Genomic DNA, 72089 nt, shown 5'->3' with positions numbered 1-72089 from the left:
TAAATAGGGGAAGGAGGGAAGAACAAAAAGGTTCAACCCTTCTGGTATCTGAGATTCACTTAAAATTAGTGAGAAAAATTGTTTCCGTTGTTAGTGCTTAGCTCTACTGAGCTTTAAAAGATTGGCTAAGATTTTGTTAAAACATAAGCACTTAGACAATGAAGGAAAGCTGGAGTTGCTGCACATGATGTCCAACGTTATGTCAAAGAATAAGATCGGGCTGCACAATGCACAAGGCAAGATGAAATGTCAAATGAAGAATTGAAGCTGCATGATTCACGATGTCGGATACAATGTCCAGGACATCCTGCCCGAAAATACTGGAGTTGCTAAAAGCATTGAAGCTGCAGGATCCACGATGTCGGATACAATGTCCAGGACATCCTGCCCGAAAATACTGGAGTTGCTAAAAGCATTGAAGCTGCAGGATCCACGATGTCGGATACGATGTCCAGGACATCTGGCCCGAAAATACTGGACATATAAATCTGTTATATCTTTAACAGATTATTGTGCAGTTAGCAAGAGATAAGATGATCTATCTTTAGGAACGAATTAAAAGATAATTAAAGTTCGAATTTCAAAGTAGAAGAGTTCGTTCAGGGATTAAAGATTAAAGATAAAAACTAAAAGATCAAACTGTATCTTTTAGATCTTTAAGTGCAGATTTTCAGGAAGAATGATAGATCTCATCCAGCACAAGGAGTTGCAGCCCAGAAACGCACATTGCTATATAAACATGAAGGCTGCACGAGTTTTGTACCAAGTCCGGGATTGAAGAGTTATTTTGTGAGTTTTGGGACTTGAGTGTTTTGTGAGCCACCTTGATGGTACCCTAACATCAAGTGTTGGACCTGAGTGTGTAGAGTTGATCTCTTGTGTGTAGAGTTGATCTCTAGTGTGTAGAGTTGATCTCTAGTGTGTAGGGTTGATCCCTTTTGTTCAGAGTTGATCTCTGGTGTGTCTTTGATTTATTTGTAAACACGGGAGTGTGGTTGAGAGGGAGTGAGCGGGGTTCTCATATCTAAGAGTGGCTCTTAGGTAGAGATTGCACGGGTAGTGGTTAGGTGAGAAGGTTGTAAACAGTGGCTGTTAGACCTTGAACTAACACTATTTTAGTGGATTTCCTCCCTGGCTTGGTAGCCCCCAGATGTAGGTGAGGTTGCACCGAACTGGGTTAACAATTCTCTTGTGTTATTTACTTGTTTAATCTGTTCATACAGTCAAAGACAATCTGCATGTTCTGAAGCGTGATGTCGTGACATCCTGTACGACATCTGTCCCCAGTATCAGAATTTCAATTGGTATCAGAGCAGGCACTCAAAATCACTGAGTGAGATCTAGGGAGATAAATTCTGATGAACATGGAGAAAGAAGGAGGACCAGTGAACAGACCACCTATTCTGGATGGAACCAACTATGAATACTGGAAAGCAAGGATGGTGGCCTTCCTCAAATCACTGGATAGCAGAACCTGGAAAGCTGTCATCAAAGGCTGGGAACATCCCAAGATGCTGGACACAGAAGGAAAGCCCACTGAGGAATTGAAGCCAGAAGAAGACTGGACTAAAGAAGAAGACGAATTGGCACTTGGAAACTCCAAAGCTTTGAATGCTCTATTCAATGGAGTTGACAAGAATATCTTCAGACTGATCAACACATGCACAGTGGCCAAGGATGCATGGGAGATCCTGAAAACCACTCATGAAGGAACCTCCAAAGTGAAGATGTCCAGATTGCAACTATTGGCCACAAAATTCGAAAATCTGAAGATGAAGGAGGAAGAATGTATTCATGACTTCCACATGAACATTCTTGAAATTGCCAATGCTTGCACTGCCTTGGGAGAGAGGATGACAGATGAAAAGCTGGTGAGAAAGATCCTCAGATCCTTGCCTAAGAGATTTGACATGAAAGTCACTGCAATAGAGGAGGCCCAAGACATTTGCAACATGAGAGTAGATGAACTCATTGGTTCCCTTCAAACCTTTGAGCTAGGACTCTCGGATAGGGCTGAAAAGAAGAGCAAGAATCTGGCTTTCGTGTCCAATGATGAAGGAGAAGAAGATGAGTATGACCTGGATACTGATGAAGGTCTGACTAACGCAGTTGTGCTCCTTGGAAAACAGTTCAACAAAGTGATGAACAGAATGGACAGGAGGCAGAAACCACATGTCCAGAACATCCCTTTCGACATCAGGAAAGGTAGTGAATACCAGAAAAGGTCAGATGAAAAGCCCAGTCACAGCAAAGGAATTCAATGCCGTGGGTGTGAAGGCTTTGGACACATCAAAGCTGAATGTCCCACTCATCTCAAGAAGCAGAGGAAAGGACTTTCTGTAAGTCGGTCTGATGATACAGAGAGTGAACAAGAAAGTGATTCTGACAGAGATGTGAATGCACTCACTGGGAGATTTGACTCTGCTGAAGATTCAAGTGATACAGATAGTGAAATCACTTTTGATGAGCTTGCTATATCCTATAGAGAACTATGCATCAAAAGTGAGAAGATTCTTCAGCAGGAAGCACAACTGAAGAAGGTCATTGCAAATCTGGAGGCTGAAAAGGAGGCACATGAAGAGGAGATCTCTGAGCTTAAAGGAGAAGTTGGTTTCCTGAACTCTAAACTGGAAAACATGACAAAATCAATAAAGATGCTGAATAAAGGCTCAGATACGCTTGATGAGGTGCTACAGCTTGGAAAGAATGTTGGAAACCAGAGAGGACTTGGATTTAATCCTAAGTCTGCTGGCAGAACAACCATGACAGAATTTGTTCCTGCCAAAAACAGCACTGGAGCCACGATGTCACAACATCGGTCTCGACATCATGGAACGCAGCAGAAAAGGAGCAAAAGAAAGAATTGGAGGTGTCACTACTGTGGCAAGTATGGTCACATAAAGCCCTTTTGCTATCATTTACATGGTCATTCACATCATGGAACTCAAAGTAGCAGCAGCAGAAGGAAGATGATGTGGGTTCCAAAACACAAGACTGTTAGTCTTGTTGTTCATACTTCACTTAGAGCATCAGCTAAGGAAGATTGGTACCTAGATAGCGGCTGTTCCAGACACATGACAGGAGTCAAAGAATTCCTGGTGAACATTGAACCTTGCTCCACTAGCTATGTGACATTTGGAGATGGCTCTAAAGGAAAGATCACTGGAATGGGAAAGCTAGTCCATGATGGACTTCCTAGTCTGGACAAAGTACTGATGGTGAAGGGACTGACTGCAAACTTGATCAGCATCAGTCAGCTGTGTGATGAAGGATTCAATGTAAACTTCACAAAGTCAGAATGCTTGGTGACAAATGAGAAGAGTGAAGTTCTAATGAAGGGCAGCAGATCAAAGGACAACTGTTACCTTTGGACACCTCAAGAAACCAGTTACTCCTCCACATGTCTATTCTCCAAAGAAGATGAAGTCAAAATATGGCATCAAAGATTTGGACATCTGCACTTAAGAGGCATGAAGAAAATCATTGACAAAGGAGCTGTTAGAGGCATTCCCAATCTGAAAATAGAAGAAGGCAGAATCTGTGGTGAATGTCAGATTGGAAAGCAAGTCAAGATGTCCCACCAGAAGCTTCAACATCAGACCACTTCCAGGGTGCTGGAACTACTTCACATGGACTTGATGGGGCCTATGCAAGTTGAAAGCCTTGGAGGAAAAAGGTATGCCTATGTGGTTGTGGATGATTTCTCCAGATTTACCTGGGTCAACTTTATCAGAGAGAAATCAGACACCTTTGAAGTATTCAAGGAGTTGAGTCTAAGACTTCAAAGAGAAAAAGACTGTGTCATCAAGAGAATCAGGAGTGACCATGGCAGAGAGTTTGAAAACAGCAGAGCATATAGAGTATTCAATTCCAGAACCAGAACTGTGATGGAATCCATCAATGTGGTGGTTGATGATCTAACTCCAGCAAGAAAGAAGGATGTCGAAGAAGATGTCAGAACATCGGGAGACAATGTAGCAGATACAGCTAAAAGTGCAGAAAATGCAGAAAACTCTGATTCTGCTACAGATGAATCAAACATCAACCAACCTGACAAGAGACCCTCCATTAGAATCCAGAAGATGCACCCCAAGGAGCTGATTATAGGAGATCCAAACAGAGGAGTCACTACAAGATCAAGGGAGATTGAGATTGTCTCCAACTCATGTTTTGTCTCTAAAATTGAGCCCAAGAATGTGAAAGAGGCACTGACTGATGAGTTCTGGATCAATGCTATGCAAGAAGAATTGGACCAATTCAAAAGGAATGAAGTCTGGGAGCTAGTTCCGAGACCCGAGGGAACTAATGTGATTGGCACCAAGTGGATCTTCAAGAACAAAACCAATGAAGAAGGTGTTATAACCAGAAACAAGGCCAGACTTGTTGCTCAAGGCTACACTCAGATTGAAGGCGTGGACTTTGATGAAACGTTCGCCCCAGTTGCTAGACTTGAGTCCATCAGATTGTTACTTGGTGTAGCTTGCATCCTCAAATTCAAGCTGTATCAAATGGATGTGAAGAGCGCGTTTCTGAATGGATACCTGAATGAAGAAGCCTATGTGGAGCAGCCAAAGGGATTTGTAGATCCAACTCATCCAGATCATGTATACAGGCTCAAGAAGGCTCTCTATGGATTGAAGCAAGCTCCAAGAGCTTGGTATGAAAGGCTAACAGAGTTCCTTACTCAGCAAGGGTATAGGAAGGGGGGAATTGACAAGACTCTCTTTGTCAAGCAAGATGCTGAAAACTTGATGATAGCACAGATATATGTTGATGACATTGTGTTTGGAGGGATGTCGAATGAGATGCTTCGACATTTTGTTCAACAGATGCAATCTGAATTTGAGATGAGTCTTGTTGGAGAGCTGACTTATTTTCTGGGACTTCAAGTGAAGCAGATGGAAGACTCCATATTCCTCTCACAAAGCAAGTATGCAAAGAACATTGTCAAGAAGTTTGGGATGGAGAATGCCAGCCATAAAAGAACACCTGCACCTACTCACTTGAAGCTGTCAAAAGATGAAGCTGGCACCAGTGTTGATCAAAGTCTGTACAGAAGCATGTTTTGGAGCTTACTATATTTAACAGCTAGCAGACCCGACATCACCTATGCAGTAGGTGTTTGTGCAAGATATCAAGCCAATCCTAAGATAAGTCACTTGACTCAAGTAAAGAGAATTCTGAAATATGTAAATGGCACCAGTGACTATGGGATTATGTACTGTCATTGTTCAGATTCAATGCTGGTTGGGTATTGTGATGCTGATTGGGCTGGAAGTGCAGATGACAGAAAAAGCACTTCTGGTGGATGCTTCTATCTGGGCAACAATCTTATTTCATGGTTCAGCAAGAAGCAGAACTGTGTGTCCCTATCTACTGCAGAAGCCGAGTATATTGCAGCAGGAAGCAGCTGTTCACAACTAGTTTGGATGAAGCAGATGCTCAAGGAGTACAATGTCGAACAAGATGTCATGACATTATACTGTGACAACATGAGTGCTATTAATATTTCTAAAAATCCTGTGCAACACAGCAGAACCAAGCACATTGACATTAGACATCACTATATCAGAGAGCTTGTTGATGATAAAGTTATCACACTGGAGCATGTTGACACTGAGGAACAAATAGCAGATATTTTCACAAAGGCATTGGATGCAAATCAGTTTGAAAAACTGAGGGGCAAGCTGGGCATTTGTCTGCTAGAGGAATTATAGCAGCTACTGCTATCTGAACGTGCTCAAACGTCTCACTTAACATTAATAGCACGTTCACTACTAAGCCAAAACAAATTCGACCGTTGCTTCACACGTCCCTCTACATTCCTCATTCAAACTTATATTTTCGTGGAAATCTCGTTTTCAGCATTCCCCAACAGCTCTCAGAAATTTACGAAATCATTCCAAACGCTCTGCTTTTCAATGGCTACCTCACCAAAAGGAACTTCAGCTTCTGGTTCACCCTCTGTACCATCATCTCCACACCAGGGACAACCTGAATTCAACATCCAACCCATACAGATGATTCCTGGTCAAGCCCTTGTTCCTGAAAAACTGGTTCCCAGAAGACAACAAGGAGTGAAGATTGCTGAAAACCCTAGCCTTGCAACAAGTCCTAGGGAAGTAGACACGGAGATGGACAAGAAAATCCGCAGTATTGTGAGTAGCATTTTGAAAGACGCCTCTGTTCCTGATGTTGAGAAAGATGTTCCAACATCTTCCGCCCCAAATGCTGAAGTCCTCTCTTCCTCCAGCAAAGAGAGATCAACAGAGGAAGATGATCAAGCCGCAGAGGAGACTCCTACACCACGGGCACCAGAACCTGCTCCAGGTGACCTCATTGACCTAGAAGAGGTAGAATCTGATGAGGAACCCATTGCCAACAAATTGGCACCTGGCATTGCAGAAAGACTACAAAGCAGAAAAGGAAAAACCCCCATTAAGAGGTCTGGACGAATCAAGACTATGGCACAGAAGAAGAGCACTCCAATCACTCCTACCTCATCCAGACGAAGCAAAGTGGCAATCCCTTCCAAGAAGAGGAAAGAAATTTCCTCATCTGATTCTGATAATGATGTCGAACTAGATGTCTCGACATCAAAGAGGGCCAAGAAATCTGGGAAAAAGGTGCCTGAAAATGTCCCTGATGCACCATTGGACAACATCTCATTCCACTCCATTGGCAATGCTGAAAGGTGGAAATTCGTGTATCAACCCAGACTTGCCTTGGAAAGAGAACTGGGAAGAGCTGCCTTGGATTGCAAGGAGACCATGGACCTCATCAAGGCTGCTGGACTACTGAAGACAGTCACCAAGTTGGGAGATTGTTATGAAAGCCTAGTCAGGGAATTCATTGTCAACATTCCCTCTGACATAACAAACAGAAAGAGTGATGAGTATCAAAGAGTGTTTGTCAGAGGAAAATGTGTTAGATTCTCCCCTGCTGTGATCAACAAATACCTGGGCAGACCAACAGATGGAGTGGTGGACACTACTGTTTCTGAGCATCAAATTGCCAAGGAAATCACTGCCAAACAAATCCAGCATTGGCCAAAGAAAGGGAAGCTCTCTGCAGGGAAGCTAAGTGTGAAATATGCAATCCTGCACAGGATTGGAGCTGCAAACTGGGTACCCACTAATCATACATCCACTGTTGCCACAGGTTTGGGTAAATTTCTGTATGCTGTTGGAACCAAGTCCAAATTTAATTTTGGAAACTATATTTTTGATCAAACTGTAAAGCATTCAGAATCTTTTGCTGTCAAATTACCCATTGCCTTCCCAACTGTATTGTGTGGCATTATGTTGAGTCAACATCCAAACATTTTAAACTACACTGACTCTGTGATGAAGAGAGAATCTCCTCTATCCCTGCATTACAAACTGTTTGAGGGGACACATGTCCCAGACATTGTCTCGACATCAGGGAAAGCTGCTGTGTCCAAGGATGCTTTGATTGCTGAACTCAAGGACACATGCAAGGTGCTGGAAGCAACCATCAAAGCCACCACAGAGAAGAAGACGGAGCTGGAACGGCTGATCAATAGGCTCTCAGAAAGTGGCATTAATGATGGAGAAGCAGCTGAGGAAGAAGTAGAAGCAGCCGAGGAAGAAGAAGAAGCTGCTGAGGAAGAGGAAGATGCAGCAGAGGATACTGAATCAGATGATGATTCTGAAGCCACCCCATGATCATCAGACCTTTATGTTTTTGCTTTTTACTAGCTATAGGGGCATGTCCCTTTGAACAATTGTTTACTATGGGTCTGTAATATTTGCACCTTAAGTTCATGCATTCTACTTTTGTCAAATTCTGTCTAAAAAGGGGGAGTAATAGTATTATGCTTGCTATTATGCATGATTTTGAGCAGTAGGATACTATGTATGCGATAGTCGTATTATGCATGATTGATACGATGTATGGCAGTAGGAAACGATGTATGCATGATTCATGATTTTGAGGGGGAGTTGTATGTATATGGTTTTTGAGGGGGAGACTGCTGCTGCTGATGATGACTGATGTAAGCTACTAGAAGATGCTGCAGTAAGAGCATGGAGACAGGGGGAGCAGAAGCAGAAAGCTGATGTCACGTGAGATGTCTTGACATCCTGGAGAAGACTTGTAGATTTGCAACTTGCAGAATTTCCGCTGTGCTTGATTACTCTGATAATGAAAGTTGCTGATCCCACTTGCATAACTGCTCGTACCTGCTCAGGAAGTGTCTAAGTATGTTTTAGACAAAATTTGCCAAAGGGGGAGATTGTTAGTGCTTAGCTCTACTGAGCTTTAAAAGATTGGCTAAGATTTTGTTAAAACATAAGCACTTAGACAATGAAGGAAAGCTGGAGTTGCTGCACATGATGTCCAACGTTATGTCAAAGAATAAGATCGGGCTGCACAATGCACAAGGCAAGATGAAATGTCAAATGAAGAATTGAAGCTGCAGGATTCACGATGTCGGATACAATGTCCAGGACATCCTGCCCGAAAATACTGGAGTTGCTAAAAGCATTGAAGCTGCAGGATCCACGATGTCGGATACAATGTCCAGGACATCCTGCCCGAAAATACTGGAGTTGCTAAAAGCATTGAAGCTGCAGGATCCACGATGTCGGATACGATGTCCAGGACATCTGGCCCGAAAATACTGGACATATAAATATGTTATATCTTTAACAGATTATTGTGCAGTTAGCAAGAGATAAGATGATCTATCTTTAGGAACGAATTAAAAGATAATTAAAGTTCGAATTTCAAAGTAGAAGAGTTCGTTCAGGGATTAAAGATTAAAGATAAAAACTAAAAGATCAAACTGTATCTTTTAGATCTTTAAGTGCAGATTTTCAGGAAGAATGATAGATCTCATCCAGCACAAGGAGTTGCAGCCCAGAAACGCACATTGCTATATAAACATGAAGGCTGCACGAGTTTTGTACCAAGTCCGGGATTGAAGAGTTATTTTGTGAGTTTTGGGACTTGAGTGTTTTGTGAGCCACCTTGATGGTACCCTAACATCAAGTGTTGGACCTGAGTGTGTAGAGTTGATCTCTTGTGTGTAGAGTTGATCTCTAGTGTGTAGAGTTGATCTCTAGTGTGTAGGGTTGATCCCTTTTGTTCAGAGTTGATCTCTGGTGTGTCTTTGATTTATTTGTAAACACGGGAGTGTGGTTGAGAGGGAGTGAGCGGGGTTCTCATATCTAAGAGTGGCTCTTAGGTAGAGATTGCACGGGTAGTGGTTAGGTGAGAAGGTTGTAAACAGTGGCTGTTAGACCTTGAACTAACACTATTTTAGTGGATTTCCTCCCTGGCTTGGTAGCCCCCAGATGTAGGTGAGGTTGCACCGAACTGGGTTAACAATTCTCTTGTGTTATTTACTTGTTTAATCTGTTCATACAGTCAAAGACAATCTGCATGTTCTGAAGCGTGATGTCGTGACATCCTGTACGACATCTGTCCCCAGTATCAGAATTTCATCCGTGATGAAAATCCAAGCCGAGGCGCTTCCGTAACGCTTCCGTGACGTTTCCGTGGGTGATTTCGCGAAGATTTTCAACCGTTGTTCGTCGTTCTTCGTCTGTTCTTCGTCGTTCTTCGGTCTTCAACCGGTAAGTTCCCGAAATCGAACTTTTCAATTCATTCTATGTACCCTTAGTGGTCCTCATTTGTTTCGCGTGCTTTTATTTTATTTCATTACTTTCCGTACCCCCTTTTGACGTGCTTTAGTCATTTATTTAAATCATTTTCTCGCCTAATCAAAAATAAAATAAATTTCCACCGATCATTCGTATTGTAACATCTTTTAATTTCTGTTAAAATGAAATCCGACCGTTCGGTCATGCCATAACCACGTTTAAAACCAAAAAAGAGAGGCAAAATAATAAAAAAAAAATATCTTTTAGTAAAATAATCAAAAAAAACAATCGGACATTTTTCTTTGGGATTTTTCTTTCTTAATCGAATTGACTAATAACCAAAGTGAAACTAAGGCTAAAATCAATTCATAAATCAAACTTTTGTCATCACCTAAAAAGCCATTTTTAAGGTCCAACGCCTTGAAATGGTCTTTTCCGCTTTTATTGGTTAAACGTGGATTTCTAAAGCCTAAAATCAACGCGTAGCTCTGTTACCTCTTTCAAAATATAACAAGAGATCATTAATGGTCCAATGCCTTAATGTTTTCTCTCCTTTGAAAATAATAGAAAGATTGTTTAATGGTTCAACGCCTTAAAATGACCTTTCATTCAATAAAAATATATCTTGCAAAAAAGGGATAAAAACAATTTAACCAACGTTTAGTTCTCAAAGAACTACGTAGGTCTAATTTCCTTATCACAATTGAGGAATACGTAGGAGCAAGGGAAACACCCTTGTCGACCACAAAAAGATAAAAATATAAAAAGGCATAAAAAGACATAAGAACGTAAAAAAAGGGAAGATAACATAAATTGAAGTCATATTCGCACACTTGATTAAAGGCTGCCGTCCTTTGTGACGGACGCGTGGGGTGCTAATACCTTCCTCGTGCGTAAATACAACTCCCGAACCTTTCATTTAAAGTTCGTAGACCACGTCTTTTCCGGTTTTTCCGACGTTTTCCTCAAATAAACGTTGGTGGCGACTCCGCGCGTATTCCTTTCTTAGAAGACGCACCCGTGAGCCTCGCTTCGCCCTCCCGCCGAAGGGTAGGTTGCGACATCGAATAAACACACAAATTTTCCCCCTCTTCCACAACCATTGGGGTATTCAGAAAGGTATTCAAAGTATCTTCATCAAATTTAATCAGATGACCTCTAACCCTCACCTGCTTAGGTGACTTATCTTCTGGGTCGTAGAGGTTTGCATCGAATTATTTCACAATGGCAACAACGATGTTGCCTTCAACAAAATCAGTCAACTCTTCGTCCCAGTGTCTTCTCATTAACTCCTCTTTAAACTCATCAAACTCTGTGTGGTAAATTACCACATTTCATTCGGGAAGTAGCTTCCTGGGCACAATTATGTCTGTATACCTCTCCCAAGCTTCTTAAGAGGTGAACCTAGATCTGTCATATCTAACTTGGGAAGGTGTAGAAGTAACCTTTCTTTTCTTAGGAAAAATCAAACCACAGGGTTAGAACAGAAGTATTGACAAAAACACCGAAAAAGCAAACTATAAGCTTAACTGGGCGCTTAGCGCATCAAGCTCGCGCTTAGCGCACCTTATAAAATTACTCATGGCCTAAGGGCAGCGGACTCGCTCTTAGCCTTAAGACACAAAATATTTTTCTGCAGATTAGGCTTAGTGCAACAAGCTGGGCTTAGCCTAAGTCTTACAATTTTTGACACAGAAGAGGACTTGAGCTTAGCAGAGCATGGCGTGCTTAGGTCAGCCTCACCAAAATGACACTCAGGCTTAGCGCATAGGTCGCGCTTAGCCTAACTACAAAAACTCAAAAAAAAAAATGAGAGAGTTGAGCTTAGCGCAGCAGGGCGCGCTTAGCTCAACCTCCTCGACACACACCAAGGGCTTAGCATAGCAGCTGCACTTAGCCTTATTCAAAGGACTGACTAACAGAAGCATAGTGGCGCTTAGCCTGACAAGCCAGGCTTAGCGCTAAAACAAAACTTCAAAATTCTTAATGTCTGAACACTGGGCCCGCTTAGCGCCCAGACGCGCTTAGCGGGTTCATCATTTTCATTCATCAACAGGGATGAACACACTTAGCGCAACATGGTCTGCTTAGCACAATCATCTAGAAATCCAAAATCTTAGCAGTTGCGATGAACAGGCTAAGCACAGCAGGCGCGCTTAGCACGTTCATCGCGATTTCCAAACAGAAACACAGGGGTTTTCACCCCTTTCAGCCACATTGCCCCTAATGGGCTTCTAAGTTACCTCAAATCCTAGAATGTCTAACCCTAAAACTAAAAACCCTAAATTAACAACATTACTAACTAAGAAAACAAAAAAAAAATCATCTATCCTAAGGTTCAAAGCATGAAAAATGAAAATGGAAATAAATCACTACTTACTTGGATTCTGATGGAATGCAAGAAGAAGCAAGGAAGATGCAGACAAGTCAGTTCCAACATGCAAAAGGAAGCACACAAGCTCAAGGTTAGCAATGGGTAGAGGCTTGGGTGTAAAGGTAGCACCCAAAGTTCCTCGGCCTTTGATTTTAAAAACTGAAATTCATATGGCGCACTTAGCACATAGCTGAGCTTAGCGCGCCCACGTGACGTTTGAGTTTAAAGCCCAAGCGCTTAGCCTAACCTCACGCTAAGCCCAACTTGAAGTTGAAAATTCCAATGAGCATCTGGGGCTTAGCACAACAGGCCGCGCTTAGCACTTTTTGCAACACAAAATTTTCTGCAAAATGCGCTTAGCCTGAGATGTGAGGCTTAGCGTGCAATCAAGCTTCAACTTACACAGAGTAGTTCAGGCTTAGCGCAACAGGTGCGTTAAGCGCACTTCCAAGAATTCAAAAACAGTAAGAGATTGGTGCTTAGCGCATCCTGCCCCGCTAAGCCCAAGTTGAAAGCTCAAATTCCAGAATGGATCTGGGGCTTAGCGCAGGATAGCGCGCTTAGTGCTCCAATAATGAAATTTTCTAGAGGAGAAGTGGCGCTTAGCGCATCATCCACGCTAAGCCCACTAATTAAGGTTCAATTACAGTGAAGATGTTGGGCTTAGCGCAATGATGTGCGCTTAGTTGAACTATTCAGCCAACCAATTAGGGGTCTCTACGCTTAGCGCGAGCAAGCTCGGGCTTAGTGCATGAAGACTGGGCGCTTAGCGGATAGACAATTGCAAAAAAATTTCTAAGTCTTTTTCTGTCTATCTCTTCACACAAGCTTAAAACACCTTGTTCATTACTAAACAAGCTGAAATTAATCACAATCACAAGTAAGGTATCTATTGGATTTCCCCTGCAGTTACTTTTTGGTCCACTTTTTTCTTTGTACTAATATGTTCAAGGGAAATCTGGTTTTCCGGAAAGCGCACTGGATTATCAAGTATTTAAAATTAAAATTGAGGAATCCGAGTATCGAACTTAGGGAACTAGTCTAAGATAGGGTTAAATTCAGAAATAAGGCATTGTTGAAAGAAACATTGATAATTGATGATTTAAAACAGGATTAAATTAAGTCTAGGCTAAAAACAGTAAAAAATGCAAGTAAGTAAAATTGACAACAGTAGGTAGAAGTGTTGGGTCTTTCTAATAGACCAGCTAATGCATATAAAGATATTTCTCTAATCAATCATGCTTTTGTGTTCTATGTGGTAGCCTAAGTTACTAAACCTCGATCCCTAGTTAGACTGAATCAATCCAAGCTTCGTCCTCATATCCCTCTTGTTGGACTAGGCTCAATTTAGACAGCCCTCCTAGGTTTAGACTAACTTAAACTAAGCTTCATCCTCAGATCCCTCTTGTTGGACTAGACTTAGCTTAAATAGCTTACGATATTTTAGACTAATTTAGCCTAAGCTTTGTCCTCAGATCCCTCTTGTTGGACTAGACTTAGACCAAACAACATTATTGTAACAACATACTTAAAACCAAAACTTAATCCGCAGATCCCTCTTGTAAGACTAAGTTTCAATTCTACTTCATTCAAGTTCTAAGGCAACAATACATTTCCCAATGCTAAAGTCACCTAACTATGCACACAAATGGGTGATCAGACCAAGAGCATACAGAATTTAAGCACAGAAAGAAGCATTGAACACAAGAAACACAATCAATTAGATATTAAAATAATTACATTAGTTGTTCTTTAGAAATCCCCAACAAGGGTGTTTAGCAAGCCATTACAGAAAAACCCCTGATAATAATAATGAGATTACAAAACCTAGGTATCTCTGCAAAAGTTGTTCCTCTTGCTGCCTCCAGAGCTCTTTTCTTGAAATAGGCACTGTGGTGTGCTCTGGAATCTATGCAAATCATCTGCCTTCAGGGGTGTACCCTAATTCTGCAAAAGACAGACTTTAAATAGGCTCTGAATTCATGATGTTTCGCTTAGTGCCACCCTCGTGCTTAGCGCGAGTAAGTGGATTTGAGCTTAGCGCCAGTCATGCGCTGAGCCTAGCTGAAGACAACTGCTGCACTTAGCGCACTGATCTCGTGCTTAGCACGCCACCTTGAAATTGATGCTCTGCCAAATTCTTCTGTCACGCTAAGCACTCTGAAGCTACGCTTAGCGGTGGATGCACACTTAGCCCACTGATGAGCTAAGCTCAACTGTCACTTTTAGCACTTCATGACTTAGCCTCTTTTTCACCTGAAATTGTGCATATTTCATCATTAAATCCAATGGAAATATTTAGAGACATCTTTAACCATAAAACAAGATTTATTTACAAAATCACTACAAAATAACCATAAATTGGGGAACTATACAAGTTTTGGAAAATGTTTTCTACACAAAAGTTAGTCGTATAAGACGACTAACAGTATCCTAACTACATGCAAGAGATAAGAATGAAAAAGAGAAAAGGGAAAGAAAAGCTGGGTTACCTCCCCGTAAGTGCTATTTTAACGTCACTAGTTTGACGCATCATTATGTTATCCAGGATCCAAGTGTAGAACGATGTTCAATCTTTCCATAGCTCCACCATGATATTGCTTCAACCTTTGTTCGTTCACTACCCATGTCTTGTCAGGATCTTTAGATTGAGGATCACAAAGCTCCACTGCTCCATATGGTCAGACTTTCTTGATGGTAAATGGTTTAGACCATTTTGATTTAAGCTTTCCAAGGAACAATTTAAGTCTTGAGTTGAAAAGCAACAGTTGTTGTCCTGGCTGAAAGTCCTTCTTGAGCAGCTTTTTGTCATGATACTTTTTAACCCTTTCTTTGTATAGCTTTGAAGATTCATAAGCAGTTAATCTCATCTCTTCCAACTCCAAAAGTTGCAGCCTCCTTCGTTCTCTATATGTGGCTTCATCAAAGTTCAAAAACTTCAAGGCCCAGTAGGCTTTATATTCCATCTCCACTGGTAAGTGACAAGACTTGCCGTACACCATCTGAAATGGAGATAAGCTTATCATAGTCTTAAATGTTGTTCTATATGCCCATAAAGCTTCATCTAATTTAATGGACCAATCCTTTCTAGTAGAAGCTACAGTCTTCTCCAAAATCTTTTTCTGTTCCCTGTTTGATACTTCTGCATGCCCATTGGTCTGGGGGTGATAAGGTGATGTTACTTTGTGTGTCACATTATATTGCTTCAAAACCTTCTGTAACTGATTATTGCATAAGTGTGTGCCTCCATCACTAATCAGAATTTTGGGCACCCCAAATCTGGAAAAAATGTTCTTCTTCAGAAACTTTACCATAATCTTAGCATCATTATGTGGGGCAGCCACTACTTTAACCTATTTAGATACATAGTCAACAACCACTACTATATATTCATTGCCAAAAGACGAAAGGAAGGGACCTACAAAATCAATCCCCCAGCAATCGAATACCTCAACCTCCATAATATTCTGAAGAGGAATTTCATTTCTTCTTGATATACCCCCCATCCTCTGACATTGATCGCATTGTTGCACATACTGGTGAGCATCTTTGAAAAGTGAAGGCCAAAAGAATCCAGATTGCAAAACCTTGGCTGCCATCTTATCTCCAACATAATGTCCGCCACATGGAGAATTGTGGCAATGCCATAATATGCTCTTGGCCTCTTCTTGTGTCACACATCTTCCTAAGTGATTGTCAGCTCCTATCTTGAACAAGTGCGGATCATCCCAGATATAGAATCGAGCATCATGTAGGAATTTCTTCCTCTGTTGCCACGTTAAGTCCCTTGGGATGATTCCTGTAGCTGTGAAGTTGGCCATATCGGCAAACCAAGGTCTCTTACTCACCAAGAATAATGATTCATCAAGGAATTCATCTCTAACTTCTGCTTCTTTCGATGTGACTTCCTCATTCACCAATCTAGGCAAATGGTCAGCTACAACATTTTCCAATCCCTTTTTATCCCTAATCATCAAATCAAATTCTTGCAACAGCAAGATCCATCTTATTAATCTGGGTTTGGAATCAGACTTGTTGAGCAAATATTTGATAGCTGCATGATCGGTGTAGATGATAACCTTTGAGCCTACCAAATAAGATCTAAACTTTTCAAGTGCATAGACAATTGCCAACATTTCTTTTTATGTGGTAGCATAGTTCACCTGTGCATCATTTAGAACCTTGTTGGCGTAATATATAGCATGAAATTTTTTTCCCTTCCTTTGTCCAAGCACTGCACCTACGGCATAATCACTCGCATCACACATCAACTCAAATTCTTGTCCCCAATTTGGTGCTGTAATTACTGGAGCAGACACTAATATGGTTTTCAGATCATTAAATGCTTCCATACACTCTTCATTAAACACAAAAGCAACATCTTTATTCAACAAAGATCTAAGTGGTTTGGCGACTTTTGTGAAATCTTTTATGAATTGCCTGTAGAACCCTGCATGTCCTAAGAAGCTTCTCACTCCCTTGACATTCATTGGAGGAGGAAGTTTCTCAATTACATCAATCTTTGCCTTGTCCACCTCTATTCCCCTTACTAAAATCTTATGCCCCAGCATTATTCCTTCCTGAACCATGAAATGGCATTTCTCCCAATTGAGAACTAGATTGGACTCTTCACATCTCTGTAATACTCTTTCAAGGTTTGATAGGCACCCCTCAAAAGATGGCCCAAAAATAGAGAAATCATCCATGAAAACTTCAATGCATTTTTCCACCTAATCAGAAAAAATTGCAATCATACACTGCTGAAATGTAGCTGGGGCATTGCACAGACCAAAAGGCATGCGCCGATATGCGAATACACCAAAAGGGAAGGTGAAAGCTGTCTTTTCTTGATCTTTGGGATCTACAACAATCTAATTATAGCCAGAATACCCATCTAGAAAACAATAATAAGATTGCCCTACTAGTCGTTCAAGCATCTAGTCCATGAAAAGAAGTGGATAATGGTCCTTCCAAGTGGCATCATTCAGCTTCCGATAGTCAATGCACATTCTCCACCTGGTGACAGTCCTTGTGGATATTAACTCATCTTTATCATTTTTTATGACTGTCATACCCCCTTTCTTGGGGACAACCTACACAGGTCTAACCCATGCACTATCCGAGATGGGGTAAATAAGGCATGCTTCCAACAACTTAAGCACCTCCTTACACACCTTTTCTTTCATGATTGGGTTCAGTCTTCGTTGAGGCTGTCTCACTGGTTTGTAGTCAGCTTCCATATTGATTTTGTGCATGCAATAAGATGGACTAATTCCTTTCAAGTCAGATATGTGCCATCCAATTACAGCTTTGTGTCTCTTCAAAATCTGCACCAGCTGATCTTCTTCTATTTTCTTCAACGAGCTGCTAATAACCACTGGTTTTGAGTCACTGTCTTCCAAAAATACATACTTCAAATGTGCAGGCAAGGTCTTCAATTCTACTCTTGGTTTTTCTCTTTGCCCATCGTTCTTCAATTCTTCAAATGCAGAATGTCCCTCAGAATTTTCTCCTGCACCATCCAACTCTTTAATACAAGTTTGCACTTCATGTTCCTCCTCTTTAGTAAGACATTCTACATGATTAATCAATGATTTTTCCAAAGGAGAGTGCAGTGCCATGGCTGTAGCAGCTATTTCTATTTCCTATTCTACCTTGTTCAGATCAAAGCAAGCTTTCATATCATTTGGATGCTTCATTGCTTCAAATAAGTCGAATGAGACTTTCTGATCCTCCACACACAATTCTAACTTGCCATTCCCCATATCTACTATACAGTTGGTCGTGGACATGAAAGGATGGCCCAATATTATGGGAATGTCAGGATCCTCCTCTATATCCATAACCACAAAATCTACAGGAAATACAAGCTGCTTGACCTAAATTAACACATCCTCAATCACTCCGTATGGCTTTATGATGGAGCGATCAGCTAACAGGAGGGTCATGTGTGTGGGTATTATTTCCAGCTCTCCAAGTCGCCGGCACATGGAGAGAGGCATTAAATTTATATTGGCTCCCAAGTCTATGAGAGCTTTGCCTACAACAACCTCACCGATAGAACATGGTATCGTGACAACTCCAGGATTTTTGTGTTTGGGTGGAAGGATGCGTTGAATGATAGCACTACAGTTACCTTCCACAACAATTTTGTCACTATGGATGTACCGGTTCTTCTTGGTTAGCATATCCTTCAAAAATTTGGCATAGAGGGGCATTTGCTGAAGTGTTTCTCCAAAAGGCAGAGTAATTTCCAGTTTCTTGAAGATATCAAGAAATTTGGCCAAATGACGCTCTTTATCTTTTCGGGAGGGTACCAATGGATAAGGTACCTCCTTGCATTCAATAGGAGTAGCCTCTTTCTTCTTTTCTATGTTGGCCTCACTCTTACCCTTCTCTTTTTGTTTTTCATTTTTCAACTTTTTTTCTTTTTTTTATTTCTTTTTCTTTTTCTTTTACTTCCTTCTTCTTTATTCTCTCTTGACAGTCTCTTATTGGTGTCTCTTATTCTTCATCACCTTCTACTTTCTCAACAATTTCTTCAAGTTCAACTACATCATCGACTGGTTCCAGTGCCGGTTGATCAGCCCATTGTTGTTTAAATCCCTCCGCCTTCTGATCAGCTCTTCCTTCCTCATCTTGAATCGCCATTCTGCTTCTAGTCATCACAGCTTTACACTCCTCCTTAGGATTTTTCTCCCTGTTTGCTGTAAAGCTGCTGGATGGTCTTTCAGCTAACTGCTTTGCAAGCTAGCCCACCTGAACTTCCAGATTCTTAATTGTAGACTCCGTGCTCTTTTGGTTAGACATTGACACTTGCATGAATTGAGCTAGAGTCTCTTCTAGCTTTGTGGTTCAGTCATAGAGACTTGGCATCTGCTATTATGATCTTGTAGATGAACCACCCCAGTCTCTGTTGAATTGGTTACCAGGGTGATTTTGCCACTGTCTCTGTTGTTGATATTGCTGGTTGTTCTGAAATCCTGGAAATCCACTTGTATTGAAATTGCCTCTGGGCTGATTCCCCATATAATTAACTTCATGTGCAATTTGCTCTTCATTTTGGATACAACATCCAGATTCATGAGCTCCACCATAAATTGTACATCCTACAGCCTGCAAAATAGAAGAATGTGAAGTTTATGTAGAATGAAGCTGAGTTGGCAACTTACTGAGTGTTTCTGTTAATGCCTCTAGTTGCTTGGATAGCAACTTGTTTTGTGCCAACAGAGCATCCTGTGAGGTTAGCTCCAATAAGCTCTTCTTAGTAGGAATGTAGGCTCGGTCTCTCATAATAGCAATATCACTAGCTGCCATGCTTTCAATTAAGTCCATTGCTTCCTTGGGGGTCTTCATTTTGTTCTTACCCCCAGCTGAAGCATCCAACAGTTGTTTAGATTGTGGTCTCAACCCATCTATGAATATGTTGAGCTGTATTGGTTCCGAAAAACCATGAGTGGGAGTCTTCCGCAATAAATCTCTGAATCTTTCAAGTGCCTCACTCAACGATTCATCTGGAAACTGGTGGAAGGAAGAGATGGCAGCTTTGCCTTCTGCAGTCTTCGATTCAAGGAAGTACTTCTTCAAGAACTTTTCCACTACTTCATCCCATGACTTCATATTGTTTCCTTTAAAATAATGAAGCCAACTCTTAGCTTCTCCAGCTAAAGAAAATGAGAACAGACTCAACCTGATTGCATCTGCAAGCACAGCCGCCAGCCTAATAGTATTGCATATCTCTATGTAGGTGGCCAAGTGAGCATAAGGGTCTTCATTGGGTAGACCATGAAAAATATTATTTTGAATCAGCTGTATCAAAGAGGGAGGATAAGTAATTGTCTAAGCTTGAACTTCCGGCTGTGCGATACTGGTGAAAAATTGTGGCACAGTAGAACTTGAATAATCCTCCACGGTTACTCTTCTTGGCTCTTCAGCCATGATTGGGTCTTCAACAAGTTCTATATGAGAATGCCCTGCAATAGGAAAACTAGAAGATGCCTCGGAAGATCGAGGTTATTCTTCTAGAGTTGTCGATGCTTCTAAATCCTGCAAAAAAGTTCTGATTCTCTCTGAACTACGCCTTCTACAAGTGGTGTTAATCTCCAAATCAATGGGAATCAAATCACCTACAGTGGATCTTCTTTGCATACAAAAAAACAGAACAACAATTATCCAGTTCAAAAGAATAATGAATTTACAGTAACAAAAGTATACACAAAAGAATCAATGAATCAAACAGAAAATGATAAAAATCAATACCGTAAAACTGAACTAAACTCTTCTAATGAATCTAGCTCCCCGGCAACGGTGCCATAAATACTTTGTTGGATTTCCCTTGTAGTTACTTTTTGGTCCAATTTTTCTTTATACAAATATGTTCAAGGGAAGTCTGATTTTCCAGAAAGCGCACCGGATCGTCAAGTATTTAAAATTAAAATGAATGAATCCGAGTATCGAACTCAGGGAACTAGTATTAGACAGGGTTAAATTCAGAAATAAGGCATTGTTGAAAGAAACATTGATAATTGATGGTTTAGAATAGAATTAAACTAAGTCTAGGCTAAAAACAGTAAAAATGCAAGTAAGTAAAATTGACAGCAGTATAAAAGTGTTGGGTCTTTCTAACAAACAAGCTGATGCATATACAGATATTTCTCTAATCAATCATGCTTTTGTGTTCTATGTTGTAGCCTAAAGAACTAAACCACGATCCCTCATTAGAACTTAAGCAACCCTTGTAGGTTTAGACTAATTTACACTAAACTTCGTCCTCAGATCCCTCTTGTTGGACTAGGCTCAGCTTAATCAGCTTACGAAAGTTTAGACTAATTTAACCTAAGCTTCGTCCTCAAATCCCTCTTGTTGGACTAGACTTAGACTAAACAACATTATCATCACAACATATTAAGAAAACTAAAACTTAATCCTCAGATCCCTCTTGTTGGACTAAATTTCAATTATGCTTCTATCAAGTTCTAAGGCAACAGTACATTTCCCAATGCTAAAGTCACCTAACTAGACATACAAATGGGTGATCAGACCAAGAGCATGTAGAAATTAAGCATTGAAAGAAGCATTGAACACAGAAAATACAATCAATTAGATATTAAAGTAATTACATCAGCTGTTCCTTAGAAATTCCCAAGAAGAATGTTTAGCCAGCCATACAGAAAAACCCTAACACAAATGAGATTAAGAGTAGAGAATAATTGCTCCTTACACAAGAAGGGGGATCCCTCCTCCCTTTCTCAGCATCTCACAATCACTCTGCAACTCACTAATCTCTCTCTAATTACAAAACCTTGGTCTCTCTGCAAAAGCTACTCCTCTTGCTACCTCCAAAGCTCTTTTCTCGAAATAGGCACTATGGTGTGCTCTGGAATTCTCTACTAATCATCTGTCTTACACTAATTTTGCACAAGACAGGCTTTAAATAGGCTCTGAATCCACGATGTTGCACTTAGTGCCACCCTCGTGCTTAGCGCGAGTAAGTGGATTTGAGCTTAGCGTCAGTCATGCACTGAGCCTGGCTGAAGACAATAGTTGCGCTTAGTGCACTGATCTCGCGCTTAGCGCGCGGCCTTGATATTGATGCTCTACCAAATTCTTCTACCATGCTAAGAGCGCTGAAGCTACGCTTAGCGATGGATGCGCGCTAAGCCCAAATGGTGAGCTAAGCGCAACTACCACTTTTAGCACTTCAAGATTTAGCCTCTTTTAACCTGAAATTGCACAGATTTTATCATTAATTCCAATGAAAAATATTCTAGAGACAGTTTTAAAAATAAAACAAGATTTATTTACAAATTAATACAAAAATAACCATAAATTGGGGAACTATACAAGTTTTGGAAAATATTTTTTATACAAAAGTTAGTCGTATAAGACGACTAACATTGGTGTACAACATTGGGTGGTGTGTAGTTGGGAGGCAAGCCGTATAGTAGGAGAGAATTCTTGCTTTGCACAACATGGGGACCGCCCATACTTCCTAATGCTTCTCCTCCCTGACCTACCACGTTTAGGACTGGACGACTCATTTGATTTATGCCAGATAGGTGGGTCGGATCCACCTCAGCGGTGGCGCTAGTAGTGGCAACTGCAGTCGCATTGCTTTCCATTATTCTCTTCATACTCAACATGGCCTCCATCATGGTGGCCATTTGGTCCTTCTTGGCCTCCATGTCAGCCTTCATCTGCTCCTGAACTTCCTCTACCTCACTCATGATTCTAGCTCTGGCGCGCGTTCGGTAAGGGTGTCGTAAAGCACATTCGTTCTTTTTAGTTACTATGATTACTTTTGGTGACGACAATGAATGCTAAAAAAAATGCAATGAGTAATAAGACAACTAAATATACATGAATGCATGATAAGGATAAGTTGTTGAAGTATTGAATCCACGTAGAACTTTCAGTAAAGATGTAGGATTAAATCAAATCCCATTTTCATTAAGAAACAACATTGTTTATCTTGCCAAAGCCAAAGCATAAATACAACACAAATGCCTCAATAGTTCCTAATTATGTGGGACAGCAGTTTGACCATGTGTTGGCAATAATCGAAAAGCCCATGAACTTCATCCGGAGTTTAATATACATCAGTCATTGCCTTGGCTTTGGCTAACAACCTTGGAAGCTCTTGACTCCAATTCTGAAATTTTGATTCTAAGTGAATATTGAACTCCTAAAACTATGGTAAATAAGCCTAGTGAGTTCAACATACATAGGAAGGTTGAAAGTAAGCCCAAGGCAATTAATATTCCATGCTAAAAAAAATTCGAAGTCTAAAATTGTTGGTGCTGGCAGCTTGGACATACAAACTTGTAAAAATTACTGAGAATTGGTTACTTCGAATTTTGAGCTGAAATTTTTACTGAATTTTCTAGACATATGAAAAAAAGTTATAAAAAAAGAACCAAGTGATTTGGAAAAAAGGAAAAAAATACTAAAAATCACACAAGTTGGCAGAAAAATCAGTATCCAGGAAAAAAAAAAGTGAAAGGGAAGTGTGCTTGTTGTTTTGGGTCAAAATTTATTCTATAATTGGTGCCTATTTTATACCAATATTAGTTCCTAAATTTCAATTGAAAATTAGTGTGAAAACAAGTGCCAAAGCTAGAGGTTTGTTGAGTCTTTTTTTTTCAGTTTTTTTACTCTACTCTAGAGTCATTCTATGTTTCTCTTTGAGTCCTAGCTTGCTTCTATGTCCTTTTCATTGCTTTAATTGTTGAATAATCCTTGAAAAATTGTCTTTTTAAAACTCCATTGGTTTAGCTTTCATTTCATTTTTTTTTTGTCTTTGGTTATTGCTTGTCTCTTTGTTTCCTTGTTTGTGAGTTGCCATATAGGGGAATTGGAAAGGAGGATTGGTGCCATCCCTTGAAGAATTTGGGTCAAGAAGCAAGGGGCCAACCACCTTAAGAGTTATTGGACTAAGAAGCACTCCAAATTGAGTGAATCACCAAAGAGAGAAAAACCACCAAAAATTGAGGACCTTTTTTTAATTTAGTAATTGACAATTTACTTACTTTCATGCTTTTAAATTTTGTAACAAAAAGGTCTTTCATTGGAAGTAAGTTGGGAGCCTCCAATAGGTCACCCTACTTCCATTTGTGTGTAATAATTTTAGGCAATTCTCCCTTAGGATTGTGAGTGTTTTGTTGGGAACCTTAAATGCGGTCATCCAAACACTCTTAGGATTCACCTAGTTTACATTTCTTGCTTACTTTTATAGCTTATTTCCTTTACCTTCCATTGTCAAACCGCCTAGATAGTTTACCTTTTACCAATTAGTTTTTACCTTATCTTTCACACCTCTTTAAGTGTTTATTTTGGCCAGTTTTAACCATAGTTTCTTTTACCTTTTGTTTTCAAACCCCCAACAAGAAAGAACCACAACTTAGAAACCAACATGAGTCTTTATTCTTCATCTAGTGTTAATGGTGAGGGTTCTACTCCTAAGGACCCCTTGTATAAGATATTAGATGAGTTGAGATCCCTTAAGTTGTGGAAAGAAAAACAAGAGAGAAAAGAAAAAGGAAAAAAAGTGGAAGAAATAAGTCAAGATGAAAAAGAGAAAATAAGGGAAGAAGAAAGAAGGAAAATACTAAAGAGTTAAGAAAAGAAAAACATGCCTCCTATAGTAGTCATAACTCTTGCAAGAGCCTAAGTGAAGAACTTCGTGACTATTATGAAGGAAGGCATAGGACACATCTTAGACCTCACTCCCATTGGAGAGAAAAGGAAAGAAAGCCTCAAGAGGCTAACAGTAACCTCCCATACTTCCATGGGAAGGACAATTTAGAGGCTAACTTAGATTGGAAAATAAGGGTAGAGCAACAACTTAAAAGGAAGTCTACTTCAAAATCTTATGGCTCTCACTCTTATCCAAAGAAAGACCAAGGTCAAGGCATCTTAGGGGTGACACTTTCTAACCCAAAGATGATAAGGGGAAGACAATAGAAAAGCAACCCCTTAAGGCTAGTACGCAAGAGAAGACTAGCTCCATAAAGTGCTTTAAATGTCTTGAAAAAGGACACATTACTTCTCAATGCCCCACCAAGAAAACCATGATTATGAGGGGCTAAGACATTTATAGTAGCCAAGATGGGGCTACTACTTCACCTTCCTCTAGTGAAAGTGAAGAAGCAAAAGGGGAAGAATCTAGTGAAGAAATCTACCCCCAAGAAGAATGACAACCTTTAATGGTTAAGGAGGAGTGTAAGGAGGTAAGTGTCTCCTCCAAGAGGTTAGCTAAGAAGGAAATTCATTTTGAAATAAAGACAAATATTAAAGAAACTTCTCCTCTTAGACAACCTCCACATCTTCTCCTTTGTAAAAAGACACTTGTTAGCACTGCCACACCTCTTGGGCTTGAGGTTATTCCTCAAGTAAAGGAGTTATTGGATAAGGGTTTAGTTTGTAAGAGCTTAAATCCTTGGGCTTTGTTGGTGTCCAAAATAGGTATTAATAGGCACCAAATCCCTAAAATAAGTAATATGATGAATGTGTTCAGTGTTGCAACCCTCTTTTGTAAAATCAGTCATGCACCCAACATCTTCATGATTCATGTACATAGGGACTCATTAGGTAGGTTTGTTCTTATTTTTGGTTTTAATACAAACCTAGGTGCTCATATGAGACACCTTAGGTTTGTCATATTTTTTTGTAGGAATAATCAACATGAAAATACAAAAAAAGGTACGTTTTATTGCATACTTTCCTTAATTTTTTAAATAGTGATCAAGGGGTTCCCACGGACCCTAAAAGAATAAAGGTCATTCCTAATTGGCCCACTCCACCAAGTATAAGGGAAATCTGGGGCTGCCATGACTTAACAAACTTTTACAAAAGGTTTGTCCCATATTTTTCTATACTTGTAGCACCACTCATTGAGTTGGTGAGGAACCATGTTCCCTCATGGGAAGATGTCCATGAAAAGGGTTTTCATACCTTACCCTACTCTAACATATTCAGCACCACTAATACATATGTTTTTATTCTTTTTACAGGTGTCGAGGGAAGGATTCCAAAGTATGAAGAACATCGGGATTTGAGGTCAAATCCTTTCCAAGGTGGAGGAGATGATGCAATCCTACCCCCCCCCCCCCCCCCAAGGGTATTGGATAGAAGACTCCAAGAGGATTGGGCTAGAGCTGCTAAAGAAGGCCCTGGGATTCTCATGAACTTAAGGGTAGATTTTTTGAGCCCATGGGCCAAGGTTGGATCCACTCTTCTATGTAAATATTAGAAAAGGTTTTTCCTTCTTTTGGGCCTTGTATTTTGGTCATTCTAGTAGTATAGGGTTTTTAGCCTTGTATTTCAGGGCATTTTGAGTAGTCTTTGTAGTAAGGACTTTTTTTTTGTATTTTCATGTATTTTTGGAATGGGGGTGAGCTTAGCTATTATAGGGGGGTGTAGCTAAGCTCTAGCTTCTCATCTCAAGGAGGTGAACTTAGCTATTAGAGAGGTGTGTGTAGCTAAGCTCTAGCTTCTCATCTCAAGGAGGTGAACTTAGCTATTAGAGAGGTGTGTGTAGCTAAGCTCTAACTTCTTTAGGAATCTTTTCAAGGAAGCTTCTCAAGGAGGTGAGCTTAGTTATTAGAGGGGTGTGCCTAGCTAAGCTCTAGCTTCTTAAGGAAGTTTTCTCAAAGAAGCTTCTCAAGGAAGTTTTCTCAAGAAAGCTTCTCAAGGAAGCTACCTAGTCTATAAATAGAAGCATGTGTAACACTTGTTGTAACTTTGATGAATGAGAGTCTTGTGAGACACACTTCAAACTTCAAATTCTCCTCCTCTTTTCTTCCTTGAATTTCATGCTCCCCCCTCTCTCTTTCTCTCTCTCTTTCTTTTCCTCCATTGAAGCATCCTCTCCAAGCTTCTTATCTAAGGCACATTCTTGGTGGTGAAGCTCCTTCTTCCATGGCTTATTCCCTAGTGGATGGCGCCTCCTCTCACCTCTTCTCCTTTGTCTTCCACTGCATCTCCATGGTGAAAAATCACCATTGAAGGACCTCATTGAAGCTCAAAGATCCAGCCTCCATAGAAGCCCCACAAGCAACTTCCATCAAAATACATATCTCGAAATATGGTCACTAATAATAGCAAGGAGTGTGATGAGGGCAGTGCTATATTATACAGGACTATCGATTCAAGTACAATGGTTGTGAAACAAGAGTTAAGTTCCTAAGTTTGAGTCAAAAAGTTGTACCTATAACCAAAACCAATAGTTAAAGATTCAAGACTAATTAAGGTAAAAAAATGTTAAACAACTTCTATTTGCCTTTAATTGTGTAAGGCTAACCCAAAATAGTGAGAAAATTAAAACGAAAAAGAACACAAAACATACATAAAATAACCAAAAAATGTAGTGTGTATTGTAGCCTAGCCATGCTTCTCTATGTTCTTACATGTGAGGATTCAATCCAATTACATACCTTTATTTTTTTTCAACCATTTTGCTATTTGTTCATTGGTTTTTTTTTCATCTGATGGTTATTTGTGTGCCTTAGTTGATTCTAGTTCATTTTGCATGTGCTATTTGTGTTCATAGTTGTGTTTTTAAAAGTTTTTATTTGACTGCATTTATATGGTTACTTTGCATTTGGTACCTTCTTAGGTAATGAAGTAAATAATTTGACGGAAGATTTAAAGTTTTTCAACAAATAAATTCAACCACTCCATAACACAAGCCATAATATGCTTCTCTGTCGTGCTACTTATGTGGCTTACACAACACTAATGACACTAAACTAAAAAAAAAATAAGAAGGAATAGAATTGTGTAACAGCCATGTCCAACAGTGTGGCCTTTTAGTGCTGATCTATTTGTCCAATGATATGTATGCACTCTAAACTCATGGCCCTCTTCATTATATACCCCCTTAAAATTGTTTGATGTCTGTTCTCACCTTTTATAACCAATTTTTGCGTTTGTGTTGACCCTTTCCTTTTATTTTCAGCCTTTTAAATTTTTTGTGTAGTCTATTTCTTAATTGTTTTAGGCTTTTAATTCGCAAGTGAGATCCTTTACCTTCAATAGCCTATTTGGCCAAAAATATCTAGGCACTTCAAGCTCAACGTGGGACTTATGCTGTAATAGGAAGGAATATAGAAGCATAAAACTGAAAGTAGCATATACATGGGATTAAAATAGTAAGATTTTGACGTTGTCTCTAGCCTCAAGGATCACATAGTAATTCCACAATAAGAGAATGAATCCCTACGGAGGCACACAACGGCTTTTGCTTTATAGCAGAAAGTTCATCCAGAATAAATAGAATCAGACCATTCACCAGCTTCATAGGAGCAGAAAGTTCAACCTGAAAAATAGAACCAGGCCATTCACCAACTGTTTTGGAGCAGAATGTTTATCCAGAAATAATAGAACCAGGCCATTCAACAACCGCTCTGGAGCAGAAAGTTCATGCAGGAAAAATAGAACCAGAACATTCAGCAACTGCTCTAGAGCAGAAAGTTCGTCCAGAAAAATAGCAGCAGACCATGAAGTTGTTGTTGCAGAGAAGATGCAAGTGCAACCAAGAGTTATTGCAGATAATATGACTTCACAAATTAAGGTATTTCCATTAAAGTTTTTCCTTTTAGAATTATTTCACTATGTATCATTTATCTTTTAAGATGTTGCAGAATTTGGATAATGGAAGTCCAACAGAGGAAGAATGGCAAGCAAGAAAAGTATTTTACAATTTACCTCTCAGATTCTTTAAGAATTCATGTCTATGAAATCAATAACAGTATGTTAATTTCAAAGAAAAAATTGTGATTATAGGAACCGAGAGCACCTGTCTTCTTGCTTACTAAACAAAGATCAGTCACAGATAGGTACAGGTATGTTTAAAAGACAAGACCAAGTCACGGAAAGTCATGCGGTTTCACACAAATATAAATGGTGCTTGCAGTTATTGAGATTTTTTTAATTAAGAAAAGTTCTGTATTTAGTAGACAAAGATCTTCTGTCTTGAATCGAAACATATTGTTAATATATTTTTTTACCAATTTAGTTAGGAGTTTCAATTTTCAAGTGTTTGTGGTTGTGAAGATCATCATTTGTCTCACTCTTCCATCACTTCCCTACCTGAAACAATAACCTCTGATCATCATATCCTAACCAAAGATTCTGACAACACTACCTAGTTTTGTTCAAAGAACAAGGCAATGATAAAGAAAAGTACCTTAGCCAGCCACTATTGTTGTAACAAATGATAGCATTTTTTGGTCCTAACTATAAGAAACTATAAAATGAAACAAAATATAGCGGGATAATAAGTGAAAACTGTTTCTCCAACAAACCCTACGGAGATGGTTTATATAGACTGGAGCAAATTAAGGTTTTGGTATTGGTGGGAGCTAGTTAAGCCTAAAGAAAAGTGATGATCCACGTCTGAAAGACACATTGCACAACTTTCCTAACAACAATTCCTGTGTAAAAGTATCATAAGAATTATTTTTCTTTGGTTCTTGCACATAGAATTCACACAAAGTGAATGTGCCAAATGGCCCATCCAAGAGTGAATATGCCAAATGGCCCATTATGAAGCAAAAAGTGCATAAAAAACATGTACACTGGGTTACATAAATAAAATAGTAATTCCAGAAAAACTCAACTCACATTAGTCCAATCTGTGCAGGTGGCCTCAGGAAATTTTTGTGAAGGTCAAATAGGTCGCATATAAGCGTAATGGAAGGCTCTTCAATAAATTAACCTGATGCAAAAGAATACCAGTACTAAGTTGTAACTTGAGTAATGAAAATCCTCAACGTCCTTATCCTCTCATTCTAATATCTCTGGTAACAGTGACAGAAAGTTAAAGTGAAACATTAATTTTGTATCTTTATAGGCTTATGAGATGGAACTTGGAAGCCAGAATTACACCAACTGATGTAAAGCAAAAGAAAAAAAAATGTCATTTCCAAAAGTTAAATGTGATATTAAGAAATTTTATATGTACCAAAAAAATGAAGTTATTCAGCAGGAAAACATTGCATAGACATAGATGGGATATTGTGAGTTTGTTGATAATTGGCAGAAGTAATTTAGTAAGTTGGAGAGATATTCACCCCAGCATAGGTTACTGCTCTAGTTAAGGTTGCTAGCTTTCTAGTTCCCTCGGCATATACACTAGCATCAATCAGAACAAGCTTCTCCACCTGAATAGATCAACGGCAAATAAATGACCACAGCACACCAGAGTCATTTGATGAAGAAATTTTATGTAAATTGAGTCATGGTGAACATTTAGAAGTTAATTTATTGGATGGCACATACAAGTTCTGGATAATTGACCACAAAGTCAATGCCAACAGCAAAGCCAAGGCTTGGTCGAACCAATATAATTGGCCTTTTGATGTAACAGTTCGAAAAGTGTTATAGAACAATCAAAATCAGCCTTAACCCAGTGTCACAGTATGCATCATATATTAAGAAAATACCAACCAAGCATGCATCATAGCAATAAAGGCACAAGGTACTAGGATTTAATGTTTTATGATTATCCTCCTAGCTATATGGGTACAGTGTTTGATAATTTCATGCCATAAGCAATAGCTTAGATCTCCAGTCCATAAGCATAAGCAAATAATAAGGTAGTTGCATCAGTACTTTTGATCTATCCAACTTTTAAAAATTGAGTCTCAAACAGAAGAAAAATAATAATGTAGTGATCACTTGTTATTTCATGATTAAATAGCTTCATTTTTTGCATTAATTTCAATCCAACTATATCTTCACTGACAAAACAAAAACATTAATATTGGTTTGAGGTTGTGGTACACAGCTGCGATGATTGGTGAATGTGGCACAATTTTTTATTGGTATCTGAGATAATTTAGAAAAATTTATATTGGAAATGTTACCTCAACCTCCAATGTTACTGTAAATTAGAGAGTAAACATACCAACTCAGTGGGTAATAGGTCAGCCTCAATGAACAATCTCTTTGCTAAGTCAACTTTGGCAAAACAAACAACTAGAGCATGCAAATTCAATGACAAAAATGATGCCCGGATGAAATCCCAATTCAAGATAAGTAAGGCAATACTAAATATGAAGTTGGAATATAACATGTTGCAATATAATCAACATATGAAAATGTCACAAAGGAAAATGATGTTAACAATGCTGGAGAAATGTCGTAGGTCAACAACAATTCTATAATAAATTTACATACCAACATTATAATTCCCAATTACAATCATTTCCAGAAAAAAAAATTGTTCCAAATAAATAATAACAATAACAACTAAGTCTCTAATACTCAAATGTAGACTGAATACTAAAACTTTCAACCATCCTACACTTTATTTGCAAGGATGAAGAAATTTTCAAATTTTTGGAATTCACACGTGCATAACCTCTACAACCCAAATGGACCAGTTTACAGAGTAGCTACTATATAAATGGAAGAACTACTGATGGCAATTAGTACACTAGGGAATACATACCCAACAAATTGGAACAGCTTATGGTCATCATTATTGCATCCCATATTTTTTTATGCTAACTTGACACATGTTTATTCATTAACAAAGTTATTGAATTTCAGTTTTTATATCTGGTTGCAGATCAGGCTTTTGGTGATTTTCTTGAATCCAGATGATTTTCACATGTTCAGGGTCCTTCACGTAGTTCAATTGTCTACAACTTATGTTCTACTTAAATACATATTTTAGCACCATTTATGGTTCCGTAGACAACTGTTGGCCTAATACATTATTTTACAAAGCATAACCTTATATTTCTTTCTTGTCTCAACTTTAGTCTATCATTGGGTTTAATATGTCCTTTATTTTGTTTTACCTTAAACCAAAAGTTATTGCAAACTTCGTCACCTTTCAGGATTGTCATGAATCAACTGTCTTAAAAGCTTAAGGTTTTAGGTGTAAGTAGTTGAATGGTTTTATTATCAGATATTAAACACAGCCCCATGCAAAAGCCTTTGGCCTTGATGAACAATGCACTGGCTCATTTTTACCATGTGCCCAAATTAATCTTTTATTTAGAAGAATTCGGGGCCAGGAAGGATCAAACTTGTCACCACTTGGTGAAGAAGGTTCTAATATCATTTCATGAACCAACTCTCCAAAAGCAAAATTCTTAGGTGTAAGCATATGGTTGGTTTTATTATGTCTCTTGACAAGGATTTACTGCACGTGTTTCTCCTTTTTTTTTTCTCCTTTTCAAACGTTTAAAATTTGCAAGTAATTTTGCATGGCAGTCAATATTATTTTACAGGGTTGACAATTATTCAAAGAAGATGGAAAATACGATAACCATAGTAAAATCAAGCCCTGTGGTATGCGTCACTGTGGACAAGAAATTGAGACAAATATTTTATTTCACTGAGGATGAAGCCAACTTCCACATCAAACAGAGTGCTTTGTTGTATAAACTTAATGTTCACACAATGCCAAAGAGTGACGACTGCCAGTCACTCAAACTAACTGTACAATATTTCCGCACACACACCCACTTTCTCTGTACACTACAAAGTGTAAGTTGTTAACAAAGGAAGGAAGGAGCATAGACTCAAAGATGATCAAAGTTTCCCTAAGAGGTTAAAAGAAGAAAGTTTCATGCAGAAGGCTTGAAGGGTACCTCAAACAGCAAAAAGGAAATCTATACAAAATCAGAATATGCGTACTCATGCTTCTCTGTTGGCATGACTACAATCATTCACATGAACAACCATAGTTTACATTCTTCTTTGCAGCTCATCATATCGTGGATCACCAGACTCTACAGTCCTCAAAGCCGTAGCCAAGGATCAAAGTTAATTCGATCACAACCACATAGCATACTCAGTTTTTCATAGACTAAGTTTTAAAAGCTCGTAATAAGAAAATCCTTTTTGTGATAGACCAGATGGAATTGCAACCATGCACGGAGCATACTCCGGATTTCTTTTAAAAAAAATTCTAAAAGAACTTTGTACACCGAAAGAAAATATTTTCCTTTAGTATGTTTGAATAGAGAATTTTAACTAAGGAAAGAATTTGAATTTTTGTAATTTAGAATTCATTGTTTGGATGTTTTTTTTGTGAAGAATTTAAAATTTTAGAATTTTAAAACAGAATTTTAAACCACTAAAAATCTGGAATTTCAATTTATTTCTAAAAGGTGGGAAATTAAAATTCTCTTTCTTACCGTCTTCTTCAAGAAACATCGTATGAGACGGGTCTGAGCGTAGAGGAACACGTATAATTAGCACATCAATCATATCTTTTATTTTTTTTATTCATTTTTTTCACCCTCATAATTTTAACTTTTTTCATCCAAACATAAAATTTTGAAAATAAAAAAATTTCAATTGAAATATTTAAAATTCTTAGAATTTAAAATTTCTCATTCCAAACACACTTTTAGAAATAAATTTGCAAACATTTTTCATTCCAACTTTATATTTAAAATTGCATGCAGTATCTATCAGTCTCTTAAACCCGTGAGTTTCTAAGAAAGAAACAACAATTTTTATTTCAAATAATTCTAAATGATAAATTAAGTGTTGGCGTTATAAATACAAAATTTAATCATCTTTCTTTTCTTTCCCTTCAAAGCCGAGACTTATAACTTGAAGAAAAATAAAATCAATTTTTGTTTTTAAAACCCATTTCTTAGTATTAGAATCAGGTGATAAGTTAGTTAATCCAAATTTGTCATTCTTTCCTTCTCTTTTTAGTGGATAAGACTACATCCATTTTAATTTTCCTTCATGAAATTTGAAAGTATTGATAAGAAAATAATACATAAGAAACTTTAACTTTGTGTATTAAAACTTATGGTGTTAGCCATTTGAAGCCGTGACCAGTAAAGGATAAAAATTGTTTCTGAATATTATCATATTCATTATTCATAGTTCTTTCAATTAAGGCCTAATGAAGTGAGTTCTGTAAGCTATATATATTGTATTCATGTAAAGCCTATAACAATTAAACTCTCTTACTCCCGCAATTTACCAAAAACCGAATTGCAATAGGCTAAATAACCAAATTTTACTTTACTAGAATATTGATTTAAAATAAAATTTGTCCTCTTATTATGTGACTGGACCGAAAATGGTAAAAAGGAATGCATGGTTGTTGGTCTTTTGCTTGACTAAGGCTTTATGGGGGTTAAATAGCTTGATTACAGATAAAGTTTCAAAATAAAAGAAAGAAAGAGTTACAGAATAAAGCAAGATAATGTTCTCTCATTCCCTTGTGCAGTGGAGACCGAGAGTGTTAGTGTGAGGGAAACTAAATTTTTAAGTTGATAAACACACAAGGATGGTTATAGCGTCATAATATAGCAAATGAACATGACTAAGGGCAAAATCAAGAATAAAATTTGACATAGTCTCCCATTAAGGTACACTTTTCAGAACAACAGTAGCACAGGTAAAAGAAAAAGAATCAAGCAAGATACAATATCAAAATAACAAAAACATATAGAAATACTATTGAATCAAGACCTCATAAGCATGCGGAAATTGAGATAATTTTTTTCTTAGCTCTTAATTATTATTATTCACTATAATTGTAGCATATAAATGTTCTGCATCTACAGTTTCTATTCTGCAGTTGGTATAGATCGATTTGGTGACCACTCGAATATACAAAGAGGTCACAAGGTTTGTGTGGTTCTCCTACCCCTTTTTTTTATTAGCAATAATAGTCATACTTCATTTTCAAGGTCACAAGGTCATTCAGGCACCACAAACATGGAACACGGCAATCCAACATACGCAGAGTTGCAAAAGACAAAAACATTTACCTAGGGAGATTCAGTAAGTCCTAAATGACTATGAATCCCTAAATACACAAGGAATGCTAGCATTTATTTTAGAAGATATTTTTCATGACCACATAAGGAAAGAGCAAGGGAACCTCATCGAACAATGACAGTGACCAATGTAAGAGTAACACTGACTTGTAGGTGGTGGCAGAGTCAACAGCACGACGGTGAGGTTAGGGCACAAGCTACAATAAGGGCACGGTGCATGCGAGCTATAGTGACTCCACAGCGCGAGCAAAAGTGAGCCCACAGCGACAGCTAGACTGAGGCCACGACGGGAGCTTGAGTAAGAGCAATATGCGACCTAAAATGAGGGATTACAAAACAACAGTGAGCACGACAATGAGGGATGATTCAACAACAGTGATGAGGGTGAGAGGACACAAGTTAATTATTGTATCTTTAAAGTTAAAGATGATGCTCAAAAACTGTCTTTGTCTCCCTGCATTCGAAGACGGTTGTAGCTTAAAATTGTCTTAAATAGTTTCCAATTAATTTCTAAATTCCATTGGTTTTTTCATACACTTCATTCTAAGATAGTTGTATAAGTAATCGTCGTCAAAGAGATCATTTGAAGACAGTTTTGAAAAATTGCCTTCGTTTTAGAAGCTAAAATTTATGAAAATGCTATCGCTTTATTATTTATGATGGTTCTCTAACAACCGTAGTCGAAACTACATTGTAAAAAAGGCTTTTAGTAGTGGTGAACACTGTTGATGGATTGGTAAGTGCACCAATTCGTCCCAAGTAGTAAAGTTAAAACGGAAGTCTAAGTATCGTATCCACAGGGACTTTGTTTGTACTTATGTAGATGAATATTTGATTAAGAAGATTTGGAAAATTTGTAGAAAAATAGTAATTTAAATTGAAAAAAAATTAAATCAAACAAGAAGAGAAATTAAACAAGAATTTAAATTGATTAATTAAAGACAAAAATGATGAGAAAATCCAATGTTATTGTAGAAGGAAATTCAAAAGATGAGAATGTTGGGAACTTAGCCTACCAGAGTGATCGAGGTCGTACCCGAATCAAATAAACATTAAAACGTAGTAACTAAGAAGCGATCCTAGGTCGTTTCCCAACGAGCAATGATACACCAAATGTTCATAACAAATAGTAGGAAAATAGTAATGAATGGGGGGGGGGGGGTTGTTTGCTTTTATAAATTAAACAGCGAATAGATGTGAATTAGAAAATATCATAATTAAAACATGTTGCTTCCCCTTGATTCATAAGCAAGTCTCTTATCCTAGGTTACGAGAGTTTATCCTTATTCAGTTCAACCACTTAATCCAACCCTAAATTAAATTACTAAGCGAAATTTAACATAAGGCATTTATTATGTGATTAAGCAACACATACACCAATTACTCATAAACGATCATTAAGCATGAACGTAAATTAAGCGCAGAGACAATTAATCAAGCACTAACCATGCATGAATTAATAGCAAAAAATTTAGAGTAATTAGTGAAGAGGAAAAACTGAATAGAATTTAACAGTAATAATAGAACCTCACAGAGAACTGTGCTTGATCCTCAAGAGAAAACAACGTTGGGGACTTAGCCTTCCATTAATCAATAGAGAACGAAATTATAGATTGAAGAACGAAATTTTATTGCTAAAACGAAAAGTCAGAACTGGAATTGCAAAAACGAAAAAAAAAAGGAGAAAGAGAAGAGAGGGCTAAACTAGAACCTTGGTGTTGTTATATAGTTTTCCAGCCCCAAAGCTTACAAATCTGTTTTAAATCCAAGCCCATAAATAAAATCAAATCAAATCTAGATAAGATAAGATCTAGATGAAATAATATCTAGATGAGATCAAATCTAAATAATATCTAGATAAGATAAAGTCTAGATAAGATAAAATTTTGTAGAATAAAATAGTCTGCCCTCTTCAAGTCCAAGCCCAATTTTGGATTCAAGCCCAATGTTTCATTAATTCCTGAAATTGGATTAAAAACATCAAATTAGTTGAATGGGCCAAATAATAAAACTGTCTAATTAATTTGACAATTAAGATTAATCAGTAATTAAAATGGTGCAAAAATGGTTAAGAAATAGGAGAAAATAATGGCACATCACAGAGCTACTCCTTGATATAATGTTAATTATTTTTTTCTATTTATAAACATTCCAATTTACACCTGCATCTACTAATATACTCTAACTTTGGTCCCCGGCATGAAAGAGCCTAATTTATCTATTTTCTCTCCCAAATTCCTTTGCAGAACTAAAATAGTAAATTGCATTAAGAATAGATATGTATAATAGGCTAAACAAAAATCAACCTATCCCTAGCGATGACTTTATTTAGATATCATTTCCCAGTTCTATTAGAAAATAAAATTTTCCAATGTTACCCCTAAAACTTACCATGCAAATGGGTGATCAAGCCACAAGCAATAATATTAAGCACAGGAAAAGATAATGCAAATGTAATATTCATGAATAGATAGGAAGAGAAATTACATCAAGAGTAGTTGGCGACCAAGTTCCCAACAAAGGGGGTTTTAGACTCTCATTGTCATGGAGGATTTAAAATTGCAAGAGGGAATATTTAGTAAAGGGGGAAAAGATAAGAAAGGGAATGGAGGGAAGAAATGACTCATATTGCTTGCTTCTCCTTCTTCTAGCCTTTTCCTTCTATAAGGAATTGTATTCTCTTGCAATTTATGTGTGTCTTTTCCTTCTTCTCTCTTCTTCTTTTATAGGTGCATATTAGTGAGCTTCTTGCGCTAAGTCCGGCTTTACTTTCCTTAATTAGTCATTTTTTCCTTAATTATTCTTCTTTCCTTAATTAGTCATGCTTTCCTCGATTAGTCTTTTTTCCTTAATTAGCCCTGCTTTTCTCAATTAGTCTTTTTTCCTTAATTAGTCCTATTTTCCTCTATTAGCTTGCTTTCCTTAATTAGCTCGTTTTCCTGGGCTTTATTTTGCTTACTCAGCATCATAAATTCATCACTTTTAATATTCTCTGCACAAAAAATTAAATGATGTCAATTTAATAATTATTTACTCAAAATGAAAAAATTAGGAGAGAAAAAATGCAAATTCCTATATAATTTAACCCTAAAATATACTCATAATTAACAGTTATCAAACTCCCCCAAATTTAAATCTTTACTTGTCCTCAAGCAAAAGGAAAATTTTCAGAGTTTACCAATCACAATTCATGAGATAACTACATATATTCCAAAAAGCTTCATTGGCCAATTCTCAAGTTCACAGTTGTCATAAGTTCATGAAAGGAGTAGAACAAGATGAACTTCAAATGAAATGGTTAGCAAGAATGACTGATCACAAGGAATAATCACCAACTTCAGTCCTCACAAGGCTAGTGTTTCTCTCAATCCCACAAGTATATCGGTAAAAGTGTTTCAATTATAACAACTAAATAGTAAAATTCTAATTTTTCACATCATCTCAATCAATGCTATCATACATGCACAATGTGGATCACTAAGAACTTTATTAGGCTTGTAACGTGGTTGGGCTAACAAAGAAATCATGATTTTTCTAGGAATCAAAGGTTAGGATCTAGGAGAGCATTCATTCCCCCAAATTATTTTCAAACCACAACTTAGAATTGTTCACAACACCAACCTTATTGCTTTGCTACTCTTTTTAGCACCTTTATTTTCTTTGATGATGGTTTACCCTAGCTTTTATTCTTTAAATCTTCTTTTTTTTTTCTTTTTTTTTCTGCAAATGTAAAACATTCATACTAGGTTGGAGTAATATTATATTTTCTAACTCAATTTAACTTGTGGTGTATATTTATTTTCTTGCAATAGAAAATCACCCAAAAACATTCCCCCAAATTTGGGACAAATTTGTCTAAATCCATGAGTACTCTCCTACAACCTAAGAAAGGGTAGTTAGTAAATATCACATTTTGGGCTTGGGTTCCAATGATAAAAATGTTACATTAGGCTCAAAAAGGGTGCAAGGGATGCATTCATTCACATTATGGCTTTTTGGCTAAGTAGATGAATTTAAACTACTGAAATTAAACTGCTGAAATTAAATTGTCTTAAATGCAAGAAATTAAAATGAAAATAAAATAAAATAAGCAAAAATGAAAACAAAACAAAATAAATAAAGACAAATAAAGAAAAATCCTTATCAAAATGGGCCTCAATCTTGTGTGCGCCCTGGATCCCAAGCTTCTTGAGTAGCTGTAATGTCTACAACATAATCATCATAAGCTCCATCGCCACCCACGCCAGAGGTGTTACCCCCATACAGAAGAGGGTTGGACTCCTGGTCAGGCAACCTTTTGTAGAAAAGCCTTTGGCGTCATCAGTGGAGCCTCCATAGAAAGGTGAATGGATAGCTGGTGCAGGTTTTGGGTGACGAGGCAATGGCCATGATGGAGGCTCTGCATCATCTGGACTAGATGCTCTTGCTGGGAAGACGAGGAAAAAGGCTTGCTGGCTATAGAAGAGGTGGTTGGAGGAGGGATTACCGAAGGTGGAGCTGGTGGAGCATCTGGAGTGGTTCGAGCCTTGACTCGCCTTGGTCCCGGGAGGACAATGGAAGGGGCTACTGGATTCACAACTGGTTTGACTTCATCTTGTTCTAGAAACACCAACTTCAGGTGCCAACCATCAAGGTCAACTTCTTGCTCAATTGCCTCCACCTTAAAGCAGGTTTTGTTATCACTAGGATGCTTTATTGCCTCAAACAAGTTGAAGGTGGCTTTTTGGTCCTCCACAATCATCTCCAAGTTTTCATTCTCCATGTCCACAACACATTTTTCAATAAGCATGAATGGATGGCCTAATATTAAAGGAATATTAGAATCCTCTTCTATATCCATTATCACAAAGTCCACTGGAAAAGTGAATTGGCAAACCTTGACAAGGACGTCTTCAACTACACCATATGGTCTGGTGACCGAATGGCCTGCTAGTTGAAGCATCATTCTAGTGGAAGCAATCTTCAAATTTCCAATCCTCCAACACATAGATATGGACATTAGATTAATGCTTGCCCCAGATCAAGGAGAGCTTTACCCACTGACACCTCCCCAATAGAACATGGGATGGTTACACTCTCTAGGTCTTTGAACTTCTGTGGTAGAATTCTCTGGATCACAGCACTACAATTTCCTTCCACCATGATGCTCTCATTATTGATATATTTCCCTTTCTTTGTAAGCAGGTCCTTTAGAAATTTTGTATACATGGGCATTTGCTGTAAGGCCTCTCCGAAGGGTATGGTGATTTCCAGCTTCTTGAATATGCCGATGAAGCGAGCAAAGTAGTGCTCCCTCTCTTTCTTTGATGGCACCAAAGGATAAGGGGTGTCCTTTACTGGGGCTGCGGGTGTCTCCCTCCTAGCCTCCCTTGCTAATTGACTCTTGGTCTTAGTGGGTAAGACCTTTTCACCCCTCTCCTTGCTCTCTTCTTTCTCTTCATCACCCTCTTCTCTCTTATTATTCTCTCCTTCCTCATTACTCACATCCTCCAATAATCCCTCAGCTCTCTTTTCTTTCTCGGCATTCTTCCTCCTCTGTCTCCTAGTGAAAATTACCTTGCACTCTGATGCAATCCTACCCCCCAAGGGCATTGGATAAAAGACTCCAAGAAGATTGGACCAGAGATGCAGGAGAAGGCCCTAGGGTTCTTATGAGCCTTAGGGTAGATTTTGGGCCCATAGGCTAAGTATGAGCCCACTTATCTTTGTACATGTTAGATTAGGGCTTCATTATTTATGGGTCTTGTATTTAGGGCTCTATAGTGTAAGGAGGGTACCCTAGGAATGTAGGATTTTTCATCCCTTATATTTTAGGGCACCTACACTAGTTTTTGTATTAGGGGTAGTTTTATAATTTTAGATGCATTAAGTGCACTATTTGATGTGTGTGTTAGGAGAGAAATTTAATTGAATTAGGAGAAGCCCAATCCAATTAAATTTTGGACCAGCCTAAGGGGGAGGTGAGTATTTGCTTTCTACACCTCATTGTCACATCATATAATCACATTTAGTGCATGTCCTTCATGTTATACATGCCTCATGACACCTAACCACACTTAGTGAAGAATCTTGGACTTGATCTTGGATTGGTGGGCTGAACAATAGCTGAAATTCACTAATCATAATTAGTAAAATTTTGGCTCCAAATTTGACTCCACAAATTCAAATTCAAATTCAAGTGAAATTTGAATAGAAATTCAAATTTTCCTCCAATTTTATGTGACACTTAGGCTATAAATAGAGGCCTTATGTGTGCATTTTTTCAACTTTGATCATTTGAGAAATTACACTTCAAAGTTTAGACCTCATTTGAGCCATAAATTTTGTGCCCCTTTCTCTCCCTCTCCCTCCATCCATCTTCTCCTACCTTCAAGCTCTTATCCATGTCTTCCTATGGTGGTGAGCTTGTTCTTGACTCATCTTCTCCTTGAAGTGGTGTCTCCAATCACCTTCCCTCCTTCTCCATTCTGCTGCTATTGATCTTCAAGAAGCAAAGGACTCCATTGATAAACAAGATCCAAGGCCTACAAGCTATACATGGAGCTACATCATGTGGTATCAAGAGCATCTTCATCTAGGTGATGTTCTTTTGCTTCATGTATCTTTAGTTTGGTCAATTCACTTTAATTTCTTGTTCTTCATTGTCTTTTCCATGTATGTCTTCCATTGTCTTGTGGTTTGGTGTTGTTTAGAGTAGACTCAAAAAAATAAACCGATTAAATCTTAGATCTACATTTGTTCTTGCATTTCTATGGTTCAAATCTTATAGATCTACTCTTCAATCATTTTGTGTTGATTTTAGGCTCTAACGTTTTTTGTCATAATCTTCTTTTGTTGAACCTTTAGATCTCAATTTTCTTGCAAAATATTGACTAGAAAAGAAAACACAAAAATCTAAGTGTAAATCACTTCATTCATGTTGTCTTAGAGTCATGTTTAGTCATAATAATTGTCACATTACGTTCTAAGTTTGTGTTGAATTTTGATTTTGTTGATTGAATTATAGATACATTTTTTCATGTATTCTTGAAATTCTTAGCCTATCATTTGAACTTTGAGTCTAATTCATCCATGTTATTTAGTTCATAACATTTTTTAAATCAATTCCTAGAAGTAGTCTTGTTGTTGAACTTTTTTTTTTATTTCTAAGTTTCCTATATGATGCCTATGAAGAAATTGAGTTGCGGTGTTGAGTTGTGGCTGGATTTGTGAATCAAAATAAGTCTTAAGCTCTCTTGAATTGTGTTATCCAAGACAATTGAGCATAAGCAAACACAAATTGTAACTATCCAAGCCTTAAGCAACATAAACATTACTCTTGATTTCTAGGTTGAAATTCTGGTTGTTGTTAGTTCTGGCACATTGTCTTCTTAACTCTGCTATGGCTTGAATACTTCGAGTATTGAGATGAAATTTTAACTAGATAAAAAAGACATCTGGACAAAAACAATGGAAAAAGAATGAACAAAAAAGAAAAATAAATGAGCAAGAAAAGATGATAAAGATTAACGTCAAAATACAAGTCCAGAACAACAACAAAAATGTGTATGCTTGATTTGCTTCGAAATTGTTCATTATTTTGAGTTGCATTACAAGCCTATTTGACTTCTTGGAGTTTTTCATCTTTTAGATGTGTTTCCAAATTGACATAACTAGAATTTTTCTTTTAGTCTTGTTTTTAATTGTCAATCTAATCTAGTGTCATTCTAGGACTTCCTTCGTGTTCCACCTTGGCTTGTGGTGTTGTCCTTTTGCTTTATTTTCCTTGAATCTCATGGAATTAATGTCATGTTAAATTTCCTTTTGGTTTATCTTTCTTTTCATCTTTTGGTTTCTTGCTTGTCTTCTCCTTTTTTGTGTTTAAGTGTTGCCCACAATAAGGATTGGAAGAGGAAATAGGTGCATTGCTTGAAGGAAGATTTTTTAGTCTTGGAGGTTAACCATCCTAGGAGCACCATTGGATTTAAAGCAACCAAAGCCTCACCAAATTTTGAGTTAAACACTTGAGAAAACAAACGAGCATTGAAAACAAATTTGAAGACCTTAATTGGTTTGTTAAATTTGTTGTAATAGAACAATTGAGTGCTGAATTTTTTCTATTGCAATTCCTTGTATTTGGACATTCTTCAAGGGTGTATTGGAAGTCTCCAAGAGGACATCCAAACCTCTATTTGTGTGTAACAGCTTAGTGTAAACCGTGTAGACTAAGTGAAGAGCCATTTGGGACCTCCAAAGGGTCATCCAAGCCTTCACATAGGAAACCATCTAGCTTGCTTTAAATTTCCTTTACCTTCCATTGTCAAACCGCCTAGATAGCTTGCTTTTTACCAATTATTTTTTACCTTATCTTTCACACCTCTTTTAGTGTTTATTTTGGCTAGTTTCAACCATAGTTTCTTTTACCTTTTGTTTTCAAACCCCCAACAAGAAAGAATCCCAACTTAGGAACCAACATGAGTCTTTATTCTTCATCTAGTGTTAATGGTGAGGGTTCTACGTATAAGGACCCCTTGTATAGGATATTAGATGAGTTGAGATCCTTTAAATTGTGAAAAGAAAAACAAGAGAGAAAATAAAAAGGAAAAAAAGAGTGGAAGAAATAGGTCAAGATGAAAGAGAGAAAATAAGAAAGGAAGAAAGAAGAAAAATAATGAAAGAAATGAAAAGAGAAAAACATGTCTCCTATAGTAGTCATGACTCTTGCAAGAGTTTAAGTGAAGAACTTAGAAACTATTATGGAGGGCGGCATAGGTCACATACTAAACATCACTCCCAAAGAAGAGAAAAGGATAGAAGGCCTTAAGAGGTTATTTCTATGAAAAAGATAATGTTGAGGCCTACCTAGATTAGGAAATAAAGGGTGAACAACTCTTTGTTTGCCATCATATTAGTGAAGAAAGAAAAGTTCCATTGGCTACCCTTAGCTTTCAAGGGTATGCCCTTTATTGGTTGACTTCCATTGTTAGGGAAAGAAGGATTCATGGGGATCCTCCAGTAGAGTATTGGAATGATCTTAAGATTGCCCTTAGGAAGAGGCACATTCTCTCCTACTATGGAGCTTATGGACAAACTCCAAAGGCTTAGACAAGGGAGTATGAGTGTTGAAGAATATAGACAACAAATGGAACTACTCCTTGAAATTCTGATACTGGGGACAGATGTCGTACCGGATGTCACGACATCACGCTTCAGAACATGCAGATCGTATGTGTCCGTATGAACAGATTTAAACAAGTAAATAACACAAGAGAATTGTTAACCCAGTTCGGTGCAACCTCACCTACCTCTGGGGGCTACCAAGCCAGGGAGGAAATCCACTAAAATAGTGTTAGTTCAAGGTCTAACAGCCACTGTTTACAACCTTCTCACCTAACCACTACCCGTGCAATCTCTACCTAAAAGCCACTCTTAGATATGAGAACCCCGCTCACTCCCTCTCAACCACACTCCCGTGTTTACAAATAAATCAAAGACACACCAGAGATCAACTCTGAACAAAAGGGATCAACCCTACACACTAGAGATCAACTCTACACACACAGGTCCAACACTTGATGTTAGGATAACATCAAGGTGGCTCACAAAACACTCAAGTCCCAAAACTCACAAAATAACTCTTCAATCCCGGACTTGGTACAAAACTCGTGCAGCCTTCATGTTTATATAGCAATGTGCGTTTCTGGGCTGCAACTCCTTGTGCTGGATGAGATCTATCATTCTTCCTGAAAATCTGCACTTAAAGATCTAAAAGATACAGTTTGATCTTTTAGTTTTTATCTTTAATCTTTAATCCCTGAACGAACTCTTCTACTTTGAAATTCGAACTTTAATTATCTTTTAATTCATTCCTAAAGATAGATCATCTTATCTCTTGCTAACTGCACAATAATCTGTTAAAGATATAACAGATTTATATGTCCAGTATTTTCGGGCCAGATGTCCTGGACATCGTATCCGACATCGTGGATCCTGCAGCTTCAATGCTTTTAGCAACTCCAGTATTTTCGGGCAGGATGTCCTGGACATTGTATCCGACATCGTGGATCCTACAGCTTCAATGCTTTTAGCAACTCCAGTATTTTCGGGCAGGATGTCCTGGACATTGTATCCGACATCGTGAATCCTGCAGCTTCAATTCTTCATTTGACATTTCATCTTGCCTTGTGCATTGTGCAGCCCGATCTTATTCTTTGACATAACGTTGGACATCATGTGCAGCAACTCCAGCTTTCCTTCATTGTCTAAGTGCTTATGTTTTAACAAAATCTTAGCCAATCTTTTAAAGCTCAGTAGAGCTAAGCACTAACAATCTCCCCCTTTGGCAAATTTTGTCTAAAACATACTTAGACACTTCCTGAGCAGGTACGAGCAGTTATGCAAGTGGGATCAGCAACTTTCATTATCAGAGTAATCAAGCACAGCGGAAATTCTGCAAGTTGCAAATCTACAAGTCTTCTCCAGGATGTCAAGATATCTCACGTGACATCAGCTTTCTGCTTCTGCTCCCCCTGTCTCCATGCTCTTACTGCAGCATCTTCTAGTAGCTTACATCAGTCATCATCAGCAGCAGCAGTCTCCCCCTCAAAAACCATATACATACAACTCCCCCTCAAAATCATGAATCATGCATACATCGTTTCCTACTGCCATACATCGTATCAATCATGCATAATACGACTATTGCATACATAGTATCCTACTGCTTAAAATCATAAATAATAGCAAGCATAATACTATTACTCCCCCTTTTTAGACAGAATTTGACAAAAGTAGAATGCATGAACTTAAGGTGCAAATATTACAGACCAATAACTAGTAATTGTTCAAGGGACATGCCCCTTTAGCTAGTAAAAGTAAAAAATATAAAGGTCTGATGATCATGGGGTGGCTTCAGAATCATCATCATCGGATTCTGTATCCTCTGCTGCATCTTCGTCATCGGCTTCTTCTTCTTCTTCCTCAGCTTCTTCTTCTTCTTGCTCAGCTGCTTCTTCTTCCTCGGCTGCTTCACCATCATCAATGCCACTTTCTGAGAGCCTTTTGATCAGCCGTTCTAGCTCCATCTTCTTCTCTGTGGTGGCTTTGATGGTTGCTTCCAGCACCTTGCATGTGTCCTTGAGTTCAGCAATCAAGGCATCCTTGGACACAGCACCTGAAGCAGCAGCTTTCCCTGATGTCGAGACAATGTCTGGGACATGTGTCCCCTCAAACAGTTTGTAGTGCAGGGATAGAGGAGATTCTCTCTTCATCACAGAGTCAGTGTAGTTTAACATATTGGGATGTTGACTCAACATAATGCCACACAATACAGTAGGGAAGGCAATGGGTAATTTGACAGCAAAAGATTCTGAATGCTTAACAGTTTGATCAAAAATATAGTTTCCAAAATTAAATTTGGACTTGGTTCCAACAGCATACAGAAATTTACCCAAACCTGTGGCAACAGTGGAAGTATGATTGGTGGGTACCCAGTTTGCAGCTCCAATCCTGTGCAGAATTGCATACTTCACACTTAGCTTCCCTGCAGAAAGCTTCCCTTTCTTTGGCCAATGCTGGACTCGTTTGGCAGTGATTTCCTTGGCAATCTGATGCTCAAAAACATCAATATCCACCATTCCTTCAGTAGGTCTGCCCAGGTACTTGTTGATCACAGCAGGGGAGAATCTAATACACTTTCCTCTGACAAACACCTTTTGATACTCATTACTCTTTCTGTTTGTTATGTCAGAGGGAATGTTGACAATAAATTCCCTGACTAGGCTTTCATAACAGTCTCCCAACTTGGTGACTGTCTTTAGTAGTCCAGCAGCCTTGATGAGGTCCATGGTCTCCTTGCAATCCAAGGCATCTCTTCCCAGTTCTCTTTCAACCGCAAGTCTGCGTTGATACACATATTTCCACTTTTCAACATTGCCAATGGAGTGGAAAGAGATGTTGTCCAATGGTGCATCAGGAACATTTCCAGGCACCTTTCTCCCAGATTTCTTGACCCTCTTTGATGTCGAGACATCTAGTTCGACATCATCATCAGAATCAGATGAGGAAATTTCTTTCCTCTTCTTGGAGGGGATTGCAACCTTGCTCCTTCTGGATGTGGTAGGAGTGATTGGAGTGCTCTTCTTCTGGGCCATAGTCTTGATTCGTCCAGACCTCTTAATGGGGGTTTTTCCTTTTCTGCTTTGTAGTCTTTCCGCAATGTCAGGTGCCAATTTGTTGGCAATGGGTTCCTCATCAGATTCTACCTCTTCTAGGTCAATGAGGTCACCTGGAGCAGGTTCTGGTGCCCGTGGTGCAGGGGTCTCCTCTGTGGCTTGATCATCTTCCTCTGTTGATCTCTCTTTGCTGGGGGAAGAGAGTACTTCAGCATTTGGGCCGGAAGATGTTGGAACATCTTTCTCAACATCAGGCACAGAAACATTCGGGGTGGAAGATGTTGGGACATCTTCATCAGCTTCAGGGACAGCAACATCTGGGGTGGAGGATGTTTGAACATCTTTCTCAGCATCAGGAACAGAGGCGTCTCTCAAAATGCTACTCACAATACTGCGGATTTTCTTGTCCATCTCCGTGTCTACTTCCCTAGGTCTTGTTGCAAGGCTAGGGTTTTCAGCAATCTTCACTCCCTGTTGTCTTCTGGGAACCAGTTTCTCAGGGACAGAAGCTTGACCAGGAATTATTTGTATGGGTTGGATGTTGAATTCTGGTTGTTCCTGGTGCGGAGATGATGGTACAGAGGGTGAACCAGGAGCTGAAGTTTCTTTTGGTGAGGTAGCCATGGAAAAGTAGAGCGTTTGGAATGATTTCGTAAATTTCTGAGAGCTGTTGGGGAATGCAGAAAACGAGATTAACACGAAAATATAAGTTTGAATGAGGAATGTAGAGGGACGTGTGAAGCAACGGTCGAATTTGCTTTGGTTCAGTAGTGAACGTGCTATTAATGTTAAGTGATTCGTTTGGGCACGTTCAGATATCAGTAGTTGCTACAATTCCTCTAGCAGACAAATGCCCAGCTTGCCCCTCAGTTTTTCAAACTGTTTTGCATCCAATGCCTTTGTGAAAATATCTGCTATTTGTTCCTCAGTGTCAACATGCTCCAGTGTGATAACTTTATCATCAACAAGCTCTCTAATATAGTGATGTCTAATGTCAATGTGCTTGGTTCTGCTGTGTTGCACAGGATTTTTAGAACTATTAATAGCACTCAAGTTGTCACAGTATAATGTCATGACATCTTGTTCGACATTGTACTCTTTGAGCATCTGCTTCATCCAAACTAGTTGTGAGCAGCTGCTTCCTGCTGCAATATACTCTGCTTCTGCGGTAGATAGGGACACACAGTTCTGCTTCTTGCTGAACCATCAAATAAGATTGGTTCCCAAATAGAAACATCCACCAGAAGTGCTTTTTCTGTCATCTGCACTTCCAGCCCAATCAGCATCACAATACCCAACCAGCATTGAATCTGAACAATGACAGTACATAATCCCATAGTCACTGGTGCCATTTACATATTTCAGAATTCTCTTTACTTGAGTCAAGTGACTTATCTTAGGATTGGCTTGATATCTTGCACAAACACCCACTGCATAGGTGATGTCAGGTCTGCTAGCTGTTAAATATAGTAAGCTCCCTATCATGCTTCTGTACAGGCTTTGATCAACACTGGTCCCAGCTTCATCTTTTGACAGCTTCAAGTGAGTGGGTGCAGGTGTTCTTTTATGGCTGGCATTCTCCATCCCAAACTTCTTGACAATGTTCTTTGCATACTTGCTTTGTGAGAGGAATATGGAGTCTTCCATCTGCTTCACTTGGAGTCCCAGAAAATAAGTCAGCTCTCCAACAAGACTCATCTCAAATTCAGATTGCATTTGTTGAACAAAATGTCGAAGCATCTCATTCGACATTCCTCCAAACACAATGTCATCAACATATATCTGTGCTATCATCAAGTTATCAGCATCTTGTTTGACAAAGAGAGTCTTGTCAATTCCTCCCTTCCTATACCCTTGTTGAGTAAGGAACTCTGTTAGCCTTTCATACCAAGCTCTTGGAGCTTGCTTCAATCCATAGAGAGCCTTCTTGAGCCTGTATACATGATCTGGATGAGTTGGATCTACAAATCCCTTTGGCTGCTCCACATAGGCTTCTTCATTCAGGTATCCATTCAGAAACGCGCTTTTCACATCCATCTGGTACAGCTTGAATTTGAGGATGCAAGCTACACCAAGTAACAATCTGATGGATTCAAGTCTAGCAACAGGAGCGAAAGTTTCATCAAAGTCTACACCTTCAATCTGAGTGTAGCCTTGAGCAACAAGTCTGGCCTTGTTTCTGGTTATAACACCTTCTTCATTGGTTTTGTTCTTGAAGATCCACTTGGTGCCAATCACATTAGTTCCCTCGGGTCTCGGAACTAGCTCCCAGACTTCATTCCTTTTGAATTGCTCCAATTCTTCTTGCATAGCATTGATCCAGAACTCATCAGTCAGTGCCTCTTTCACATTCTTGGGCTCAATTTTGGAGACAAAGCATGAATTTGAGACGATCTCAATCTCCCTTGATCTTGTAGTGACCCCTCTGTTTGGATCTCCTATAATCAGCTCCTTGGGGTGCATCTTCTGGATTCTAATGGAGGGTCTCTTGTCAGGTTGGTTGATGTCTGATTCATCTGTAGCAGGATCAGAGTTTTCTGCATTTTCTGCACTTTTAGTTGTATCTGCTACATTGTCTCCCGATGTTCTGACATCTTCTTCGACATCCTTCTTTCTTGCTGGAGTTATATCATCAACAACCACATTGATGGATTCCATCACAGTTCTGGTTCTGGAATTGAATACTCTATATGCTCTGCTGTTTGTAGAGTATCCCAGGAATATTCCTGCATCACTCTTGGGATCCATCTTTCTCCTTTGCTCTCTATCTGCTAAAATGTAACATGGACTTCCAAAGATGTGGAAGTGCTTGACAGTTGGCTTCCTCCCTTTCCAGATTTCATACAGTGTGGTTGGAGTCCCTCTTCTCAGTGTGACTCTGTTGTGGATGTAGCATGCTGTGTTCATGGCTTCAGCCCAGAGATTATAGGGAAGTTCTTTGGCATGAAGCATGACCCTAGCAGCCTCTTGCAAAGTCCTGTTTTTCCTCTCAACTATGCCATTCTGTTGTGGTGTAATGGCTGCAGAGAACTCATGAGTGATGCCTTCAGATGTGGAGAATTCAGTAAACCTGCTGTTTTCAAACTCTCTGCCATGGTCACTCCTGATTCTCTTGATGACACAGTCTTTTTCTCTTTGAAGTCTTAGACTCAACTCCTTGAATACTTCAAAGGTGTCTGATTTTTCTCTGATAAAGTTGACCCAGGTAAATCTGGAGAAATCATCCACAACCACATAGGCATACCTCTTTCCTCCAAGGCTTTCAACTTGCATAGGCCCCATCAAGTCCATGTGAAGTAGTTCCAGCACCCTGGAAGTGGTCTGATGTTGAAGCTTCTGGTGGGACATCTTGACTTGCTTTCCAATCTGACATTCACCACAGATTCTGCCTTCTTCTATTTTCAGATTGGGAATGCCTCTAACAGCACCTTTGTCAATGATTTTCTTCATGCCTCTTAAGTGCAAATGTCCAAATCTTTGATGCCATATTCTGACTTCATCTTCTTTGGAGGATAGACATGTGGAGGAGTAACTGGTTTCTTGAGGTGTCCATAGGTAGCAGTTGTCCTTTGATCTGCTGCCCTTCATTAGAACTTCACTCTTCTCATTTGTCACCAAGCATTCTGACTTTGTGAAGTTTACATTGAATCCTTCATCACACAGCTGACTGATGCTGATCAAGTTTGCAGTCAGTCCCTTCACCAGCAGTACTTTGTCCAGACTAGGAAGTCCATCATGGACTAGCTTTCCCATTCCAGTGATCTTTCCTTTAGAACCATCTCCAAATGTCACATAGCTAGTGGAGCAAGGTTCAATGTTCACCAGGAATTCTTTGACTCCTGTCATGTGTCTGGAACAGCCGCTATCTAGGTACCAATCTTCCTTAGCTGATGCTCTAAGTGAAGTATGAACAACAAGACTAACAGTCTTGTGTTTTGGAACCCACATCATCTTCCTTCCACTGCTGCTCCCTTGAGTTCCATGATGTGGATGGCCATGCAAATGATAGCAAAAGGGCTTTATGTGACCATACTTGCCACAGTAGTGACACCTCCACTTCTTTCTTTTGCTCCTTTTCTGCTGCGTTCCATGATGTCGAGACCGATGTTGTGACATCGTGGCTCCAGTGCTGTTTTTGGCAGGAACAAATTCTGTCATGGTTGTTCTGCCAGCAGACTTATGATTAAATCCAAGTCCTCTCTGGTTTCTAACATTCTTCCCAAGCTGTAGCACCTCATCAAGCACATCTGAGCCTTTATTCAGCATCTTTATTGACTTTGTCATATTTTCCAGTTTAGAATTCAGAAAGCCAATTTCTCCTTTAAGTTCAGAGATTTCCTCTTCATGTGCCTCCTTCTCAGCCTCCAGATTTGCAATGACCTTCTTCAGTTGTGCTTCTTGCTGAAGAATCTTCTCACTTTTGATGCATAGTTTTCTATAGGATGTAGCAAGCTCATCAAAAGTGATTTCACTGTCTGTATCACTTGAATCTTCAGCAGATTCAAATCTCCCAGTGAGTGCATTCATATCTCTGTCAGAGTCACTTTCTTGTTCACTCTCTGTATCATCTGACCGACTTACAGAAAGACCTTTCCTCTGCTTCTTGAGATGAGTGGGACATTCAGCTTTGATGTGTCCAAAGCCTTCACACCCACGGCATTGAATTCCTTTGCTGTGACTGGGCTTTTCATCTGACCTTTTCTTGTATTCACTACCTTTCCTGATGTCGAAAGGGATGTTCTGGACATGTGGTTTCTGCCTCCTGTCCATTCTGTTCATCACTTTGTTGAACTGTTTTCCAAGGAGCACAACTGCATTAGTCAGACCTTCATCAGTATCCAGGTCATACTCATCTTCTTCTCCTTCATCATTGGACACGAAAGCCAGATTCTTGCTCTTCTTTTCAGCCCTATCCGAGAGTCCTAGCTCAAAGGTTTGAAGGGAACCAATGAGTTCATCTACTCTCATGTTGCAAATGTCTTGGGCCTCCTCTATTGCAGTGACTTTCATGTCAAATCTCTTAGGCAAGGATCTGAGGATCTTTCTCACCAGCTTTTCATCTGTCATCCTCTCTCCCAAGGCAGTGCAAGCATTGGCAATTTCAAGAATGTTCATGTGGAAGTCATGAATACATTCTTCCTCCTTCATCTTCAGATTTTCGAATTTTGTAGCCAACAGTTGCAATCTGGACATCTTCACTTTGGAGGTTCCTTCATGAGAGGTTTTCAGGATCTCCCATGCATCCTTGGCCACTGTGCATGTGTTGATCAGTCTAAAGATATTCTTGTCAACTCCATTGAATAGAGCATTCAAGGCTTTGGAGTTTCCAAGTGCCAATTCGTCTTCTTCTTTTGTCCAGTCTTCTTCTGGCTTCAATTCATTAGTGGGCTTTCCTTCTGTGTCCAGCATCTTGGGATGTTCCCAGCCTTTGATGACAGCTTTCCAGGTTCTGCTATCCAGTGATTTGAGGAAGGCCACCATTCTTGCTTTCCAGTATTCATAGTTGCTTCCATCAAGAATTGGTGGTCTGTTCACTGGTCCTCCTTCTTTCTCCATGTTCATCAGAATTTATCTCCCTAGATCTCACTCAGTGATTTCGAGTGCCCGCTCTGGTACCAATTGAAATTCTGATACTGGGGACAGATGTCGTACCGGATGTCACGACATCACGCTTCAGAACATGCAGATCGTATGTGTCCGTATGAACAGATTTAAACAAGTAAATAACACAAGAGAATTGTTAACCCAGTTCGGTGCAACCTCACCTACCTCTGGGGCTACCAAGCCAGGGAGGAAATCCACTAAAATAGTGTTAGTTCAAGGTCTAACAGCCACTGTTTACAACCTTCTCACCTAACCACTACCCGTGCAATCTCTACCTAAGAGCCACTCTTAGATATGAGAACCCCGCTCACTCCCTCTCAACCACACTCCCGTGTTTACAAATAAATCAAAGACACACCAGAGATCAACTCTGAACAAAAGGGATCAACCCTACACACTAGAGATCAACTCTACACACTAGAGATCAACTCTACACACACAGGTCCAACACTTGATGTTAGGATAACATCAAGGTGGCTCACAAAACACTCAAGTCCCAAAACTCACAAAATAATTCTTCAGTCCCGGACTTGGTACAAAACTCGTGCAGCCTTCATGTTTATATAGCAATGTGCGTTTCTGGGCTGCAACTCCTTGTGCTGGATGAGATCTATCATTCTTCCTGAAAATCTGCACTTAAAGATCTAAAAGATACAGTTTGATCTTTTAGTTTTTATCTTTAATCTTTAATCCCTGAACGAACTCTTCTACTTTGAAATTTGAACTTTAATTATCTTTTAATTCGTTCCTAAAGATAGATCATCTTATCTCTTGCTAACTGCACAATAATCTGTTAAAGATATAACAGATTTATATGTCCAGTATTTTCGGGCCAGATGTCCTGGACATTGTATCCGACATCGTGGATCCTGCAGCTTCAATGCTTTTAGCAACTCCAGTATTTTCGGGCAGGATGTCCTGGACATTGTATCCGACATCGTGGATCCTGCAGCTTCAATGCTTTTAGCAACTCCAGTATTTTCGGGCAGGATGTCCTGGACATTGTATCCGACATCGTGAATCCTGCAGCTTCAATTCTTCATTTGACATTTCATCTTGCCTTGTGCATTGTGCAGCCCGATCTTATTCTTTGACATAACGTTGGACATCATGTGCAGCAACTCCAACTTTCCTTCATTGTCTAAGTGCTTATGTTTTAACAAAATCTTAGCCAATCTTTTAAAGCTCAGTAGAGCTAAGCACTAACACTCCTTTTAAGAGTTGGACTTAGGGAGGAGGAAAGAACAAGTATAGATGGGTTCCTTAGTGGGCTTAATATGGAAGTGAGGGAAAAGGTTGAACTCCTTCCATATAGAGACGTAGATTAGCTAGTCCAACTTTGTATAAGAGTGGAGCAACAACTTAAAAGAAAGTCTTCTTCAAAATCTTATGGCTTGCACTCTTATCCAATGAAGAACCAAGCCCAAGGAATTTTGGGGGCTGCACCTTCAAAACCCAAGGAAGATAAGGGTAAGACCATAGAGAAATTTACCTCTAAGACTAGCTCCTAAGCTAGGGCTAGCAACATTAAAAATGCTTCAAATTTCTTAGGAGAGGTCACATTCCCTCTCAATGACCCACAAAGGAAATCATGATTATGAGGGGTCAAGACATTTATAGTAGTCAAGAGGAGTCTACTTCTTTCCCTTCCTTTAGTGGAAGTGAAGATGAAGTAAGGAGTGAAGAGTCTAGTGAGGAAGTCTACCCTCATGAAGAAGGTGACCTCCTAATGGTTAGAAATCTCCTTGGAGGCCAATTTTGTAATCTATCTCAATCCCAAAGAGAGAACGTATTTCATACAAGATGCAAAATTTTAGACAAAACTTGTTCCCTAATTGTGGATAGTGGATCTTGTTGCAATTGTTGTAGCACAAGATTAGTTTTCAAGTTGAACCTCACTATCATTCCCCACCCAAAACCTTATAAACTTCAATGGCTCAATGAGCAAGTGGAAATGATAGTTAACCAACAAGTGAAGGTACCTTTCTCCATTGGGACATATAAGGATGAAGTTAATTATGATATAGTTCCCATGGAACTCTTAGGAAGGCCATGGAAATTTGATAGGAAGATCATTTACAATGGCCTAACTAATGAGATTACCCTCACCCATCTTGGCACTAAATTTATGTTGCATCCTTAAACACCGTCACAAGTAGCTAAGGATCAAGTACAAATAAAACTCAAATACGATGAGGAAAAGAATAGAAAAAGAAAAGAAGAACAACCTTTAATGGTTAAGGAGGAGTGTAAGGAGGTAAATGTCTCCTCCAAGAGGTTAGCTAAGAAGGAAAGTCATTTTGCAATAAAGACAAACATTAAAGAAACTTCTATTCTTAGACAATCTCCACATCTTCTCCTTTGAAAAAGAACACTTGTTAGCATTGTCATACCTCTTGAGCTTGAGGTTATTCCTCAAGTAAAGGAATTGTTGGATGAGGGTTTGGTTCGTAAGAGCTTAAATCCTTGTGCTTTGTTGGTGCCCAAAATAGGTATTATGAGGCACCAAATCCCTATGATAGATGGTATGATGAATGTGTTGAGTGGTGCAACCTTCTTTTGTAAAATCACCCATGCATCCAACATCTTTATGATTCACATACATAGGGACTCATTAGGTAGTTTGGTTTCAATAGTGATCAAGGGATTCCCACGAATCCTAAGAAAATAAAGGTCATTCCTGAGTGGTCCACTCCACCAAGTATAAGGGAAATTTGGGGCTAAAATTTTTTTTCAAAAGGTTTGTCCCATATTTTCTATACTTGTAGTACCACTCATTAAGTTGATAAGGAACTATGTTCCCTCATGGGAAGATGCCCACAAATCCTAAGAGAATAAAGGTCATTCCTGAGTGGCCCACTCCACCAAGTATAAGGGAAATTTAGGGCTAACAAACTTTTTCAAAAGGTTTGTCCCATATTTTTCTATACTTGTAGCACCACTCATTGAGTTGATAAGGAACCATGTTCTCTTATGGGAAGATGGCCAGGAAAGGGGTTTTTAGACCTTACCCTACTCTAACATACCTAACAGCACTAATATATAAGTTTTTATTCTTTTTACAGGTGTTTAAGGAAAAAGCCCAGAGTTTCAAGAACCTATGGATTTGAGGTCAAATCATTTTCAAGGGGGAGGGGATGATGTAATCCTACCCCCCAAGGGCATTAGATAGAAGACTCCAAGAAGACTGGGCCAGAGATACAGGAGAAGGCCCTAGGGTTCTCATGAGCCTTAGGGTAGATTTTGGGCCCATGGGCTAAGTATGAGCCCACTTATCTTTGTACATGTTAGATTAGGGCTTCATTATTGTTGGGCTTTGTATTTAGGACTCCATAGTGTAAGGAGGGTACCCTAGTAATGTATGATTTTTCTGCCCTTGTATTTTAGGGCATCTAGACTAGTTTTTGTATTAGGGGTAGTTTTGTAATTTCACATGCATTAAGTGCACTATTTGATGTGTGTGTTAGGAGAAAAATTTAATTGAATTTGGACCAGCCTAAGGGGGAGGTGATCATTTGCTTGCTACACCCTATTGCCACATCATATAGTCATACTTTGTGCATGTCTTTCATGCTTTACATGTCTCATGACATCTAAGCACACTTAGTGGAGAATCTTGGACTTGATCTTGGATTAGTAGGCTGAACCATAGCTGAATTTCACTAATCATAATTAGTGAAATTTTGGCTCCAAATTTGGCTCCACAAATTCAAATTCAAATTCAAGTGAAATTTGAATAGAAATTCAAATTTCCCTCCAATTTTGTGTGACACTTAGGCTATAAATAGAGGCCTTGTGTGTGCATTTTTTCAACTTTGATCATTTGAGAAATTACACTTCAAAGTTCAGACCTCATTTGAGGCATAAATTTTGTGCCCTTTTCTCTTCCTCTCCTTCCACTCATCTTCTCCCACCTCCAAGCTCTTATCCATGGCTTCCTATGGTGGTGAGCTTGTTCTTGACCCATCTTCTCCTTGAAGTGGTGTCTCCAATCTCCTTCCCTCCATCTCCATTCGGCTGCCAATGATCTTCAAGAAGCAAAGAACTCTATTGATGAAGAATATCCAAGGGCTACTCCTTGGGATTCTTCTCCGTGTTGGCCGCAAAACTGTTTGTGGATGTTTCAGCCAATTGCTTCGCTAATTGGCCCACTAGTACCTCTAAATTCTTGATAGCAAACTCAATGCTCTTGTGATTTGACAGAGAAACATACATAAACTGATGCAAAGTGTCTTCTAGCTTAGTGGTTTTGTCATATAAATCAGGCCCTTGATTGGGAGGCCGATTAGATGAAACTCCTTGATTTATGTTGAAGTTATTCCCATGGTGGGATCTCCAACCTTGGCCTTGAGAGAAATTCCCCCCCAGATTGTGTCCTGGAGGTCCTCCTTGATGGAACCCTTGATGGTCTGGATTGGTCATATCGTTGACTTCTTGGGATACATCGTCTTGGACTATGCACATGCCTGACTCATGGGCCCTACCACAAATGTTGCATCCCCCAATGTGCATGACTGAAGAATGGGTAAGTTGCACTGCCTGCAACTATTGAGGAAGCTTGCTCAGTGTCTCTATGAGAGTCTCTAGTTGCTTGGCTAGGAGCTTATTCTAGGCTAGTAGTGCGTCTTGTGATGTGAGCTCGAGAAGACTCTTTTTTATAGGTGTGTAGGCTTAATCACGAAGGATGGCATTGTCATTGGCTGTCATATTTTCAATCAACTTCATAGCTTCATTAGGTGTCTTTAATTTGATCTTCCCACCAGTGGAGGCATCAAGTAACTACTTCGAATGGGTTCGCAAGCCATCAATGAAGATATTGAGTTGAACCCGTGGATGGGAGTCTTCCAGAGTAAACCATGGAAGTAGTCAAGAGCTTCACTCAGTGATCCATCGGGGAATTGATGGAATGAAGAGATCTCAACCTTTCCCTCCACGGTCTTGGACTCTAGAAAATATTTCTTCAAAAATTTCTCCACCACCTCTTCCCATGTCCGCAAGTTGTTTCCCTTGAACAAGTGCATCCATCTTTTTTGTTCACCAGCCAAGGAGAAGGAGAATAGGTTAAGGCGGATGGCATATTCAAGAACTCCAACTATTTTCACTGTGTTGCAAATCTCTATATATGTATCAAGTTGGGCATATGCATCTTCATTGGGTAGCCCATGAAAGAGATTGCCTTGAATCAACTGGATGAGAGAATGTGGATAAGTGATGTTGGCAGCTTGAACTTCAAGTTGGGCTATGCTTGTGAAATACTGAGGTGTAAAGGTACTAGAGTAGTCCTCCAAGGTGATCCTCTGTGACCGATCTTCTGCCATGATGTGTTTTTCATAGTTGAGATGTGGAAAATAAGATGATGATATAGAGGATGATAGTTCTTGATTCCCTTGTTGTTCTCTCTTTCTTCTTGCAGCGTTGTTTCTTCTACTCATTGCTTCAATCTCTAGATCTGATGGAACAAGATTGTTTCCTCGCATACAAGAAAGAAAAATACTATCGTGCACGTTATCACAGAAAAATAAAAATTAAAAACTAAATATTAAAATTAAGAGTGAAAAAGAAAATTTGAAAATTGAATTTTTTATTTTTATTTTTGAAAAATTAAGGAAAAATAAAAATTAAAAATAGAATATCCAAAATACCAAGTACAAAGAACAAAGTCCTCGGCAAAATGGCGCCAAAAACTTGATGGATTGGCAAGTGCACCAATTCGTCCCAAGTAGTAAAGTCAAAATGAAAGTCTGAGTATCATATCCATAGGGACTTTGTTTGTACTTATGTAGATGAATATTTGATTAAGAAAAAGATTTGGAAAGGTTATAGAAAAATAGTAATTCAAATTGACAGAAAATTAAATCAAACAAGAAGAGAAATTAAACAAGAATTTAAATTGATTAATTAAAGACATAAATGATGAGAAAATCCAATATTATTGTAGAAGGAAATTTAGAAAATGAGAATGTTGGAAACTTAGCCTACCAGAGCTACTCCTTGATGTAATGTTAATGATTTTTTTTCTATTTATAATTATTTCAATTTACACCTGCATCTACTAATATACTCTAACTTTGGTCCCTGGCATGAAAGAGCCTAATTTATCTATTTTCTCTCCCAAATCCCTTTGTATAGCTAAAATAGTAAATTGAATTAAGAATAGAAATGTATAACAGGCTAAACAAAAATCAACCTATCCCTAGCGATGACTTTATTTAGATATCATTTCCCATTTTTATTAGAAAATAACATTTTCAAACGCTACCCCTAAAACTTACCATAAAAATGGGTGATCAAGCTACAAGCAATAATATTAAGCACAGGAAAAGATAATGCAAATGTAATATTCATAAATAGATAAGAAGAGAAATTACATCAAGAGTAGTTGGCTACCAAGTTCCCAACAAAGGGGGTTTTAGACTCTCATTGTCATGAAGGATTTACAATTGCAAGAAGGGAATATTTAGTTAAGAGGGAAAAGATAAGAAAGGGAATGGAGGGAAGGAATGACTCATATTGCTTGCTTCTCCTTCTACTAGCCTTTTCCTTCTATAAGGAATTGTATTCTCTTTGAATTTATGTGTGTCTTTTCCTTTTTCTCTCTTCTTCTTTTATAGATTCATATTAACGGGCTTCTTGCGCTAAACCCGGATTTACTTTCCTTAATTAGTCATGCTTTTCTTAGTTATTCTTCTTTCCTTAATTAGTCATGCTTTCCTCGATTAGTTTTCTTTCCTTAATTAGTCCTGCTTTTCTCAATTAGTCCTTTTTCCTTAATTAGCCATGCTTTCCTCAATTAGCTTGTTTTCCTTAATTAGTTCTGCTTTTCTTAATTAGCTCACTTTCCTAGGCTTTATATTACTCACTAAGCATCATAAATTAATCACTTTTAATATTCTTTGCACAAAAACTTAAATGATGTTAATTGAACAATTATTTGCTCAAAAAGGAAAAATTATGAGAGAAAAATTACAAATTCCTATATAATTTACCCCCAAAATATACTCATAATTAGCGATTATCAAACACAACATCTCACACTGACACAATTCATTACCCATCCTCATGTAACAAGTCACAAAGATCATTACACACGCATTATGCAGCAAGTACACTAAGACTCAATCTTATATGCAATGTGGTACCATGTCAGTGAAAAACCCTGTCAGGCGCCTAAGACTACATGACAAGACAGACCACACACTAGTAAGTCAACTCACTTTCACTAGGTAAAATCATAGAGAGACCAGTCAGGTTTACGCTGTTTTGCAAGAATGCTCCAACCCAGTGTATTTACCCCTAAGGTCTAGACTCTGAAGAGTCCGTCAAAGCCTCTCCCTCTTGATTCAAGTCCAACCTAGAAAACATTTTAACACGTAGACTTTATCTATGAACTAAATAAAACACAAGACTTCTTGTCGCAACCTACCCTTCGGCGGGAGGGCGACGCGTGACTCGCGGGATGCGTGTTCCACGAAAGGAATACGCGCGGAGTCGCCACCAACGTTTATTTGAGGAAAACGTCGAAAAAACCGGAAAAGACGCGATCTACGAACTTTTAAGTGAAAGGCTCGGGAGTTGTATTTACGCGCGGGGAAGGTATTAGCACCCCACACGTCCGTCACAAGGGACGGCAGCCTTTAATCGAATGTGCAAACTTGACTTTGATTTTTACGTTCCCTTTTATGTCCTTATATCCTTTATACCCTTTTTATATTTTTTTCTCTTTTTTGTGGTCGACAAGGGTGTTTCCCTTTGCTCCTACGTATTCCTCAATTGGGATGAGAAAATCAGACCTACGTAGTTCTTTCGGAACAAAGTGTTTGGTTAAGTTGTTTTTGTCTTTTTTTGCAAAATATGTTTTTATTGAACAAAAGGTCATTTAAGGTGTTGGACCATTAAACGGTCTTTTGATTTTGAAAGGAGAGAAACGTTAAGGCGTTGGACCATTAACGATCTCTTGTTTTTTTGAAAGGAGAGAAAAGTTAAGGCATTGGACCATTAACGATCTCTTGGGGTGGTCGACAAAAGCGGGGCTTTTGCTCCTACGTATCCTCGATTGCGATGAGGAAATCAGACCTACGTAGTTCTTGCAAAAGCGGTAAAGTTACATGTTGATTTTATGCTTTTGAACGGTCCATGTTAACCGATAAAAGCAAAGAGGACCGTTTAAGGCGTTGGACCTTAAAACGGTTTTTAGTGATTTTTCGGACAAAACTTGATTTGTGAGTCTATTTTAGTCTTAGTTTCACTTTGGTTATTAATCAATTCATTCAAGGAAACTTCCAAAGAAAAACGTCCGATTGATTTTTTTGATTTATTTTATTCAAAGATATTTTGATTATTTTATTATTATTTTTCAAGATATTTTGATTATTTTATTATTATTTTACTTTTTTTGGTTTAACCGAGGTTATAGCGTGAACGATCGGTTAGATTTCGTTTTGAAAGTGATTAAATGAGATTACAACACAAATGATCGGTTGAAATTCATTTTATCATTTATTAGGTGAGAAAACGACTTAAATAAACGATAAAAGCGCGTTAAAGACGGAAGAAAAGAAATCGAAAATGAACGAAATAAAGATGAAAGCTTAAAAAAACAAGAAATGAATTGAAAGTCTCGGATTCGAAAACTTACCCGTTGAAGAACGAAGAACGAACGAAGAACGGATGAAGAACGACAAAGAACGATGAAGAATTTCCACAGAATCGCTTACGGAAGCGTTACAGAAGCACTTCGACTCGATTTTTCTTCACGAAAACGTGTTTTTTGCCCAAAATAGCCGAAATGCATAGCCAAAGGGGTCTTGAACATTTTGAAACAGCTCCCCCCTCCCCTATTTATAGAAAAAAAAAGAGGTGCTTGCCGCCCAAAGACTTAATGAAGAAGATTTCTAAGCGCACCCGAATTACTAAGTTCACCCCCCTTTTCGTATTTTACGGAAAAGTTACGGAAGCCTTACGGAAGTGTTTTCGAATTTTATTTTCATCTTTTTTCTCTTCCCTTTCACCAATGTTAAGTGGAATATGCTTACCCAAGGTTTTTGGAAATTTTACGGAAGTATTACGGAAGCCGCGGAAGCCCCGAAAACCATTTTTCAAAAACGTGGAGGAGCTTGCCGCCCAGTTGCTTCCTCCTTAAGCAACCCAACTTCCAAAATGTTCTGGAAGGGCCTAGATTTGAATTGCTATTTACACCCCTATCTTGATAAGTTCACCCCCTTACCTTTTTTGGTGATTCTTTTTTCGTAAAGTTACGGAAACTTACGAATCTCGTAACGATACTTGTTTTCTTTCTGTAATGTTACGGAACCTTGCGGATTACATAATCATCCCCTTTTTGACTTACGGAATGTTACGGAATCTCACTTAATTATGCAACGATGCTTCCATTTGATTTCCGGTGTGTCACGGAAACTTACGGATTGTGCATCAATATTTTTTGGTTTTCCGGCATGTCCTGGAATTTCACAAATTGCCTAATGATGGGTGCCAAGCACCTCACAAGGACCAAACAAAGGTTGCATGTCATCAAGCAAAGGTCCCCGGACGAAATTAGGGTATGACAGTTGCCCCTCTTTACTTGTCTTTTATTGGAGATAAAAGGAAAGTAAAGACAAGACACTAATTTCGTTCCTCTCGATTTGACGAGAGTCGCGGGTGACCATAAAATCTCCACATGCAAATGACTTGTTGTTCCCGGAATTTCACAAATTGCCTAATGATGGGTGCCAAGCACCTCACAAGGACCAAAGAAAGGTCGCATGTCATCAAGCAAAGATTCCCGGACGAAATTAGGGTATGACACTAATTTCGTTCCTCTCGGTTGACGAGAGTCGCGGGTGACCATAAAATTTCCGCATGTAAATGACTTGTTGTTCCTGGAATTTCACAAATTGCCTAATGATGGGTGCCAAGCACCTCACAAGGACCAAACAAAGGTCGCATGTCATCAAGCAAAGATCCCCGGACGAAATTAGGGTATGACACTAATTTCGTTCCTCTCGGTTGACGAGAGTCGCGGGTGACCGTAAAATTTCCGCATGTAAATGACTCGTTGTTCCCGGAGGAACAAAAGGTGCAGAAGACTATGTCAGTCTCTGCATGTCATCGGGCCCGCCGCCTCTGGATGACACAAGGGTGCGGATAACCGTAAGGTATCTCCGCATGTCATCGGGCCCGCCGCCTCTAGATGACACAAGGGTGCAGAATGACCAAATTTTGTCTCTGCGTGTCATCGGGCCCGCCGCCTCTGGATGACAAAAGGGTGCGGATAACCGTAAGGTATCTCCGCGTGTCATCGGGCCCGCCGCCTCTGGATGACACAAGGGTGCAGAATGACCAAATTTTGTCTCTGCGTGTCATCGGGCCCGCCGCCTCTGGATGACAAAAGGGTGCGGATAACCGTAAGGTATCTCCGCGTGTCATCGGGCCCGCCGCCTCTAGATGACACAAGGGTGCAGAATGACCAAATTTTGTCTCTGCGTGTCATCGGGCCCGCCGCCTCTGGATGACAAAAGGGTGCGGATAACCGTAAGGTATCTCCGCGTGTCATCGGGCCCGCCGCCTCTGGATGACACAAGGGTGCAGAATGACCAAATTTTGTCTCTGCGTGTCATCGGGCCCGCCGCCTCTGGATGACAAAAGGGTGCGGATAACCGTAAGGTATCTTCGTGTGTCATCGGGCCCGCCGCCTCTGGATGACACAAGGGTGCAGAATGACCAAATTTTGTCTCTGCATTTCATCGGGCCCGCCGCCTCTGGATGACACAAGGGTGCGGATAACCGTAAGGTATCTCCGCGTGTCATCGGGCCCGCCGCCTCTGGATGACACAAGGGTGCATGTCACATGACCTCAGGGTCAGTATGACAAAGATTATGGGGCGGCCGACAAAAGCAAGGCTCTTGCTCCTACGTATCCTCCAATGAGGAACTCAGACCTACGTAGTTTTAGATAACTTGTGAGACTTGAAAAAGTCTCCACCAGAAGATGCCTATATCTTCGGAAAGGGTGCAGATGACCATATTGGCCTCCGCTTATCAATCACACTCGAGGTGCGGATAACCGTAAGGTGTCTCCGCAGGCTACCAGCTCTTGGGTCATGGTAACAGAAAGCAGTGTGGTCGACAAAAGCGAGGCTTTTGCTCCTACGTATCCTCCAATGAGGAACTCAGACCTACGTAGTTCTGGATAACTTGTGAGACTTGAAAAAGTCTCGATGTTTTCTTCGCTAAAATGCAAACATGCTTTAGTAAAGAGATAAATATTCCAACTGACTAGAGCAGCATACGCTTTTTTGAGTGAAAAACAATGCGTTTACCGGGGAAGGAGAGTCTGCTGATGAAATCCCCCATAACCTTAACTGAGATTTTGGATGTTAGCATTTCGTTTCTAAATGAACATTTAGAGGAAACACTGGGTTCGACAAAATAGAAGAAAATCACTCAAAGTGTATCAATCTCGCACAGGTAAGTGTTTCATCCTAATTCCGAACCATAGATATATCATGACTTGACTTTGCAAATTATTTCCTATCAAATCAAAAATTACATGTGTGATCATGGATCAATAGGACTTCCCTTGGGAATGGGTTCTTTTGGTGGGTTTTTCGGCTTTTGTGTGTTTTTGGCTTTTGATTTTTTGTTGGCTTTTCCTTTTCTGTTTTTGTTTAGTGTGGGGCGAAAAAGTCGCTAGCGCACTGATTTTGGTTGGCAATTAAAGGGAGAAGACCATTTTAGGTCATGGTTTCCTTTCCTTCTTTTTGTTCATTTGGTGACAATTCTGTATTGTTCAGATATTGTCCGGTCTAAAGACCTCTCTGCACATTTCTTCTGGTTTCTTTGACCAGGAGCTTTCTTCTTTTTTTTTTCTTTACTTTCTCCCATTCTTTGGTTGGGACTTTTCTTTGTTTTCTTTTTTCTTTCTCCCTCTCTTTGATTGGGAATTTCCTTGTTTCCTTTTTTCCTTTGATTGGAAATTTTCCTTCTCTTTTTCTTTGATTGGAAATTTCCCTTCTATTCTTTTTTGCTTCCGAGGGTAAGGATTGACATTCTCACCCTGGGTCAAGGTTTATGGTGAGTCAGGATCTTGGCTCAAGACTTGTAGAATGGCTAGGCATGGTACATGTCAGGGTTTGGTTTGGTTCAAGGATAAAAGGGATGCCCCACATTATTTCCATGACACAAATGCAAAAATGATGATTTGGAAATTTTATGCAAAACTGGTCATGCATGCACCTATGCGGACACTCAAGTGTCAAATTTTTATGGTCATGTGATGCTAGGGCTCAAGATTCATTTCCTCTATTTTAGTCAACCCAACGTTTCCAAAATATGTTCTTTTATCAATTTGTGCATTCATCCGGGTCCATTTTGGGCGTCCGGGAAAATTTTCACAGCATTCACCCTTCAGGTGTATACACATTTTTTTCAAAAATTGGTTATGATCAGTGAATTTTTTTTCAAAGAAAAGTTGGAAGTTATCTCTTTCAAAAGCATGTTGGTTTTTTAGCTAGATAACTTATTTTTCTTTTTTTCTCTCTTTTTTTTTTCTTTTTATGAGGTATTTTGCTACCTAAACATGTGTATATTTTTGTGATGTATTTTTGCTATATACATGCATATCCAAGGTATCTTGCTACCTAAACATACATATATATATTTTGTGAGGTATCTTTTAGCTACATACATGCATATCTAAGGTATTTTTCACTACCTAAACACGCATACATATATTTTGTGAGGTATGACTACCTTCCGAGCTTGTGCTCGTTTTATTTAAATTCTTAGGATCATGAGCAACTAGGTGTCTCCCAATATGACTTGAGAAACAAAAGGTGATCAAATAGCAAGCAGAAATTTAAAAGTTACTAGGTTGCCTCCTAGTAGCGCTTCTTTAACGTCTTGAGCTGGACGCCTAATGATTTGTCGGTCATGGACCTAGTACTTTGCTTACCTTTGGCTTTGGACTTGGTCGCCTATGGGCCGGCCATGTGTCGTAGGCAACGCTTTAACCTTTTTATGGATGAGATGAGGTGAACTCCAGAGGTGGTGGCGGTGTGTCTATTGCCCGCTACCGGCCATCCCAATGCTGATGTGGTGTTTCACCCTACGCCTGCCTGGGGGCGCAGTACTCCTTGATGAAAGCTCGATTGGTAGGGGGCCTGATGACCTTGCTGGGGGCGACAGGCACTCCCTAGAACTGACAGAGACCCGTATTTAGAGCTGGCAACTCCAAGACCCTGTTGGCCTTCTTCGGGTCCACTAGGTGTCTTGCGGGCACAATCCCTGCAAACAATAGATGACATCAGAAATCAGTTGGGGGAGGTGCATACTTACCTATGCCACGACGACATGAACTTGCTGGGGGGAACGGGCGCCCTGTAGGGCCGACAGAGGCCCGTAACCAGAGCTGGAAACCCCAGGGCCCTGTTGGACTTCTTCAGGTCCACTGGGTGTCTTTGTGGGTGCGATCCCTGCAAACAATAGATGGTATCAGAAATCAGTCGAACCATATGCATACTTACCCATGTCGGGACGACACAGACCAACTGATACTTTTGCAGGGGGAGATTGGCATTGCGGTCGCTGGGCAGAATGTTGCTAAGTAGCAATGTCATCTATATCTGTGTAAGAGTGGTCATGTTGGTGCGCATGATCCGCACTCGTCTCTTTGCAGCGGCACGGGTGAAATCTTGCCCCGGTATGCATAGTAGCTGTGTGATAGCCTCCCTCTCTGGTTGTGCTCGCACAGTTGACCCTCCTCCAATATCAGGGGGTGGCCCAGGAACCGTTCAAAGGAAACTAGTGGTCCCTTAACCGGGAGTGCAAGTCTCGGTTAAGCATTTAAGGACAGAGGACCTTAAATTCTCTTAAGGTGCGGATGTGGAGCACACTGAAAATGAGGACACGTAGCCCTCTAAAGGTGAGGGCGTGCAGCCCTCTCAAGGCGAGGATGTGTAGTCCTCTGGAGGTGACGGCGTGCAGCCCTCTGTTGGCGAGGACGTGTAGTCCTCTTCAAGGTGAGGGCATGCAGCCCTCTATTGGCGAGGACGTGTAGTCCTCTTCAAGGTGAGGGCATGCAGCCCTCTGTTGGCAAGGATGTGTAGTCCTCTCAAGGTGAGGGCGTGTAGCCCTCTGTTGGCGAGGGCGTGTAGTCCTCTCAAGGTGAGGGCGTGCAGCCCTCTGTTGGCGAGGACGTGTAGTCCTCTAAAGGTGAGGGCGTGTAGCCCTACGAAGGTGAGGACATGCAGTCCTCTGATGGCGAGGGCGTGTAGCCCTCTAAAGGTGAGGACATGTAGTCCTCTGATGGCGAGGGCGTGTAGCCCTCTAAAGGTGAGGACATGCAGTCCTCTGATGGCGAGGGCGTGTAGCCCTCTGAAGGTGAGGACATGTAGTCCTCTGATGGCGAGGGCGTGTAGCCCTCTGAAGGTGAGGATGTGTGGTCCTCTGAAGGTGAGGACATGCAGTCCTCTGATGGCGAGGGCGTGTAGCCCTCTGAAGGTGAGGACATGTAGTCCTCTAAAGGTGAGGACGTGAAGTCCTCTGAAGGCGAGGGCGTGCGGCCCTCTGAAGGCGAGGACGTGTAGTCCTCTGAAGGTGAGGGTACTAGTACCCAAGGCGAGGGCGGGTAGCCCTCTCAAGGTGAGGACGTGTAGTCCTCTGAAGGCAAGGACGTGTAGTCCTCTGAAGGTGAGGGTACTAGTACCCAAGGCGAGGGCGGGTAGCCCTCTCAAGGTGAGGACGTGTAGTCCTCTGGAGGTGAGGGTGTGCAGCCCTCTGATGGTGAGGACATGTAGTCCTCTCAAGGCGAGGACGTGTAGTCCTCTCAAGGTGAGGACGTGCAGTCCTTTGAAGGCGAGGATGTGTAGTCCTCTAAAGGCAATAGGTACAAGTACCCAAGGGTCCACCCTTATGAGAAAGCAAGAGATCGACTCATCGAGAGGGCCGGTCATCCCAAATCCACAAGATTTGGACATTAGATGTAGGAAATCTATGCAGTTAACATAATTTTTAGGGATGCAGATGCATGCAACCTTTGTCGTGAAATTTGGTAAATGCAGACTTCATATTAAACAATGCAATGTAATGGAAAGTTGTACAATGTTCATGACATTCTTTCCCTATTTTGTGATTTTGATTTTGATTTGATTTTTTTTGGAAAACACAAATTGACTGTCCTTTTGAAAGAGGTGATAGTCCATGCAACCTTATCCTATCTTTTGCAAATCTCTCCGAGAACTCCCTCAGAGTGTATGTTCTGTTTGATTTAGTCATTTGACCATTTTGGAGTGACGGCAATGGAGTCGTTTGATGTTTAATCAATCCATTGAAATCCTAGGGTTTATCCCCCTTTTTTTTGTTGAAAACATCGATGGGTGAGAACTTTTGATCGGCCCCTATGTTCACTTGAGGCACATGCACGGTGCCCCTCATTGCCCCAGTGTAAGGCTTTGAGGTACCAATCGTTGTCTTTCATCATGACCTTGTAGGAGGGAACCTATTGGGGGAGAACTTCTAATCTGCCCCTATGTTCACTTGAGGCTCATGCACGATGCCCCTCATTGCCCCAGTGTAGGGCTATGAGGTAACCATCGTTGTCTTGTTTTCACAACCTTGTAGCAAGGGAGAATGAAAGAAGCAATTGATTTTTGCAAAAAAGAATTTTCCAAGGACGAGAAATAGTTGAAGGATTTTTTTTTCAGTTGATGGATTAAGCCAAATGACTCCTATGTAAAAGCAAGATATTTTGATGTTTTGATGATGCCGAAGGATCAAGTGCTTCTAAGTTTTATTCGAGACAAGAAATCAAGATATATGATCAAGTTGATCTCTAGAATCTTAGGAAGAAGTTTCCAAATTGAAAAACAAAAGGTTTGACCAAAGAATTCTATCATTTCAAATTGAGATTTGCTCTCTGGTAATCGATTACCAGCAGTTGAAAATGTTTTAATTCAAATTTTTAAAACCTGTAATCGTTTACACAAGTCTTGTAATCGATTACCAGAGGGGATTTTCGGAAAATAATTTCCAAGAGTCACATCTATTCAAATGGTTTATGAATGGGCATCAAAGGTGGCTTGGAAGCACGAATTTAAAGAGAGTTTTCATTGCCCACAAAGTTTATCCTCTCAAAAGATTAAGAGTTTTTCTGAACTGAACTGTCTTATCCTCTCAAAAAGATTCCTTGGTCAACCACTTGCATATTCAATAAGGAATTTTGATTGGTCTTCATTGTACAATCTATCCCTTTTAAGAGAGATTTCTTCTTCTCTTCTTCTTACTTCTGAAAAGGGATTAAGAGACTGAGAGTCTCTTATTGTAGAGGATTCTTGAACACAAGGGAAGAGTTGTCCCTGTGTGGTTCAGACTTTGTAAAAGGAGTTTTACAAAGAGAGTGGAAAATCTCAAGCGGGTTGTTTGAGGACTGGACGTAGACACGGGAAGTGGCCGAACCAATATAAATCAGGTTTGCATTCCCCTCTTCTCTTAAACTTCTTTTATTTATTGTTATTTATCTTTTGCTTTAAAGAAGTTTATTTTGAATTGTCTTTTGAGTAATTCATGTTAAGGGTGCATTGTTAATCCGAAGAGAGTGAAAGTTTAATTGGGGAATAGTCTTTGCATCTTAATTCAACCCCTCCTTTCTTAAGATAACTGAGGCCATTTGTCCAACATCCTATTCTTGACAACTCGCTTCTCTAAGAAGACAAACTTTCCGGAATGATAAAATGAGGTCACATGAACGTCTATATTTTTACTTGAAAACACAGTCAATCAAATGCCCTCTCTTCTTTTTTTGTTTTTTTTTTTGTTTTTTTTGTTTTTTTGTTTTACTTTTACTTTACTCGTCGTTTTACGACACCCCCACCAACGTGCAAGATGAGTAATCTCTGATTGAACGGTCTTGGAAGTCAACACTCAGGAGCGCAGGTTGCTTGAGCAAACAGACCAATGGCTTACACTCACATTCCGGTGGAAGTTGAATAAGCAAAGATGTGTTCGTGAGAGGATGTCCATTTTATCCATATCATTTAGCATTGTAACTGTGGTTTATGGCATAAACTTGAAAATCCTGATGAGTCATAACAACAGCTTCCAGAATTGCCCCATGTATGGTGTTGCTTGTCAATGTTAGGATTCAACAAGCGATTCTCCTCAAATTTCAGCCAGCCCGTATCAATTAGACTTCACACTTTATGCTTCGGGGTCATACAATGCTCAATGGAATGCCCCGGGGCTCCTCCATGATAAGCACACGTTGCGTTCGAGTCGTATCCTCAGAAAAATGGAGGTTGAGGAACCTTGGTTGGGGTTATGGCTACCATTGAATTATTGAGTGGATATGGGATCAAGTTTAGCATATGACAACGGAATTTGGGGTGAACCCTACAGGCTTTTTGCTGCAAAATTCCTTTTTGTTGGTGTTTTTTGGTTTGTGCTAAAGGTGGTCTTCGTCATTGGAAGTGCGGTAGACAGGCTTTGTGGTTGATTTAGGGATGGCCTTTGTGGATAACTGGGCGGTGGGTAAGGAGGAGGTTTGTTATTGGCTGAGTAATGACATTGTTGGGTTGGTGGGAAACTTGGCCGTATAGGAATGGCAGTCACAGCATGGGTTTCTCCCTCTTTCTCACCCTCTTCATTTGCCCCAGTTTTCTCATTCGTCCAAGCAGGATGACTAAATTTGCCTTTTTTCAGACCCACTTCGATCTTTTTGCTGGCGAAGACCAAATCTGTAAAACTTGAAGGTGTGTAACCCACCATTTTTTTCATAGTAGAACACCGGTCACGTGTCTACTATCATTGTGATAATCTCTTTCTCTATTATTGGGGGTGCTACTTGAGTTGCCAAGTCTCTCCATCTTTGGGCGTATTTTTTGAAAGATTCGTGCCCCCTTTTTGCACACTTTTTGTAGTTGCATCCTATCCGAAGCCATTATACCGACACTGCCTAACGAAGGCAACCATTAGGTCCTCCCAGGAATGGACTCGGGAAGGTTCCAAGTTAGTGTACCAGGTAACAACTACCCCAGTAAGAATTTCTTGGAAGGAATGTATCAACAATTCCTCATCTTTTGCGTATGCCCCCATCTTCCGACAATACATCTTTAAATGGTTCTTGGAGCAAGTAGTCCCCTTGTACTTGTCAAAGTCCAGCACCTTGAACTTGGGAGGGGTGATGATATTAGGTACTAGGAACAATTCTTCTAGGTTAGCAAAGGCATAATCTTCACCTCCTTTAATGGCCCTAAGTCTTTCCTCTAGATGATCCAACTTTCCCATTCCTGCCATAGTCATGAGGGTTTTAAACCGCTGTGGAACATGAGGGTTGTGGTTGGGGGTGATACTGAGGGCCTTCCGAAGTGTTTTCAAGGGGTATACCACCAACTGCTTGTCCTTCAGTGGCATATTCGAGCCAAGGCTCGAAGTCGGCTAGATTGTGATGGGGAATTTCATGTGTCTCCCCCACGGTTTAAGAGACATGTGCATGATCAGTTCGGGGTTGTTGGCTCTTAATGGGTATAGGAGTGGAGTTATTGACATTCTTATTGGGACTGTACGCCACATTGGGTGGCGTATAGTTGAGAGGCAAGCCATATGGCGGGAAGGCGTGCTCGTTTTGAATTTGCACATCATGGGGGCTGCCCGTACTTCCCAAATCTTTGCCTACCATATCTGAGGTTGGATGATTCATTTGGTTGATGCCAGATGGGGACATCAGGTTCACCTTAGCAACAACGCTGGTAGCGGAAATTGCAACCGCATTGGCTTCCATTATCTTCTTCACGCTCATCATGGCCTCCATCATTGTGGCCATTTTCTCTTTAATGGCCTCCATGTCGGTCTTCATATTCTCTTGTATCTTCTCTACTTCACCCATTACTCTAGCTCTAGCACAAGTTCGGTGAGGATGCCGTAAAGCATGTTTTTTTTTTATAACAATGATTAAGTTCATTTTATTTTATTTTATTTTATTTTTCAAGGAAAGAATGCAATGAGCAATGCAACCAATGAAAAGCATGGATGTATGCGAATGATGTACAGTTGAAGTATTGCGAATTTTTACGCAGGATATGGGATTGAATCAATTTAGATTTTCAACATGGTCCATGACATCTTTGTCAAGGTGAAACTGGAAGTAACAAGGACATTAACAATCCTAAATATGTTTGGCAGTAGACGAAGCAGTGATGTGACTCGATTCATCTTTTGCCCTAATTTTGCAAGACGGTTACTTCCATATTTCAACTTGACTTGATGAACCTTTTTATAAAAGCATGAGCTTGGTTCAACCCTATAATCCAAGGAATGGCAATTCTGATCGCCAATACTTCAACAACATCTCATAGGGATGAATGACTCGGGCATACTTTAAGCTATGCATGGAAAATGTAATTATGAAATTGAGATGCCCAAAGAAACACCATTTCCTAGTTAACCATGCATTAGGTACCATGTTCAATTATTTTGTTTTGTTGTTGTGTGTTTTTTTTTTAGAAATGGGTTTATGATCCCAACATGGTTGGCTCATGGTGCCTAACACATGCAACTAAGAATGTAGTGTGAAGTTTCACGCTTCCCCTTTTTTGTTTTTGTAGAGGAAAACACAAGGATGAGTAAACATGAAAACAAATGGTATGCAATTTTGCAGATCAAAAAGTTTGTTGAACGCATATGCATGATGATGCCATGACTCATGCAAAATGTGAGGCTGGAATATGATAACGGACAAATGCAGGAACGACATGTTCATTATGATGTTATGAAGAGATGCTTATGCGATGCATGATATGAATGCATTTTACGGACACGAGAGCCCGGAAAATTATCTCTTCTTACTTGCGCATTTGGGGGCGCAGTGCCCCATGTGTACAATTAAGAAGGTGATATGGACCTTCCGGCTTCCCGTGACAAAGGACGAGACCAACATACAATGCATGCTAGAGATAAAATGTGGGAGTGACTTGATTCGCACTGATTTTTGGAGTAAAAACGTGGGATAAACTCATTTTTTTCAAAAAGTTATAACTAGTCAAGATCTGAGCGACAATACAAACTTCCT

At 39.5% G+C, this 72089-nt stretch overlaps 1 protein-coding gene and 1 pseudogene across 1 annotated transcript; one reads left to right on the top strand and one right to left on the bottom strand.

Moving 5' to 3' along the window:
- The first annotated feature begins 32048 nt into the window (after positions 1-32048).
- LOC114398688 lies at positions 32049-32207 on the top strand (annotated as a pseudogene).
- Positions 32208-39272: 7065 nt separating this feature from the next.
- LOC114398687 lies at positions 39273-56542 on the bottom strand. The gene is made up of 2 exons (XM_028360855.1): positions 56106-56542; positions 39273-39849 (listed from the first exon to the last, which is right to left on the bottom strand). The coding sequence occupies exons 1-2, from the start codon at positions 56540-56542 to the stop codon at positions 39273-39275; spliced, it is 1014 nt and encodes a 337-aa protein (XP_028216656.1).
- Positions 56543-72089: the final 15547 nt, after the last annotated feature.

Source organism: Glycine soja, chromosome 19 (assembly GCF_004193775.1).
Source record: "Glycine soja cultivar W05 chromosome 19, ASM419377v2, whole genome shotgun sequence".
Taxonomy (NCBI): Eukaryota; Viridiplantae; Streptophyta; class Magnoliopsida; order Fabales; family Fabaceae; genus Glycine; species Glycine soja.
The sequence above is the reverse complement of the archived record's forward strand: the minus strand, read 5'-3'. Positions and strand labels throughout refer to the sequence as shown.

Bases quoted from the DNA above. Each gene is read 5' to 3' on its own strand.
- LOC114398687 (XM_028360855.1), bottom strand. From the start codon at position 56,542: ATGCACATTGGGGGATGCAACATTTGTGGTAGGGCCCATGAGTCAGGC. The intron at 39,850-56,105 runs GTAGCCCTTGGA...CTTGGGGGGTAG, and splicing joins ACGGAGAAGAATCCCAAGGA to GATTGCATCAGAGTGCAAGG.